We start from the raw sequence: 54,812 nt of genomic DNA, 5'->3' as shown, positions 1-54,812 counted from the left end.
CCTCCCTCCCTGCCCCAGCAGGGAATTGCCCTGGAAGTGAGACGTGGCTCCCAAGTGCAGCTGTGGGCTCCACGGGCCAGAGCCCAGGCTCCTGCTCAAAGCAGGGACATCAGGGACATGGCACATCCGGAGCAAGTGGCAGCAACACCCCCCTGCCAGCCCCTGTGTCCCCACACAGCTCCTTCAAAGGCTGCCTTGCAGGGTGCAGCTCGGTTTTGAAGTGCTTCCTTGAGCAATTAACTCCATCACTTATAATCCTTTCAGGGAGGGATGGCAGATAATTAACTGTAGGAAAATGTCATCTATTTATATGCATTAATGGAAACTACCACTGTCTGGAGAATACATGGTTAGATGACACATCCCAGAGCTATATTCATTTCCTTTCTGGGCACTGGGCACACATAAAGGAGTTTTACTTGCTTTCTTCTTTACTGGTTAGTCTTTATAGCAACTTGGCTTTTCTTCCCATAAATTTGCATTTCCTTACCTCCCCTAAATCTGCAAAGCCTGACTGATTATGAGGGTTGGTTGTAATTATGTAGACAGACAACTACTAAAAATAAGATGGAGACTTCATTATTAACTCCATTACCAGAGCAAACCTCAAAGCCTGGCTTTGCCTCCCAGGTGTCCCATGGGTGCTGTCAGGTTCTACACAGCACACAGGGGTGAGGCAGAGACAGATCCTTCCCTAGAAAATGTTTTTCAGAGGGAAAGCACTGGGGCTTTGTGTGAAGGGACCTGAGAAACTGAACCTTGATGCCTTTGACTGCAGGTATAATGTTGGGGAGAATGGGGAACAGTGGAGTTCCTTTGGTCAGCTTTTGCCAGTGTTTGAACGAATCTGTCATGAAGATTGTGGCAGTTGCTGTTTGGTAAGTAACTGTTTTTGTACGAAAATCAGAATTTTTTTTTAAAGAGTAAGAAAATGTCAACAGAAGAGAATGTACAGAAATTTCACAAACTTATTGCCAGGGAAATAAATGAGGGTGAATGATCCTTAGTTTTGCAGAGCCTCAGCATCTGGAGATGCACACACATCCTGTGCCTGGCTTGTACTGTCATTTTGACAGAGGCACCCTCTATGTTACTCCCAAACAATGAAATATGGCATGGCTGGGTGGGGGTGTGCTGTATGCCCTAAGGGCACTGCCAAGAGGGATTATAGTACACCCAGCCCACACAGGGGAGAAGCATGAGGGGATGCTCCAGCTGGTACTTCCATCCCTTCCAGCACTGCTGTAGACCCAGCCAGACCTGCCAACCCACCTGCCCCAAAGATCAGAGGAACAGCAAGTGACTGCCAACAACAAACTATCAGCTCAGCACCTTCCCCACCCTTCAGAAGGTCCCCCAGTGTGGCCTAACCTGACATGGGGGCAGAACCACTGCCAGCACTCAGCCTTTGTTTCCAGCTACCTTTTAATTTCGAGCTCTTTTGGCACCCATGGCTTTGTATGTAGCTGTGCACAGAAACATAAGTTTTCATAGAACATCTGTCCAGAGGGGGTTCAGAAACTATTCTTCTGCCTATTTATCTGCCCTAAATCAAACTCCCAGGCAGTCCAAGAGCATGTCTAACGTATGTTGGTGTTTCTCCTCTGTCTTCCAAAGGCAACATAAACATTTACTTAACAGCTTCCAATAACCATGAATGGTTATTATGAGCAGAGCTTAGGATTCATCCCCCTCCTTCCCAGTAGCTTACGTGCCTTAAGCTAAGAAGTTAGAGCAGCCTTCTGAACCAAAACATTTCCAGGTGGTTCCTGACCAGCACCATAACTTTAGCTGTGCTTTGGTCACACTCCTCATGTGTGAAAGAGGGGCTTAGTTCTGACAAAACAACAGAACCCAGACAGGCTGCTGTGAGCTCTGCTCCAGGAGGGATTTCCCAGCTCATACTGTTTGAAAGGAGGGAGCTGCCTCCTAATAATGACTTTCTTTTTGCTCAGGTATTTTCCCTTTGGAATTGTGTTCCTAATTGCTGGCAAAATCCTAGAAATGGATGACCCCTCAGCCATTGGGAAGAAGCTGGGTTTCTATGCCATCACAGTGGTGTGTGGCCTGGTGGTGCACGGGCTCTTTATTCTGCCAATGATGTACTTCTTCATCACCAAGAAGAATCCCATTGTCTTCATCAGAGGGATTCTTCAAGCCTTGCTCATTGCTCTGGCCACATCCTCCAGGTACTACAGAGTTTCTAGACAGATGAAATGAAATATTTGCTATTGGGAACAGCATCCCTGTAGTGGAGCAGATACACCTGTATGTGAGCAATGATTCACTGCTATAATTTTTAAAGGCACGTCTCTCAACATTTGGAAGTTCTGTGGGAGCCATTTGACAATAATGTTTGTTGCAGTTTTCCCTTGGTTTAAAAAATATTGGACAAAAATGTGTTTTCTTAGAGGACTTAAAAGGAAATAAGATTTTTTCCATTAAAAAAAATATTGTGCTTCTACAAAGTTAATATATATGAGGGACACACAGTTTGTCCAGACTGCATTTTTGGTATTAGCTGGGAATCTCCTCTTTCAGTCATGTGGAAACATTTTACCCTTTCTACTCATCTTAGTCTTTGTTTCTTGGTACATTAAGAAAAGACTGTGGTTGCAAGCTATTGTCCAGCACTGGAAAAGTATTCAGCTGTTCTGCTCAAGGAATAGTATTTTTTGCATCCCTTTTAGGGAGGATGTACAATGAGTTTTAACTGTAGCTGAACAAAGGTACAATGAAAATGGGAAACAGCTTTTGAAAAATGACTCCCAACAGGGATTAACTGGTGCATGAGATGTGGTTGAAAGGGCTGGAATTGCCTTGCATGGAGTGGAGACAGGAATAACAAAATAGCATTTCTGTGTAGCTGATAGGACAACACAGTTTCAGGGCATCTGTGCCAGGAGGGAGGTATAAGATTAAAAGAAAGGAGAGGAAGGAGATATTATTTCACTACAGAAGGTACTGGCTTTCCAATGTGTTACATTTTACAAGGTGTTTGCACATATAACAGCTTGCTCCAAAATGACCTATAAAGAGCAACATACTGTGAAATACAAAATCAAGAAAAATTACATGCTGGGTGATGTTTAAACTCCAATTAGGCCTAAATAATTAAAGGAAGCTTTTTTATTAGAACATAAAAAGTTTGGGATATTGTCACATCCCCAGATTCAAGTAGGATGCTAATTTTGCACTCCAAGATGTTAGTGTTGGAAAAGGCTCATCAGGCTCACATTTGACACACTTGACTATCTGCCCTGCTCCTCTAGGAATTCTGTTTCTGAAGGACTCTATTGCTGACAACTCAGTTTTTTTAAGCTGTGTTATTCCATTCACTCTCTCTCTTTTTTTTTTTTTTTTTTTTTTTTTTTGTCTAGAAAGAGATAACTTTTCCTAAAAATCTAACCTGAATATTTCTCTTTTTAGGAAAAAAAGAGGAAATTTTTGTTCTTGTTTTATCTTTAGCATCCATAAAAGAATTTGTCCTTTCCTTCTCCTTTTCTGTTAAAAAGCAACAAGAATATCCAACTTTTTCATGAGTATGGGTACCTTTAACAAGGAGGGTTTAATAAGACTTATAAAATGTGAGCAAGCTCTTTTCACAGACCTGCACATCACAGGGACTGTCACTGCACAGTTTAACTTGTAGGCAACTTCCAACCATGTAGGATGCCTGTGGTTCATCTTGGAACTCAGCTCCTCCTTGGGAGAGCTGGACTCCTAGGAAGGAGCCCCAAAAGCCATCATGGGAAGGAGAGGCAGACAGGCTGATCAGGCACAGCTGTAATGCCAAAATCTCAACCTACAGAAGTGATGAGAGAGAGGTGTCTGTCTCTGCTGAGCCCCCTCAAGATAAACCAATACTTACTTGAAGGTTTTTTCAGCCCCATTTCCTTATCCCAAGCTGACATGAGTGTCCACTGACAGCAGGGAACACATGGGGAGTCCAGATTTCTCATAAACCTGTGCTGGCTTTGATTCCCCCTGAGCTCCAACAGCTCCAGGGACATCAAGGGCTTGGAGACAGCAGTGCAAGGAAGAATGACATATTTATAGGCCCAGAGAGGGTGTAGTTTGGGAACAGAGCTCTGGCACCAGCTGGCAGTTCAGCCTGTCAAGAACCACCAGCAGGACTTGCTACCAGGTTTAGTATCTTTATTGACAGAAGTTAATGTACTACTAAAGTTAAGGTGAATCCTGAGGAAAGGCTCTGAACATACGGATTTGAGGCTTGGACATGTTTGATGGATTTAGCTCTGGCTGTCCCTTCTTAAGAGTGTGTATATTTTTCAAATCCAACACAGGCCCAACATGGTTTCTAATGTTTTCCTGCTCAAATAGCAGTGCCTTGTCTAGAGAGAGCTGAACTTTTCACCTTGGTTGCTCTGAAAGGAATGGATACTGCACATAACTGAGCTGCTGCCAAAAGAACATGCACAAATAATTGGGGCTGGACAGGAGAGCTGCTTCTCCTGACAGTCAGCACATGTGTGTTTGGTTAAATCAGACTTGCCACAGGGGCATTATATAACACTCATCATGTGGGTATTGGATTTTCAAATCATCCTGGAGGAGAACAAAGAGCTGGTTTTAAGAATACTGATGTGTTTCTTGGAGATAATTCTGTGTCAGTTGATGCCTACATCTAAAGATAGAAAACCCCAGATCAGTGGGCTGATACTCATTTCACCTGTGGAAAGCTTATTTTCAAAGCTAAAAATCAAACTACAAGCAGCCAAAACAATCCCATTTACAAAACCATAGAATGTAACCCAGGGGAAGCTGAGAGCCTGTAAGCAGCCACCTCATGGCAATGATTTTACTGAATCTGAACAACATTTCAACTCATGTCCCTTAGTGAAAGGTTCTGCACCCCATTCTCAGTCTCCTTATATTTCTCCCGATTTTCCTGGTTCATCTTCACTGCCTCATGAGGGGAGTGCAGCACCTGCTGCCACTGCCTACCCTGCCCTGCCCCGGGGGGTTCAGGCTGCACAGTTGGGGATCTCTCACTTGCTGCTTTTGTCCCCCCACATCTCCCCTGATCTTGTCACCTCTTACCACTCTCAAAAAGCAATATCTGGCCTCCAGGCAAAATTCATCTTGATTTTAGCTTTCCTCGTTCCAATGGCAAGAGGGAATTTTGTTTTTCTAGGTCATCTCTCCATACCATTAATGAATTAAAGCAGCATCTTTTCAGTGGTACATCCCATCAAAAGAAGCAATTTTCATCTTCTCTGAAGACAAGTCATAAACCACGACTTTTTCAAGGGTTTTGCTGCTTATGAAACGCTGAGATCTTGGCTATTGCAGAGTGTAAATTAAAGGCAGATTTAGAAACGGGAGATGAGATCAGTTTGTTGATTTTTTGGAGCAAATACCAAAATGCATTTGAATGATAAGATAAACAGAGCAGCTGAACAGCTGCTCTTCCACAGTGACTAGCTGTCTCTGTGGCTCACACTAGTAAGAGCTGGGCCTGATCCAGCATTAGCTTATGCTCAGTCTCTGCAGCTGCAGCATTTTATCCCAAAATTGAGATAAGACTCTGAAAATGTATTTTTAATTGTTGGAGTTAGTGCTGGCAGAAGATACCTCTCAGCTGAAAGCTTTAGGACAGTTTTTAAAAGACTTAAGAGATTAAGATCAGCACTTCAGAGTATTTTTTCCTCCTAATAAATGTTAAATGTCAGGCTTTCATGTTACTGCTCCACTGTTTAACACTAAATAAATATCAATAAATAAAATAGCTTTCAAGAAAACAAACTTCACCTAATTTAACTGGAGAGGCAAATTAAAGTATTAATTTGATAATGTTTTTTATAATATTGAAATTATATATTTATATAACTCAAAAATTGCTGTAGGAACTCTTTTTTTTTTTCACTGCCACCTGTAAGTCACCAACAGCCGAAGTCTTAAATAAGACATATGTTTTTCTGCTATGTGGCAGATGATACATTATAAATAAAAATGAACCATCATTGAACACTCCTGGGATGCTCTGAATCATTTTTGCCACCTGTATTCAGGGAAAGTTCATTGAGATGAAACAGGTGCTGAAAGGGTAACCAGGGATGTAAAGTAGCAATCTGGTAAGAGAAGACTTGGAAATCTGATTGGGTCAATCCAGGCTGAGAGAGGACAAAGTTGATTTCTAATATTATGTGTTGTAACACATTTGATTATGTAAGGAGAAATACATAAAGCACATAAAAGCAAAGTTAGTGTAAACTGAGAAGAGTACAACTAGATTGTAAATTAAATTTCTCATCTGAGCAGCGAGTTCTGGAAAGCCTTTCAGTAGGAGTAGTCAGGACAGACAGTTTACTGGCTCTAAGGATGCAGTGCCATAAATTTGAGTGAAACTCTGTAGTAGCTGCCTGTGCTAGGAAGGTACAAGAGTCCATGACCCAGGAATTTGTTTCCTTTCAATATCTTGCACAGTGTTTCTCATCATCACTGCACTTATATTCTGCCCATTTTCTTCTTTATTATAATATTTAAAAAACAACAAACCCATTGCCTTGTCATGTGCCCTAGAAATTTGACTTCATCCAACATAAAATTCCAATGGAAGACACACCTGACTCTGAGATAGAGCACAAGTTTACAAGTTGAATTCTTGTACAAACAGTGTCACACATTTGTGGTTTACAACAATGGATATAGATACAGATTTTGCTGCCTGTGCCATTGGTATTATGGGATTGTTTTGCACAATCTTTGTCACACCTCAACCAAACTGGAACATGTCAATCAGCTAAAATTTGCACATCTCACAGCTCAGCTCTCAGAACAGGCAGACAGTGAGGTTTAATATTCTGGTATGTCGGAGTGTGGGCAAGGTGGAAAGGCCCTGTAAGATTACCTTTTCCTCTTCTTTGTCCCAAAAAGAAATCAGACAGGGTTTTCTTATAAAAAAGCCAATGGCAGACTGTCTTTAAAAACAAGAAACCTTCCAGAACTGAAGTAGCTGCAGGGAAGGAAGACAATGAATAGTAAATTAAGTACTTATTTCTTGGCCATGCCTATGGTTAGAACACCTAGAAGTGCTCCTGGTCTGCTCCTAGTTGCAGCTCCACCAGGGTGTTCAGTTCTGCATTATCTGTGAGTTCCACCTTCATCCTCTTTTATTTTATGGTAAACAAGACACAGAGAATTTCAGGCATTCTCAAAAGACTGTGTGTAAAATCATAGGCATGCCCAGAGAGAAATGACATCTCATGTGCAGTTAGGGGGGTTATGGGGTTAAGCTTTGCTGGGTTTGTTTTTCAAACTCAATATTGATTAAATATTAGGACTGCCTGAATGGAAAAGTTTAATATACCCCAGTTACTCGAGGCAATCAGATTTCCATTGCTTCCTCGCCCTTTCAGTTTATTTCCATACTTAGAGAAAGACTTTTGTCCAGATTTTCAGGCAATGGCTGCCAGTTTGTAGTAAATCATTCACCAGTCAGGCTTTATAAAAGTTATAGAAAACAGAGGTATCATAATGAAGATATCTTTTTTCTTTTGTGTTTCTATTGCAGAAAGTTTCTTTTCCTTTCCAAGCACTGTTACTTTCCTCAAACAATAGCCTGCACAAATACCAAATGACAACTCCTACTCACGGAAACATTTTTCTTACACATTCCTGCAAACTTGGGGTTACGATTTCAGAGTTTTTGGAATCCTTTGGAGGTCATTTGTAACGACTGAGAAACACTTTGTAGATCAAATGTGTTATCTTCAATTCAGAACAGCTAATGGCCATCGTAAGAGTAGGTACCAGAGCCACACTGCTGATGTGAAGGTCCCAACCCACGGTGACATATCCATCTGAAGTGCCCAAAACAATGGAAAGACACCTCTATTTCATGGCTCAGGGCACGACAATCACATGAGAACAGGACATTAAAGATCCTTAGTATCATGATACCAACATTTCCCCTATAACTATCTTTTTAAAGAGATGACTTTGGAATAGTATTGAAGGAGTTTGCTGTATTACATGTATTTAAACAGTCTCAGATACTGAGCAGAATATTAAAATTGGTATCACAACAAGGAAAATATCTTGCCATTTGTATATTTTCTTTAGTGGTGTTGCTTACTTTCCATACAAACTGATGTGCCATAAAAATTACTCACTCACTTGAATGCAGGTTAATTACTCATTGTATAGTGAATGTGACACCACATGGTACAATGCAGAATGTTACAAAAAGACCTATAAAATATACAAATAAACATGTATCAAATTGTTAAAATTTAAAAATGTGTGCATCCTATTGAAAATGAGAAAATTTATGAGCATATAATATTTTATTAATTGTCTCAGTTTACGAAAACAAAAATCAGATTTCAGGGTATGAAATTCAGGGTTAAAGTTTTGAAGGGATCAAGCTGGTTGTAAAATAAATACCTGTCAAACAGTCTTATACCATTCCATTCTATTCCACACACATACATCTAATTTACATATACACACATCATTATAGGACCTGCAATTATGTGGTTGTTATATGATCACACAAGGGACGTGGGCAGACCTGTCCCAGAGAGAAAATGGGATTTTACATTCCGGAGTGTAGAAGTTTGGTCTGTAACTTTTATTTTCAGGCATGCTGTTGATCAGATCTTTGCCTAACCCTTTGCAGAAATAAGAAATTGTTTACATATGAGGCAGGCCTGGAAGGAAACACTTTTAGAATCCATGAGTGCACAGCAGTTTTCAGAGATTCTACTATCAAGCTGCACAGTGTGTTTGTCTTTCTTTCATTTGAGTTACAACATTGCCTCTGTGGGATTTCTGTCCCTTTTTTTTCCAAAAGAGGGAAAGACAGAACAATATTTTTAACTTTGGGGAAGCAAAATGTACACTATTATACATTCATTTATGCCTTTTTTAGATGTAACTGTCTTTATCCTCCCTCAAGCCAAGGAGCGAGTCACCTGGCAGTGCCCAGACAGTGTAAAATCCCCCCTGCCTGGAGAAGGTTTGCTACAACTCATTCATTCCCCAGAAATAAAAATAAATCAGCGTGTGTTTCTCTGGTGTTCTGCAGCTCAGCCACCCTGCCTATCACATTCAAGTGCTTGCTGGAGAACAACCACGTGGACAGGAGGATCGCGCGGTTCGTGCTGCCCGTGGGGGCCACCATCAACATGGACGGCACGGCGCTGTACGAGGCCGTGGCCGCCATCTTCATCGCACAGGTCAACAACTACGAGCTGGACTTCGGGCAGATCATCACCATAAGGTAACCCAAAGATGCATTCCTCACAGAACAGTTCTTTTTAACTAGTGCCGAGCTCAGGGACCGCACAAAGAGAAATTGCACTGCTCCCGTTCAATACATGCACGTGGACACCAGGAAATCATAGAATCATAGAATCATAGAATCAGCTGGGTTGGAAGGGACCTCTGAGATCATCAAGTCCAATCCTTGATCCACTACTGCTGTGGTTACTAGGCCATGGCACTGATGCCACATCCAGTCTCTTTTTAAAAATCTTCAGGGATGGAGAATCCACTACTTCCCTGGGCAGCTCATTCCAGTCTGATCACCCTCTCTGTAAAGAAAATCTTTCTAATATCTAACCTAAACCTCCCCTGGCACAACTTGAGACCATGCCCTCTTGTCTTGCTGAAGGTTGCCTGGGAAAAGAGACCAACCCCCACCTGGCTACAACCTCCTTTCAGGTAGTTGTAGAGAGTGATGAGGTCTCCCTTGAGCCTCCTCCAGGCTGAACAGCCCCAGCTCCCTCAGCCTCTCCTCATAGGACTTGTGCTTGAGTGCCTTCACCAGCCTCGTTGCCCTCCTCTGGACCTGCTACAGGACCTCAAATGTGCTCCTGTTGGAGGATAACTGTCTCATTTTTACACTGATCACTTTAGGACTGGGACATTTTACTGTTATTGCTGTTTCAAACACTATTTTAAACTTCAGGAAAGTTTTCAACTTCAAGCATGATTTGCGTCTTTACACGAGAGGAGAAGGTTAAAAAATGCAAAACTAGAAGTCGTATTTCAGATATCAGGGAATAGTCTGTTAGGAAGCTCTTGGAGGATCAGGGGGAAGAGGGAAGGAGGACAGATGCTACTATCAGGGCAGGTTTTCATGAATATGTCATATCCCTCAGATATTTTTAAAATGTCTTCTCTGCTGCTCGTTAAAGCAGCAAATTTCATAAACAACCATGCTCTCAGTGGGCAGAGAGTGCTATGGCTGTGTACTCTATCCTTGAAAAGCCTGTAATGGATCCAAAAGACTAGAAGATCCAGCTGAACAATTACTGCCAGAATAACTCCAGTGACTGCCAAAGAATCCCTCAGGGACTGAAACCTGCAGGTTTCCAGCAGGGAACAAATGATTATAAAAACATTCCTCACAGTCAGAGCCTTGTGCAACATATTTGAGATGTGCTTATCTACCCACTCACTGACCTCACCGCTGCCCCGTTCACACTGCTGGGCCTTGTCTGTCTTCTGCTGGACCTGAAAACCTTCATGACAAGAAGAGGAGAGTCCTGAAACAAACCCCACATGACAGCTGAGCTTTGCTAATGGGCTCCTGGCAAAATCTGGGTAGACCAGATGAAAAAGAAACAAACTGTGCCCATATGAGCTCTTGCTTCAGGCTCGTGTTCTCTTTGAAAACTGTTGGAACGACCCTGTGCTAAAATTTAGTCTTTTCTGATTTGGAATTTGGAGATTTTTTTTAGCATGTAATCCCAAAATATGGCCCAGAGCATGAGCAGGTATTACCTACACTTTGAAGTAAAGAATGGTAATTTTAAAAATTAAGGAGAAGGAGGATGACGGTAAATGGAAAGAAGGTAAATTCTAGTTTTCTCTAAGCAGAATTCTATTTTATCTCTTATTTTCACCCCCCACATTAAGTGCTGGTACACAAGGACCAGACAGAGGTAAAACAGTGGAATGAAAATACAAATAAAGATTGGAAAAATCTAGGAAACAAAAAGAAATAAAAAGACTCACAAAAGAAGAAGGCAAACAGGAAATCACAGTGGACCCAGTACCTTCAATATCTTAATCCAAATTCTGCCCTAGATCTTGGGACTTTGGGACCTCGAGATTTAAAATTCAAATATTCTGAGTTCTAGGGTATTTTTACCAGAGGGGAAAAATGTTAGAAAAAAAAAATCAGTCTACTTTGCTCGTAGTTTGTAAAATCCAGGCTGACAGTTTCTATCAGTGTGATTTTCCAAACAGAGATGTAGCAGAGAAAGAGAGTAAAGATTCTGTTTTCGTCAAGTGAGCATATTATAGAAGGAAACATCTACATAAAGGTAAAAATGGAACGGAACAATCTTAGACAAACATTCCTGGGTTTGCTCCCAGTTAAGTCATGAGACTTTCTGGCCTGAACTGCCCTAAGAGGCAGCAGCAGTTCTGATCAGCCAGTCAGTTCATATCACAAACAAGAGCCTTTTAAGGTTCATTAGAGTTATCTCTTACTCAGCTGCTGAGCTTGTGTCCCTTCCTTTCCACCTACATTCTGTTACAATGCTCTCAGGATGCTAAGCAAGTTAACTTTTTCAAAATGTAGTTTTAAGTCTTTCTCGTTCCCCATCACGCCCACATGCAAATGTTTGGGATTTTTCATTGCAGAAAAGGCTTCTAGTTAGAAATCCTGATGCTGCTGTACTGGTCCACTGTACAGCTGTAAGCAAGACACTGGATCTCTCTGTGTTTCAGTTTCCATGTGGTAATTACTGTTACCCTCATTTTCCATAGGAGGGTGATGACACTTAACTGATTGCCAAAAGCTCTGACATTCTGGACCGATGAATGCAGTGGATTTGCAGTGTATACACTTTCTGTCATCCTTTTACAACTGTCAGCCTCTGGGTTTTGTCTTTCTGCTGAATGGCCTAGCTCTTGGAAGTGGCTGGATTGGTGGAAATTAGTACATCCAGTCACTTTTGCTCCTGGAAAAAGGAATGAAATCCCTCCCCTAAAAGTTACATTATGAAAAAAACATTAAGCCTGCCAGGTCCACTCTTGCCCTGGTCTCCCATTCAGTTCTGCTTGCCTGGTTGAAAAAACGGTGTGAAGGTCAAGTAAAAATACTTTCCAAAAGCTGGAGGTGTACAGTCACATTCACGCTTGCTGAATATTTAGATCCAAGTATGCAAAGCCATGTACTGTGCAAGGTCTTCACCCTGACCCAGCCTCTTTTCCCTTGGCCTCACCTCTCTGTGAGGGACTGACATCAAAGGCCCAGGCTCGGCCAGGCACGGATTTGCCTGGCACAGGGACTGCCCATGGTGACTCAGGAATGTCTGCTGGGAGCTCTGCTGCCAAGGGGGAAGCAGAGATGAGCAGTGCTGGCAGATTCATGGCACGCAGTGCTCTGTGGTGCCATGGCCCACAAGGAGCCGACACAACCCACAGCCTGTCTGGGCCCTTTGCTCTGCACCTCTGGCATTAACAGGTAACAGAAATGCCCCAAGGCTGCGAAGGTTCAGAGGGAGAATTTAGCCCTGGGCAGACAGTTTGGCCTGTTCTTGCTCTCACCTGGTTTGTGTCCACAAAACACTGGCACTTCCTTGCAGTGGCTTGTGTGAGAAGGAGTATGGTTTAGGAAAGCTCCTGTAGGAACATGATGCGGCTTCTTGCAGAGCAACCCATCACTGGTAAAGCTTCTTCCTTTCTTTCTTTGTTAAAGTATCACAGCAACAGCTGCCAGCATAGGTGCTGCAGGCATCCCCCAGGCTGGGCTGGTGACAATGGTCATTGTTCTCACCTCTGTGGGGCTCCCGACAGACGACATCACGTTGATAATTGCTGTGGACTGGGCACTGTAAGTAACATTCAGCTTTTGAGGTTTCCATTGTGGCAACTCGGCTAAAAAGGCAGATGGCTCCCAGGGGTGCAGTAACACAGATATATATAAAAGGCACAGCAAGTGATTATGTTGTTTGAAATGGTGTTAATGTGGCCTCATTATTTATTCTGCTGCTGTGGACATTATATGGAAAAAGACACAGACAAATGAGAGAGAGTCCCGATGAGACTTGGAAACATGACCTGCACGGAAAGGCTGAAGAAGTGGAGTTTATTTGGTCTAAAATCAGAGCAGGCTTAAGAGGTCACCACAGCAGCTTCTTACATAGATGAGATTGTCCTGAAGAGGACAGTGATCAACCTTCACATTTACAGGGAGGGAGGATGAAGTAGAACGAAGGACCTATCTTAAGTCAGATCCAGGAAAACTTAAAGAGTTATTTTTATCTAGAAGGACAGTCAGGCAATGGAACTATGACAGACTCAGCCTGAATGTAATACTTGCCACATACTGCAAGAGGACTAATAATGTCCTCCTTTTATCACAGATCCCGATGCAATTCTGTTCTTTCTGATTTCAAATTATTTTTTATTTACTCCATATAAAATATATCTCCTTTAATACAGTGGACTTTGATCACATGAATATTTGGGTAAAAATGGGTTACAAGTCCATTCTGTTATATATGGCATTTTATTAAACTTCTAGCCACCAATTTTTTGTACAAAGAACTGTGAGAAGAACTATTTCCTGTTCAATGTAATAGAATATTACTATTATTATCATTAATAAGAGTCATGAGTCTTGTGTTGTATGAATATTTTAAGACTGTATTACAATAGCCTTTTCCCTCTATATTGCTCAGTTTTTGCCCAGCTCTTGCAACATCGACATTTCATTGTTTTTCCAGTAAGTCTTCCAGCATATATGGGAATTATGCTTCTTTTTGTCTTACACAACTTTTCAAAACAACAGAGAAAAAACTTTTCAGGCTATAGTTCCAGACGGTATTAAAAAGTGAGCAGGGAACAGACCCAATTTTCTGTCTTTTGCAGATGACCTTTCAAACAAAAAGTATTTTTCTGTATTTCGGCACTTGGTGGTTTCAAGAGCCTGCAGATGCAAAGTGTCAACATGGTTGACATGATGAATATTTTCAGTATTAGTTTTGGAAGTACTGGAGTACGGAGAATGCTTAAAGAAGGCTGGTTAGATGATCTCACGAGACTGAAACACCCATTACAATGCACTGCAGATATTACAACACCTTTAGGTAGCCATAACATGTATGTGACCTTCATACCTCTAGGTAGTGCTTAGAGACATAAAGAAAAGAATCAAAATGTTTCTCAGCTAATGCATTAAACACGATGTAAAAGCTTTGCACCCTTAATAAATCATCTAAAGCCAAAGTACCACTGCAAACCTGACTCATGTTTGCACTGAAAGAAATGCCCCAGCAGCAGGTTGGGCTCTTAGCAGAGAAATGCCAGTGTGTGCAGTGTGGTTCTGCTCAGAGGTAGCACAGACTGCTCCACACACACAGGAACAGGGAATACAGCCGGTCATCAATGCACCGGGCAATTCATTTTCTTAAGAGTTTCAGTGTGGTGCACTATCTCCTCAGAAAAATCCTGTCTTCAGAAAAGATGCTCATCAGAGCTCAAGAGGGAGTGCAAACTCTCGAGCTCTGCTCACACAGCTTCTTCTCCACGACGGCTGACTCTCTGCACAATCCAACATTCACAACGTGGAATATCTTTCCAAGAATCACAATTTGATGATTAACCAAGGGAAAAAAAAGTCAGTGTTTAACAGGAACATTTATCAATATGTGCTGTAAGAGTATTTTTCCCTGCTTAACATACTCTTGTGGGAATTTTCTTCATGGCAAAACCCGAAATCGGAACAGCAGGAATTAGAAAAATGGATTGAGCAAACAAGTGTAGGGCTGGGTCCTGGAGTCAACAACCACGTCCTGGTGGAGGATGTGGAATATTATTGCTGAAGTTACTTGCAGTTACACGTACAGCTTGGGTAACTGCACACACAAATAAGCTTTCATGCAGGAACTTTCCTGATAATTAAGCAGGCAACTAGATAAACATTTATATTCACCAAGTACCTGCCTGAAACAGCTGAAAAAAAATCAGTACAGAGTTTCAATTCTTTTCTATATTAAGATACAGGATCAGAAATCTAGGTAGTGTTGATATTGGACCGTCACTGACTTCAATAAGCCAAACATCTGGAGATTTCTGAATCTGCATTTTATAACCTACATTTATAAATTAAGTTACTAATAAGACACAGTCTTCAAATGTATATATTTTTCTTGGAAAAGACGTGCTATATTTCAGACTTAAAAGCTGTATCGTCTATTTGAAATCTCATCAGTTTTAACTAATAGATTCCAGGATGACTCAAGTGTAACACTTGTCCATGAGAGCCACTTACTTTTGTGGATTTACAGTCTGTATTTTAATAAATTTATCTTTTAGACAGTGGGCAGAAGGTAAAGAAAGAAAGGAAGAAATTCCATACATGAATAAATGAAAAGTAGTTAAACTGTATATATACAAAGTACTGTCAAGCAGACAAATTTAAATTGGAAAAGGTAACTGGAAATGAAGAATCTTTAGGAGCCATTGCACAGCCACCATAAGAGCTAAAGCCACCATAGCTTTTTCAGGAATGAACATGATTTAAATATGGTCAGTGCCTGCTTGGTTTGTGGGTATAACCGTCAATAACCTTCTTAAGTAGCATTTTGGTTGCTGAGATTGGGACCTTGATCACTGGTTGTACTGACTGACCTCTACTTTTATTGAATTAAGACATTTGCAGCACCAGTCTCCAAATCAGGCATGTTACTGGACCTTATCATGTACACTCAGACAAAAATGCAGTCGTGGTCTGCTCTGTTACACCTTTTTAGTGCCAATCAGCTGGCCTGTGTAGGGAGGCATCACTGTTCCAGTTAACTCAGTTACAAAATAAAGTGTGTGGCAGCACAGCACACTGAGCTCAGAAAAGGCTGGAAAACCCAGCTGAGCTGCATCATAGCTGGAGGCTGCCCTGTGCCAAACTCCTCACTACCATCTCTAAACTTCTTAGCTCATAAAAGCAGCAAAACTGGGCTTTAGCTACAATTACTGCAGTGATGAAGGCACAGGAATGTACCCAAAGAGCCAACAGCTTACCATGACTATTCCATTTTCCAGAGACAGGTTCAGAACAATGATCAATGTCCTGGGAGACGCGCTGGCTGCCGGGATCATGGCCCACATCTGCCGGAAGGAGTTTGTCAAGGATGGTGACGAGGTAACTATGCCATAAGCCAGGGAGTGGAGGAAGGGGCCACACTTTGGCAAAGAACCTGCCAGCTCCCACATTTGGGTGGTCTAGTTTATAAAGGGTGTGTCAGAGACAGGACAGAATTGGGCACGTGCTGCTTAGCAGGTGGGGTGGAGGGATGCTTTTCCATGAGGTCATGTGAAAAGCCACTGGAGTTCCAGGCTGGCCAGCCAGCTGTGCCTGGCACACCGGGGCTGGGAGCAGGGAAGCAGCTGCACTGCCCTGCCATTGCACAGGGTGCTGGAGCTGCCAGTCTCCCACTCAGGACCCCGGTCCTGACTGGACAGTAATTGTCCTTCTAAAACTGTGACCAGTAACAGAGCAGGGTGACAAATGTTCCTGACTGCTTGTGTGTAGGAGGAGGTGAAGGTACCTATGAGTGTGTATATCAATATAATCAATGAGCTCACATCAAAAGCAACTCCCCTGGGTGTCTCCAGCCTCTGTGTCAGCATCATCTGAAGCCACCACTGCATTTTCTTTCCAGATTAGCACAAGCACATTACTCCATTCTAGACTTCATTCTCAGACATCTTCATGCCTTCTACACTTAATACAAGTCCCTCACTACATCTTTTTGTTCTTCCTTCTCTGTACCTTATTTCATACACCACACATACCTGTGCATTCTGAAGCCCCCACCTCCTTCCACTCCTATGCACTTTTCCCTTCCTCTGGAACTCCTTCTCATGGCCCTCCAAATCCTTGACAAAGGAGACTCCTAATTCCATGAGCCTCCTAATTCCATGAGCCCATGATGTTTGGAGGTGCTAATCTCCAACCATTTCAGCTCATGGCAGACTCTCACTGCCTTTCTTCCATAAAGACAGAATAGTTAATGCAGGAAAGTTTCTTTATCAGGACTAATTTTCATAAGGTGTGTTTAATTTCTGTGCATCATTTGTAGTATTCCAGACAAATAACCAAGTTTTATTTCTATCATTATCTCTCCCATTCTACAGTCATTCTACTCAATCCCATTCTCATGCCTTCCAGCAATGTTCATTTAAAATTCCTGCTCTTTCAAGTTGTGTATAGAAAGACAGGCTGTGTCCTCCTGAAGTAATGACTGATGACAGGATTAGGCCTGAATATATGGGCTACACATACAGCTAGCTGCAAAAAAACCCTAAACATACAGCCTAATGTTAAGGCATGTCACCCCTTACAAAGCCAGAAGTGTAGCCAGAGCTCCTGCACAACACAGGCCTCTGACATTTCATTGCCGTACTTAGAACTCAGGCAGAACTTAAGAAGAGATGTTTCAATAATATAAAATCCCTCCTAAGGGATTATTTAGTCATCTGTGATGAGATTTTTTTCTTTGAATCATGCTCTATAACTGCACTAAAATATACTGCTGGTCTGCTATACATTTTGGCTGCATAATTTGTGCAGTTAGTAATGAATACCCAAAGGCCATATTTTCTCAGCTGCAAGCCCACCTCTCTTCTCTGCCAGTATTTACGTCTTATTTTCCCCATCAGAATCTGGTTTGATTTAAAGAACACTTCAATATTTAACTTATGAATCAGTTAATAAAATCCTTTTTATTTCTTTTGAAACAGTGCAGAGACAGATGCTAGTTTATTGGGTTAGAAAAAAGGCAGAAGGCAACAACAAATGACTTACTGATCTAAGTGACTGCACTTAAGAGCAAGCACTGCCCAAAGCTCAGCACTGAGAGTCTGTACCTTTTGAACTCAGCCCTGAAATTCTAGTCTGTATTTGCCCTGCTTCTATTGCTTTACCAATGGTGTGCAGTTATTACCATAATTTGTAATGACAGAATTTGTGCTTTTACACAGAGGCACCTTCACTTTGTGCAGATGTTGCAAAGATGCCTTAGTGTATATGAGAAACAGGTCCTGGAAGTCTATGGAGGCTCTAGATAATTCTGGGGAATGTAAAGCAGTCCATGGGCTTTCCAGTAAAAATTGTATCCTGTTGTATACAGCAATCAGTGGCAGTATTCCAGATCTTAATGCTTTTCACATAGGTGCCACTGATCTGTGAAACTAAGCCTGTTAACATCCATCAGATTGTGGCTTACCAGAGAAATGGCTGTGTGAAGACCATGAATGAATCTCGTGGACCAGAAACAGTGAAAGGGTTTCAGCACCAAACACCCGTACAAGTGGAGCAAGAAGAAACTCCAGTGGAGAATCACACTAAGAAATCCAACAGTAAAGACCACTGCACTATTGAAATAAATGAACTAGAAACAAATGTGTAACTGCTGCACTCAGTGGTATCTCACGCCCCAGTGACTTGATACCCAATCTCTACCTCACAGCTGGAAGAGGGACTCTTTGCCTTGAACAGGAATATGTGGAATTATCACCACCCTGCTTGTACTGGAGCTAAGAGACCAGCTGTGAACGTCAGGAAAGGCACACAGCTTGCAAGAGACATGGGCTTCTCTAGGTGGAAGATTTTAATACTGAAAAATTAACTCATGGATGACTGCTGTTTTATTCTGCACTCATTTGACTTCAATAGAGTATTTGACTCCTTTGGCTTCTTTTTTTAAAAAAGCTTTTTCTATTTGACCCTTCTTGATTTTCTAACCAAAGCCTTTTTTTTTTTGTGAATCTCAGTAACTATGAACACTGTATTTATGTAGAATTTTTGCTATGTGAAAATGTTTCACCAAAATTGCTAAAGATACCAACTTTGTCTAATATTCACTAAACATAGAGTTTGTGCTTAGCTTTAGAACAGCAGTAAGAAAATCACACTGATTTCCTTGTCACAAGGGGTTACATCTATTACTAAATAACAGTCCAAGCAGAGGGGAAGCCAAGTGTGCATTTGTGCAAGAAAGGGCATTAAGGTAATTCTGATGGGCAGCCTCCAGAGCCAGGCATTCAAGTGTGATACACAAAGAATTCCTAGGTCACTGCAGAGCACAGTTTGCCTTCCAAGTGCCAGATTTATGAACCTTTTTTTAACCTAACTCTTCAGTAGAGTCAGTCCCATGCACATGCAGTGGCAGAGGCGAGGTGAGCCCTAATCCATAAGCACTGGTGCTAACGTGTCCTCTCCTGGAACCTCTAGGCTGTTCTACTGTAAATATGTACAAACTCAAAGCTCAACTCATGAACCATGTGCTGCGTCCTAAGGGCAACTGAACTCAGACTGGAACCCCAGGATGCTGAGTGACAATGGGGTTTGGCGAGGAGTTTGCTGTGGAAAATGCCTCATTATTTCTCATAATCCAGTGGTTGATTTACACTGACAGTTACTCCCTTTCCATGATCTACTGGATCTTTCACTTACAGTAAAATCTGCCGAGTATGTCTCCAATGTTTGTGATATAGGACATTTTTAATAAACCTGCCATTTAAAAACAGGCTGTCTGTGCACTTGCACTATTAGTGTCTTCTTATTTCTCTGCCAAAATGGAGAGCGGAAGTGAGGACACCTTCTGAAAAGCTGGGATTTGATCCAGAGATGACATACCAGTTCATACCAATACACTTGACATATTATATTTAGCTACTTGTGGCATGGCAGTTTCAGATAACGTGTCTGGTATTCTAATATGTTCCTCTCATCTGAAGAGAAAAAATAACCCAGTCCAAAAAGACAATTTCTGCATTCACAAGAAGCAGAAGTGCTTCATGCATATGATTAGTGCTTTTCCTGGGATGTGCATATTCACCTCTTCTCTGAGGGCTCCTGTTCAGACTATTTCTTATGTCATGCACTAACTACTTGCCTGAGAGCACTGTAGTATAGGTAGTTTAATTATCAAATAGTAAATCCAGAAAGAACACACATAGTCTCCTTTGTCTATAATTCCTCAGAAATTATGTCTTAATTTGAAAACAGGTACAGTTGGTAACTATTTTCCTGATTTGACCCCAGAGTGAAAACAACAAACAGAGAACACGAAGAATAGGGAAGAACTGAAATGATTCAGAGGAATTTGCTCCAGAACAAGTCCTGTAATGGACCTGTGCTATGGAGTGTCATTCAAATGAGTGATTTGGGAGAGCAGAGGCTGCTCTGGGCCTCTCTGAACAGGCAGAAGCACTGACTGACAAACACAACATCTGACACTTCTCACCTCAGCAGCACTGGCAGCTCCAGGAGGCCCCCTTCATCCTTCCCCAGCTGTCCATTCCAACCTGCACTGCCTCCCCTCCTCTCCCAGCTGTACAGACCCCATTATTTATGAAGCCAGACAAAGAATCAGATGAGAAGTATTTTTAATTCAAACCAGTTCACATATGTTTTTTAGCACAGTCCAAACAGACAATTGTGTCAACACAAGTGAAGGGGTGATGCCGGGACAAGATCAAGCAGCCAGGGATGAAGCAGGGGAAGGGCACATGGAGAGGGCAGGATCTCTGCCTGCCAACTGTGCCCACAAGGAAAACACAACATAAAGTTTCAACTTCACACAGCCAATTACAGCTACATGAAGTGATAGTATAATCCTGCCAGTCATCCATCAGTTTACAGTCACTTTGCAGAGATAAAATGCTGAAGAAAGAGGCTAAGGAGATCCAAGATTTGAAGTAAGTAGTTCCAAGCTAAGTGTTTTTGGAGAGTATGGCCATGCACCATGCCAACAGGCCGTGGTCTGCCAGGCAAGAAGTGCTGCTGGCCTTACCACCACACTGCCCCAGCCACCTACAACCTTTGGCTGACCACAGAGTGCAATCCTTCTGCCTGCTTGCCTGAGACAGCTCACCTGGTCTGCCACTCTTCAGCACAGTCATGTCTCAAGAGGTCTAAGTCAACTCCAGAGCTTAAGAAGCTGTGACTTCTACAAGGAGAACTTTGGGTGAGAGGAAGCATCAGAGACCAGAAGACTCAGTCAGTTGTGCTGCACAAGTCCTACACAGCAAAAGAAACCACAGTTTTGCCCATTACTCTCTGGCAAGCAGGCAATGTGGAAGTCTCGTGTGTGACAGCATATTTGTATGGCATCAACAGGCTGTTTAATAGCTTTCTGCATTCAAATGCTATTCAAGGAGTGTCCAGTTCTGCTTTGCAAATTTGAAATGCATTGTGGTTTTTACATTATAGTGTTTGGATCTTCAAAACTCGGGGGTTACACCAATATGTGCCTCCCATTCCATTGGGAGGAAGGCAGTGGTCCAGTTTCTCCCCTGATCTTTATAATTTGTGGTATGAAATGCTGCTAAGTGCAGGCCTAAGACACTTGGGTTCTTTGTTCTGCTGTATTTTGGTCAGTGTGTTGTGACCTTGACTGGAGCATCTGACTGCTCCTGCAGTCACTGTACTGAACACAAGGCACCACTGTGAGCTGGGGAGAGGCAAACACTGAAGTTATGAGAATTTTTTATGGTAAGTTTTCCTCCATTTAGCTATTTTCTGTGCCTCCTGGTGTGTGCTGTCAAGTAGTTGATGCACAGTGCAATTAGGAGAGCAGTAGGTTCCACAACATATTTGTATGGATCTGTTCACATTTTCCAGCTATAATGGCATTTCCTTTCAACAAAAATAACAAAGCTGTTGATTATCAAGTTAGAGTGCAAGCTTTCTGTTGGTAAATATGTTTCTCCTACTTTCTTCAGAGCACAAAAACAAATGTGACCTTTATAGTCTCAAAACTTTTATATTAAAAAACTCAATCAATCAACCAATCAATCACCAATTACAACAGTTTGCATGGAATACTTTCAAGCATATGTGGGAAGAACATATTTCTTAACTGACAACATTCAATCTTAGTTTGAAGTTGCCTCCTCCTGTTAAAAAGAAAGGGAACTGAGCCAATTAAATTATACACAAGGGAAGAGTCTCGAGGAGGGAGAGAAGATAATTAAGAAGAGTGGTGCATTGTATACAGCTATGGAAGAAATAATTTGGGAAGCAACCCAAATTAACACATACTTATCAGAGGCAGTTGTTTTATGCTTGTTAATTTGCAGCTGCATTGCTCTGATGATACCACTGAGAGGAAAGAAGCCACTTCAGATTGCTGTGGCATGAAACATCATTAAACACATATTTAAACAGGTTTCTGAGGATTTTGCCAATGCCAAGGAAGTTTTGAATTGCTGTAATAAATACTTGTGCAAGAATTAGAACTGGGAGAAAGAGACACAGCCAGAGCATCTACATATCCCACCAACTCCCAAGAGTTTTTGGCTGTCAACCCAAACAGGGAAGTTTATGGAACTAATAGTTACTCATTTTCTCAGCCAGTCTTAATTGATTCCACTTAAATGACTTAATTGCAGCTAAGCTTATTTGTGCCACCTGAACGTGCATCCCAACATACAAATAAAATGATCTAAATAATTAGCCAAAACATTAAATTGTAGATGCCCTCCTTGCTCCACCAGGAATTCTAAATCACTTAGAAAACACAGTAACTGTGTAACGTCCCCACCTGATGAGCTCTTGCTTTTCAATTCACAACAAACATTAATTTTAGTCCCTTTGTAACAACAGAGAACTGATTTGTAATACTTTCAAAGCAGATGGAAAGCTTCATCTTCCAGCCAGATGGACGGTCTTGGAAATGATCTCAGTCCTTTCTGTGCTTTCCATAAAAAAGAGGTAACTACCAGCAGAAGGTGGTTGATGTGTGCAAGCAAAATGTGTCACCTGGGAATTGAATTTGGAAAACTCCAGATGCCTTTGATCTTGCCCAACACTAAGTACTCCCATATCTGTGGCTCTGCTGAAGGCCCAGGTGTGTTTTTACAGCAAGGCAGCTCTTTCATTGCAGACCCAGGGGCAGGGAGGAATTGCTGCTGCTCCCCTCCAGGCACTGAGCTGGCCCCAGTACAGCCCTCCAGCTGAGGACTCAGTGAGGAGACAAAGCAATGAAGGTTTTACTACAGGGGTGCTACTGTTGTTTGTCTTGCAGGGGGAGAGCATAACCTCTTGCAATAATAATGGCTGGAAAATATCTGACTTTGCTGCATTTGGCAAAGACAAATTTAATGCATCCATTCACTAAGGGCCGAGCTGCAAATGAAATTCTCACTTTAGCCTGTGATTTCACCTAAAACTAAGGAGGTGAGAGATGCTCAAAATTACATTCCTCACTAAGTGCTTTGGAGCATACTGACTGATACTTCTGAAATTTATAGGAGGGTTTGTCCCACAAAACCCCAAATGGATGAGATCAATAGAACAGGAAGGGTGGTCACTGCTTAAGGTCAGTCTGTTATTCACTCAGACTTCTCATGTGATCTCATGGTCAAGTGACCACAGGAATGCAAGGTTTGCTGCCCATCTATAAACAGAGAAAAAGTCCTTTTCTGATTCAACAGGGTGATGCATGGCAAGGATAAATGAGCTGAAGACTGAGACAGTTATGTAACACATTAAAGAGGACTCATATGATTACCTTGGATCAGCCACTTCTGTCTCTCTGGAAGCACAGGATCAGTACTCAGTATTCACAGAATTGCCAGGCTTCTGTTTTAAGTGACAAAACCTCAGATTCCATCATTTATAAAGTAGCAACAGTTGCATCCCCATTGCCTGGAAGATGATATACAGGAATGGATTTGGCACAGCTGAGATTTTTGGCAGATTTGTATCACAGGATATTTTAGAGATTTTACAGGCTGTCACCATAAAATCACAGCAGTCTGTTACTGAGACAGTGGTATTTTGGGGAACGAGCACAGAAGGCTTCAGAAAGACAAGATGGGGAGTATTGCTAGGGGAAGATGGAGAATGTTCAACCTCTTCTCCTGCAATAGAATCAAACCTCCTTTCCTTGCTGGCTCCAAAATGAGGAGGTACCAACAGCTGGAGATGTAGGGGGGAGCAGGGCATCCCTCTCCTCCCAAAGCTCCTGCCTGTGGACAGCCACTAAAGGCAAGTCTGCAGGTATCCACAGGTATCCCTTCCCAGCTTCCTTCCTTCCCAACCAGCACAGAACATTCAGTCCAGCAGGAGAACAAGCAAATGTTGCTCCTGAAGTCATTACAAAACTCTAGACTTCCCATTCCACTGGGAATTACAGATGTGCTCAGGTAGGTCACAGCTGTGCTTTTCAGGCTCCATCATAAGAGTTTTTGTTCTGCAAGGCACAGAGTTCTGCATCTGTTGCTCTGAAAGCAGTCCCCTTTCAGCACAAAGAGGTCTCTGCATTTCATTTGGGAAGCAAATGCTGTGTTTCTGCACACAGCAACAGCTGAAAGCCAGGATTCGACCCACCACACGAAACTCACTGTAATTAACTGTTGCTTTTGAACTTTCCTAATAAGGATTTAACATCTTCAGCCCCCCCCCCCCCCCCCCCCAAAAAAAAAAAAAACCCAGGTATTTTAATAAGATGGAAAAAGAAGGGGAAGCAAAACAAGAAGTGTTTTATGTTCACAGATATCTCACATTACATCTGCAACAAATACTGTATGGGCTAAATGGCAAAACCAAAAGAAAAATGAGACTGACCTTGAGATGTTTCATTATGATTTCATTGCTTCTAGTGGTTTTATTGGGTTTTACCACTAGGCTATTAAAAACATGTGGAAAGTATACAGTACTAAGTCAAACTGAGCATTTTTAATCATAATCTTCCATCTTTTTTTCCACTGAAATACTTTAAATATTTCTTTAACATTTAATGAGATTTCTTGAAAACAAAGCACAGAGATTTGGGTAGTCTAATCAGCAAATATATTATCTTTGCTTTAGAATAAATCATCCAGTCTTCCTGATTTTTTTTTAATAGAAGAAAGCATTTCTCTGACATGAAATCCTTCCTAACCAAATATCTGGGGAAGGAGGAATCAGGATGGACAGGAGGGTGTCAGCCCACCACTGTGGTTGGATCAAGCTCTAGCAGGAAGGGCTTTGAGTTTCATCCCACTGCTGCATTGGAATTAAACAGACCCAAGTCTGCCACAAAGAAGAGGAGAGATGTAGAGTGCTCTGTAAGTTATCAAAGTTAATTTTAATCCTGTGTAAAAGATATATCTCAGGATTTTTTTTAAAGCTAACTAACTTCTGTGATGACTGTCAACACATACACAATTATATTCCAAGTAATAAAAGCATAAGTATCATTAATTTCTTGTATGCAACTAGAAATGAGAATACTGAAAATCAGCATGAATTTTTATCAGAAGCAACATTCTCAGCAGTATCATAATCATATGCTAAAAACAGATTCTGGAACTTTCATGGGGAAAACTTGAGATAGCCTGTACAACTGTGCATTAAAACAGTCTTTGCCTGATTCAAAACCATTTAAAGAGGGACTTTACTGATGGACTGTTAAATATCCTTGGATACTACTGAAGAATTTTTATGGAAATACTTTGTATACTGGATTATTAGAACACATTTATCATCCATTGCCTACACATATATCTCACAGCTGGCTGACTTCACAATAGCAGCATGAATCAGAGCTACAGGGCACACCAATATTTTCCTCACTAAAGGAAATGGAGTTCTTCAGGGAATTTACTCACTGTTCTTCTATTAGCAACATAATAAACCAATTACAATGACCTCCATAAATTAATCCCATCAGAAAAAGAAATATCTTGAAAAAACAAGGCTAAATTCATATTATATAAAACTCTATATATGTTTAAGTTTTGGGGACATCTATTCCCAAACCTGGGAAGCAAAACTCACCAATATTAGAGTATAATGAAATCAATTACAGGATATTGGACTATATCATAGAAGCTTTCCAAGAGACAGCTTCCCATCAAAAAATACTATTTGTGAAGTATTTTATTACTAAATAAGAATAAATTTGCTTGGGTTTTTTGTAAGCAAAATCTGTAAAAAAGTTAGTGTGCTCAGTCAACATGGTGACAAGCAGCCTAACAAGATAAACTCTTACTGATCATTAGGAAACACAGTCAAGCGAGAACAATCGAAAAGTTTTGATCGGCCCCCTCCTGCCTCCCAGCTCTGTGTGGATCACTGGGAAGCAGAAAAAATGGCAGTGGGGTCTCTGGAAGGAGGATACTTCCCATTCTCATCCACTTTGTTAATGCAGGTCCATAGCCTTCCTCCTGGATGTACCTAACACCTGCTACTCAGGTCCTCGGCCTGCTCAGGAAAAGTCCCCTCTATCCATCTTGCACAGCAGCAGAACAGGGGGGTTGTAGCACAGAGGTCTCAGGAACAACCCTGCCAGCCCAGCTCCTCAGCACCTGCAGGAATTGGAGGATCCTTTCCCCAGCTGCCCTTTTAATGTACAATCCTGCAGGATTTATGAGCTGACGGCCAAGAGCCCCTAGTGAGGGGTGCAGCTGCCAGCCCCGGGAGCAGCCCCACAGGGACACTGTCCCACTGCAGGGACACTATCCCACTGCCAGGGACTCTGTCCTGCTGCCAGAGACACTCTCCTACTTCAGGGACACTGTCCCACTGGCAGGGACTCTGTCCTGCTGCCTGGGCTGCAGTCGGTTCCTCAGGAGCTGCTGCCACTCCCACAACAGAGGCCTCTGTAGCCTTGCTCTGCCCCACCACATCCCCATTCATATTTCATCCAAAGTTTTCCTCTGGAGGTTTCTTTAATTTCTTTTTTTTTTTTCCACAGAATCACAGATTCATGGAATGGTTTGGGTTGGAAGGGGAACTTGAAGATCATCCAGTTCCAACCTACCTGCCATGGGCAGGGACACCTTCCACTAGACCAATTTGTTCCAAGCCCCATTGTTCCCTTGAACACTTCCAGGGATGGGGCATCCACAACTTCTCTGGGCAACCTGGGCCAGTGCCTCACAGTAAAGAATTACTTCCTAATACCTAATCTAAACCTATTCTCTTTCAATATGAACCCAACCCACCTTGTTCTGTCATTATACACTCTTGTAGTCTTGCCCCATCTTTCATAATTTAAAAAAAAAAACCCTTTAAAACTCATTTTCTCCTCAGAAGAATATCTACATACTGCATAAAACGCTTCTTTTTCATTAAATATAACACCAAAGCACGGTGTGTGAGGCCCTCGAGGTAGAGCAGGACCCCCCTTTACCACACCACAGAGTCGCTTGAGCCCCCGCCCCTCACCTGCCTCCCTCCCTGCCCACATGGCCGCTGGTGTGCCCACAACTCACCCCTCCTGCCAGCCGAGGCTGGGGACATCGGGATCATGGTGTTCCTTCCAGAGGGGCTCACAGGGACGCCATCTCGGCATCGGGAGAGCCGCGGCCTTGGGCCACCTCCTTCCCCAGAGAGGAACGGCCGTGGCCAGGGCCGCTCCTCCCTCACAGCCGGCGGGATGGCACCCTCTCCTTTAGAGGACTTTTTTGCCCCTTTGGGACAGCAGGAGGAGCCCTTCAGCAGTGTGAACGTGGAAAGCAGAGGAAAATGGGCTCCCAGGATCCAGTCTGACCCCCAGTCCCTCACAGCACCCAGGGGAGGCAAAGGGCATAACGCTGTATGGGGAGATAATACCTCTGGGGAAGAAACAACTATCCTGAGCCTTTCTTCCCAGAAACACCCAAATAACAAGCCATGGGGTTCCCCGAGGGGAGCCGTGAGGGGCAGGAGTGAGGAGAGGGTGGAAGTGGGCAGGGAGCAGGCACTGGGTGCCCCATTCCTCGTGAGGGAATGGCCATGGGGCGAGGATCCCCAAGGAAGGGGGATGAGGGGAAGGATGGCTGGCCATGGGGCGAGGATCCCAAAGAAAGGGATGGGGGGGAGGATGACTGGCCATGGGGTGAGGATCCCAAAGGAACAGGGATGAGGGGCAGGATGGCTGCAGAATGGCCTATCCACATGGAGACACAGATGGGCTACGTGCCCACCGTCTGAAATAAAAGCTCATTATCCAGGGGCTATTTTTGGCACCTTATTAGTTCTTTCTAGCTCACATGCTGCATTTGTACTCCTGTTGCTGTGAAAAATTGTAGCTTGAAAAAATCCCATTTCCCCCTGTTTTGTGCAGTATCCTCTGTAATGAGGAAACATGGTTTTTAAAAGCAAAACAGCAAATAAACTCCTCCATACAGACCACATGGCCTACGCAAATGTATACTTAGGGATAAAGTTGCCAACTGAATGTTTTAGACTTCAAGTTTTCACTATTTATACATCTATCTCAGCCTTAAAATCTTTCTATTTTTCTCTTCCTAAATCCAAGCAATTCACAGGAAGAAAGTTACATGAGAACAACATTTGTGCTACCTCTTTGTGGCCTAAGAAAATTCCAGTTTCCCAACTCTCATTTTCACTAAAATAAAAAATAAAATTAGAGCCTGTTCATGGGTCCTGCTCCACTCAAGGCTGGACCTTTGGATTAAGGCTACCACCCACAGTCAAAAAAAATATATGGGCTTAGTCCCATGGAGTTCTGACTATTTCTCAACATCTCTCATCAAGCTTCTTACTCCTTTAAAAGAAATAAACTACCATTTTGGTTTGACAGTATTATGTCCAATGTCATAGGTGCTGATGATACCAGGTAAGTGAGGAATCAGGTCTCACTGGTTCTCCCTCATCAATCTCTTACACAGCAATCAAAATACATTCCTCTTGTGGGGTTTTAGGCTTTTACTGGGAAAGAAGGATGTCTTTTTTTTTTTTTCCCTGATGGAAAACATTGTCCTATTTAAAGGACAGCATGCTTTTTTTTTGAAATAAACTTGGTTAAGGGTTTCCTAACTCTGCCTGGTCTACATGATACATTCCTTCAACTGTAGGTGGGTCTCCTTTGGCAAAGGCTGCTGCTTGCTAAAGAAGCTTAACAGTGTATGTATCATTCTGACATTTTGGGCCTGACCTACAGGTGCTAAAATGTACCTTCACCCTGCATTCAGTGCATCAGACTCTCAAGGGATTCAGAGGAAGTCTGAGGCACCTGACTCTTCACAGGAGCACAGTGTAAGGGACAGAAGTTTAAAGATAATAGAACAGTTCTCCATAAAACTGGATAAATCTGCATATTCTCAGCTTGTTCAGGAGTTTAATCAATTGCTCTGTTTCACCAAAGACTAACAAAACTTCCACTGGTGTTTGCTGGAGATAGCTAGTTGACTTGAGCTACTTCTGTAAACATTTTATGTAGAAATCTATCCCAGCAGTCAAGAAGGCTATTTTATTGCTCAGCTGTATAGCTGCTATTCAAAAACATGGGGGTTTGCAGCTTTTAAGGCCAAGCTTTTATTTTTTTCAGGAAGAAATCTTTCCTTCTATGATTGATGATTGTGTTGAATTGTCTAAGGTAGGAAACAGCTTGAAATTACTGTCATGTGCTATGGGAACCAAAAGGAGAGTGTGGAACTAGATCTTCAGCAGGAAAACAGCTGGTAAAAAATTAAGCCAACTGTGTTTCCAAGTAAATCCTGGAATGCAGTGTACAAAACAACATGTGTTCAATCAGAAATCCTCAAAAGAAAAGACATTTCCTCATGCAGATTAACTGCCTCAGATGAAGGACATTATAATCAACTAGGAAACTTGTACCTGCTGGGTCTTCTTTTCCTTGGTTTCCTTATTTTCCATGACTCCAACAGGAGCTGAAAGTACTTGACATCATAAAATAGGTGAGGCTTTGAATACAACACCAGGCACTGTCTCCAAACTTGAACTAAACAAATTTCTCTTGACATTTAACAGTTTTCTCCTAAGACAGCCCATGCTCACTTATCTCTTTTACATCACTAGTCTCACTCCTGACTCTCAATGGGAATAAGATACACTATGGAAAAAATTCAACCACATATATTACACTTCACACTGTCATTCCATCCTCTGATCATACCTTTAGAGACATTCACACAACTGCCACACGGGCATACAAGAGCAAACAGAAACTTTAGCAAAGCTCTGGAAGGCAGACATACAGATTTTATATATATATATATATATATTCACAAGAGCAATAGTTTTATCTTAAAACCTTTCTAAAACAGGAATATACTGCAGGCTTTGGCAGTAGAGATAAAATATTATGGGATCCAGCCTTATTTTGTTTTTCTCATCCAAATATACACATTTTTATAACAGAGGAATAGTTGCATCCAGAATTATTAGTGTTGCTTGATGACCAAAATGCCTCATACACTGCTCCACACATGAAGCTACTGCAAATATTCATCTTGCCTGATCAGCAACAGCTTCTTTGGGTGGAGGAAAAGAAGCTTATACATGGTTCATTTAAAATGCAGCGACAAAAATGGCATTTGAAGGCATGTGTTGAAAACAGTCCCATATTACAGATGGAAACAGTGAAGGAAGAGAAACAGAAGAAACAAAAGCCAGCTTTTGTGAGTTCCCGAGCAATCCCTTATGATCCTGGGTCTTGTATAAGATGATTTGGAAGCTTTGGAAAGGCATTCAGGGTCTTTCCCTGAATAAGGCACTGTAACACACTGTCTTCCATGAGCCTGGCTCAGTGCCACGACAGTTTCTGCATAATTCATTGCACATTCTGCTAAGTGCTCTCTGTATATCTATATAGATATATACACATAGACCTATATGTAATTTTCCATATGTTTTCCTGCAAAACAGAAAAATAAAATAAATTACATAATGCAATACAGAATTCAGAGTAAGATAAACTTAGTACCTGCTAACATGGCACACGTGTCCTAAACTAAACCAGAGATACACTGATTTTGAAGTTATATGTACTCTAAGTCTGCAGATATAAATTGTTTCTTCCCTCACAAAGTTTTCATACAGCCCAGCCTCAAGGTCTGGTGTTTGACTTTCCAAGTAGCTTCTGCCCTTTCCAAGCCCCATCATCTTTTAAGCGTATTAGCACTATTCCTAGCAATTCCTTGTGTCACTCTCCGTGACAAAATGTTGATTAGGGAGAAAGCTAATTCTCTTTTTCCACTCTTAAAGTTTAAATCTCCAGAAGTAAAGAGTAGTCCTGAATTTCATCGTCTTTGAATATAAATGCTTAAGAGATACATTAGGCAGATCGCTATTCTTGTGAAAAAATGCATATTCTTCAAACATTATTCTCCCTTCATCTTGTCTTCTGCAATTGAATATAAGAGATTCAACTAGAAAGACTATTCTTTCCATAAGAAATATACTAAGTATAGCATTATTTTCCCACTCCAAGTGGTCAGTGATTTAAGTACTGCTTGAGACAGGTTGTAATCTTAATGCCGTGTTTAACAGACAGTGGGTCTAATCTTACTTTAACTTGCATAATTTTTTAAATCCATTTTCAGCTCACATGGTCTTCTGCATCAGTAAGCTTTCTAGTTTTTTCTTTGTTTTCCTTTTGAGCTACCTGCTTAAAAGTTATCATGAAATACCTTTTCATTTTTTGTTATCTGAATTAGTAAACAAGGATGTTCATATTTAACTATTGTACCTGCTGTGGCTATAAGCAGAAGCCACTATGAACAGTCCACTGCCTCTGCTAAAACACAGATATGTACTGACTGTTTCATTTTACAAAATAATGTATTTTCAAACCTTCTTGATTTGCAATTCACAGTCATGTTTTAGTGAGTCCAGGGCTCAATCACCCTTGTTATGCTTTAATCATATGTGTAAATTGGAATTATTTGTACGAAAGTCTGAGAATTGGATCCTTGAACTACAGTTGTTACCTCTCACATGGTGTGATTGTGTGAGTTCACATTTTATCTCAGTTCTTCTTCCTCTTCCTCATCTTCCATTTCCTCTTCTGAATCATCCTTATTCTTTGAACTGTTGCTGAATTCAAGGTTCCCTTCAATATCCAGTACCTGTAAGTGCTTTAGGTTTTGGAAGGTACTTTCTTTCAGTGCTCCAACTGCAATCTTATTAAACCTGTAAACAAACAAAAATGCCCTTCTGTTAAAATAAACCCATTTTTTATATCCAACACAGAAATGAGGAGACTTGGAGGAAGCCATTCTGCAGAGTTCCTCTAACTTTACACTAATCCAAGTTACTCTATCTTTACACTGACCCACAACAGTGCTCTAGAAGTGCTGGCTCCTCTGGATGGGGGAAGGAAACAAAATCATTATATATTCCTCCCCCACAAATTCTTTCTCTTGCTATTCTGCTTCCTCCTTCCCAAAGAGGAAAGTCATCTGCTCCATAGCCCACATTTCAAAGTGTAGCTTGATTTTTCATGAGATTCTCTGTCGCTCCTTGATACCTTAATTCTTCACCCACAAAACTCAAAATATTGGTACCAAGTATTCCTTAGGAAAAAAGCAACATGCAGTAATTTTTCAGCTGTTATTTGTGTTTCCAGGAATACAAATAAACTAATCTGCAGTTTAAGAGCCTCTCACATTTACTGCTTGGTCTGTGACTTGTGAACACGCTTAAAATCATATTCTGTCTAATATTCCATATGTATGTTACTGTTTCACAGTGATTAATAGTCTCCTATTAAAAAATACAACGTAGCTTGGGTGGAGTTGCCTCCTAAATATGTTAGCAAAACTGTTTTGCAAATTCCTTTCTTCTTTATATAGAAATATAGAATGTGGTATGTGGTTTCTGGTTCACATCCAAGCATTCACTAAAATCTCATAAATGTGAGCAGCTGAATAGACAGACTGCTCTAATTTACACCAGACTTTGTAATTTTATTTGCCTGGTATGGAATCATTCATCCAAAAAGGTATGCTCCAAAGTTATTCAGAACTACAGGGCAGTTTAGCTGCATACAGACAAAATAAGACCATATTTAGTCTTGTGCAGACTGAGCTTTTTGAACACATCCACTGGATCAGCTTAATCAAATATTCTATAGGGATTCATAAGTTAATTCTAATAAATATTTTCAATAATATGCCATCAGTTTAAAACTGAATATATTACTGGGACAGATTCTTGCTTCACTTCTTGTGGTCTAAAGCTCTGCTTAAACCAGTTACATTACTGTGATTTCACATTACATGTAAAAAAGGTCAGTATCTGTCACCTTTAAAAAAAAGTCCTCATCCAGCTGACAGAGTGAGAAAAAAACCAGCAAAGCTTCTAATCTTAGTTACGTAACTGTCACAGTTGTAACTTGCCACTTGTTTCTGACAAAATTATCAAGGGAATGTGCACAACTTCAGCATTGGTCACACACCCTCACCGGAGGGGGATTTTGTCAAAATCCAGGGCCAACAGGCACAGGCAAAGCTGTGCTCCTATAAGTGTACTGTAAACTTCTGGCTCACAGTTGAATATTGGAATATGACACAATATTAAACATTAATTTCCCAGAATTACTAACAGGCCAATCCATTCTAATAAGCACAGAAAAGACAAGCTCTCTGAACAGAAAGAGCTTATTGTGTGTATCCATGTCTTTCCCGAGTAGATGAACGCTGTTTCCTCACACATTACTATAAAACAAAGTTGCTCATTTAGAAAGTTAGCATTTTAAACACCTCCTAAAACGTAACCAATTATAAAGTGGACAAAGAAGGAAACAAATCTTGTGTGCTTAAGTGGAAACTTGACCTTACCTGAGGTAAATCCCCTTTATTTTGGGTGTGGATTCAAAAGCATGCTCTGAAACTGTTGTGATCTTGTTGTTCTGGAGATACAGATATTCCAGAGATTCCGGCAGGCCCAGTGGGATGGATGTCAGCTGGTTGCCAGCCATGTCTAGTGACTGCAAGGAAGAGACAACCAGGGGGCAAATAAATAACTGAATTTAAATATAAGAAACAATCCAGAAGATATTTAAGTTTGAATTGATATTTATTATGGCATAAACTAATTTAATCTGCCTCTAATTTGCATCTAGGTAAGTGTGGCCAAGACAATTCTACTCTCTTACACTGCTATTTAGCATCCTGATTTCACATCAGACATCATGCTGGTTTGTTTTGGAGCTCCAACATTTCTTTATCTCTGTCCCCAGGCTTTAAGTAAATTAAAAACAGGCTGGGTTTGAGATATGCTTGAGAATTCCTTGGAAGCTGCTACTGCAAACACTTGCCTGGCTAAGGTTAGGGACTAGGTACAGCTACACATAAAAACATCTGGAAATATTCTAACATGGAGGGGAGACATCAGGACTAAAGATTGTTATCACTCCTCTGTTTAATTTTATGCAAGAGAATGGATCAATAGCAGTGTTTTGTTACCCTGTATTGCAGCATTTTCATAGCATCAAGCTGACACACACTAGTTACACACTATTCAAAGCTACACTTCTGCAAACAGTGTTTTTATTCCCCACATAATGCCAGTCTGGCAAACAATTATCATGGAATCATAGAATCCTTTAGGTTGGAAAAAAGCTTTAAGATCATTGAGCCAACTGTTAGCCCAGCACTGCCAAGTGCATTATGTAAAAGTCTTGCTTTGCAGTTGCAGAAAGTCTCCAGTGATTTCCATGGAAACAGTGAGGCCTAAAGCCTTTACTAAGTACCTGCACGATCAGGATCTTATGTGCTGGTTATCAGTCAAATGCACTCCAGTGCACCAACTCAGAAACCACTTGCACAGTTAAGCCCTTAATGATAAAAAATATTCAGCTACAACTATAATGGAAACAACTAACCAACAGTAACAATGTTCCAAAGAAAAGCACCAGCCAAAAATGCACCATGAGTCCCACAGAATTTTAAGTGTGTGCTATTATCTGAACCTTGTTTGATGTGAATGGGGTTTGCTGTGGGGTAGGTCCAGCTGCAGGGCCAGTGCTTGATTCTCCAACATGTTACTTTGGCTTGACACTGAGGAGTGACAAGGGAGTGACAGTAGAATAAAAGTGCCATGAAGTAGCTGGAATGGGCCCTACAAGAATGAAAGCTTATTCCAACCAAATCAAGCTGCCTAACAGGTCTCATGACCCAATTTTGTTTGAAAATAAAAAACCCCACATTTTTATTAAGGTACTGCAGAAAAACAATCCAAGCATCTGTAATTCTCAACAGCATCTTCCTTCCAGACTACTTGTCATGTTAGGTATATTTGCATGCACACACACACACACATACATAAGTGAGGCATCAAACAAAGGCAAAGTGTATTATTAAACCATGGATCAAATCTGCAGCTGATGCAAACCAACAGCTCTGCAGATACTGTTGCTGCATTGCTGATTCATATTAACTGAAAAACAAGCTGTTGTTTAGTTCCAGAAACAACAGAAAGGGAAATGTTCACAGAGATTAACGTTTGCATTGTCTGAACACACACTGGGGCCAGTGTGACATATGCTCCATGTCCCTTATCCCTGATCTGCTCTGAGATGTGCACTCTTTGCCTGCACAGTGACCATATGAACCTGCAGTGGCTGCCATATGACAAAGGTAATACCTTTCACTGCAGGAAAGGGGCTGTTGCCTAAAAGGAAATGCAGACAAATCCTGCAGCCAGTGTAACAATTGTGAAAGGTCATCTTGCACAGCTCAAATCTGATTGTTCCAGCCTGCCTTATGGTTTGTGTTTAACTTTCTCCAACAATTAAGCAAATGAGAAGGCTGCTGATTGAATCCAGACCTCCTAGCTGCTATCCAGGTGCCTTAGCCAGCTGAGCTGCTAAATCCTACAGCTTGGCCTGTCTGACCATAAGCTGATGTGGGGGCTTTGAGAATTAAGAGTGTTTTTGTTTATGCATTCCTTCCTCCTGCTGTCTCAATTCAGAGCTGATTTTAAATCTTTTGGGAGACAAGCTATTTGAAAGGCCTAATTTCAGTCTTAATGACAACATTCACTAATGTTTATCTGAAAATATAGGACACTGCTAGGGTTCAGAAACAAAGCTATCTTTACATTTCCCAGAATTAGCAGTACATGGTGGGCCAATGCCCTGGCCAGCAGTGGGAGGTACCCACCTCTGGCACAACAGCACATCATTTCTATCTAGAAACAGTGTGTAGCTCTTACAATGCAAGCCCAGAACATGAGGACCAAGCACATCTAGTACTGGTGTTATGCAGTTTGGCTTAGGCAGACAGACAAGGACATCAGCATCACTACAACAATTAGAGAAGGTGGTGTTTCTACCTGAAGACTGCTGAGTTCTCTCCAAGCTCTTGAATAAATTGAATTTACTTTCAGTTTATTGTTGCTCAAATACAGTTCCCGCAGTTTTGTCATGCCAGACAAAGTCCCTTTTGGGATGATGCTTATCTCATTTTCCTTCAGCTTCAGGACCTGCAAGTTCTTTGGAAAGCCAAAGGGGACTGTGTGGAGATTGTTTCCAGAAAGATCCAAGGACTTTAGTTGCCTCAGCTTACGGAAGGCCTCCCGATGGATCTGGGGACTTTTGAGCTTGTTGTAGCTCAGGTTCAGCTCCTCAAGGAAGTAAGTGGTAGCAAAGTCATTCCTGTTGATCTCAGAGATCTGGTTATGAAGGATCATAAGTGTTTTCACACGCCGGGGCAGCCCACTGGGAATCTTTTCCAACATGTTGTTGTACAGGTGGACAGTGTGCAGCTTTTTTAAGCCCTGGAAGGCTAATGGGTGAATCCCTCGGGCTTTTAATTTGTTATTGTGGAGCAGAAGGTACTCCAGGTTCTTAATTTGGGTTAACACATCTCTGTCAATCACCTTAATTGCATTCTTCTCCAGGTGGAGGAGGACGATGTTTCGAGGTAAACCACTTGGGATTTGTGAGAGGTTATTGCTGGACAAATCCAGGTATTCAAGACTGGACAATTTCCTTGGGAAAGAAGGAAAGAAAACATTCTCCATTTAGATTTGGCAAGGTGAAATGATAACCAACTTCCCCTAGGATTTTACAGTCTTTGCTTTAGAGTCTTTTTACCCAGGACAGCTCCCACTACTGACTGCCCTTTTTGTCTCATGGTGTGACTGATATGCACAGCAAAACAGGGAGCTCCTGTATTGCCATTAAGGATTCAGACTGGGCATTGCCATTGCTCCCCAGCCACACCAGCCAGAGGACCTGCCACAGTCCACAGACATCCAAACTGCTACTGGGCTGAGTTTTGCTGTCACTGTTCTCTCATTTGACACCACAGATAGCAACACACGAGCAAGTTCAGTGAAGAAAGACCATGAGGAAGGTGCCACGGGAGCGCCATCAGAGCACAGAATTTAGCTCTTGGTTTCACAGAAACAAAGCCTGAGCAGGAGTAATTTCTGTCTCTGAAAGAATATATTGAAACTGAAAATCAGGTCTGCTTTTTAGATGATGAAATGTTCCACTTATGAAAAGCAGAAATGCTAACTCAGTGTCCTGGGCTAAGGGAGTGAACTTCTCCTGACCCTCCAGCATTATGGAAGTGAGTTAGGACTAGAGCTGCTTTGTGTAAGCTACTGAATCTGGATTCAATGGTCTCAGTTGAAGCTAAATTAAATCCTCAGTTCAACCACTTAAACCAACTGGATGTGGATCAATGGTGTTATATGCCAGGACTGAGGAATCCTGGATTCCCTGTATTTCAAGTCACTGTCTCAGTTCAAAGATTCAGTCTGCATGGCACTACGTAACCCACTGCAGGGGACTAGGAAGTGTTCAGGAAATGTGAGAACTAATGCATTACAGAAATCACTTACTGCTTACTACACTGCTATTCACAGCTATCCAAGCATTCTCTGAATGAACAAATAGACTCTTTGGGTAAAGAACTTCATTGCTGGAATTTGCGAGGTTCCCCCAGCTTGGGAACTTCTTAACAGAGATTATATGTCCAACATGACCTGGAGGGGGACTCAAAACAGATATAGTGAACTACTAAGGGAGGTTTCTGGGACTGGGAAATGGAAAGGGAAAGCACACTTTGATACATTTTCATGTCTGGAGGTCAGGAAAGTTTACAGAACTAAGTTATGGGCAGGACCAATTATGTGGTCTGGATTTTCAGGTAAAACGAGCAGAGAAATAACTGTAAAATTTTTGAGTGCTAAGTCCCAGGCTAAATTTAGGACAGCCAAAGGCTATTTCTGTTACACCAGCTTGTAGCAAAGCTTTTGCAGCCATCTGGCTATTGAGCAGCACCATTGCATCCCTGCCTGCTCCAGTCCCCTGCACTGCGGTGCAGCTGGGCCAGGTGGATTCACAGCTCTGTGTCTGTGGCTGCTTTCAAGTCACCTTCACAGAAACTCAGAAGTGGCTTTAGCAAAGATGAAAGTCTGGCCTTAACTTCCATTGAACTGCCCTAGAAATTGGAAAGTCCAAAGCAACCTCAGTTTTGACTGGTTTGGAAGAACAGAGACTGGCTACCAACGTTGTTCTAGGTGACTTTACCCAGAGGGCACTTAGTACCTGGTGTGACTGGCACTGTAGCAGTCAGGGGGTGGCACAGGCTGATTTCAGTGTTGTGTCTTTTGTATAAAACTATTCTGCAACCACTCACTCAGACCTCTGCTTTTGAATGGTAGCATCTAAGGTTTAGCAGTGAAATGCACAATGTCATTCAGCTTTTAATAAACTTGATTTTTATGATGTCCTTTGTTCAGTAGATGTACAACTGTACCACAGGAGGCACAGGAACAGAGGTACAAACTGCACAGCTCAGTCTCACCAGAAAGTTTCGTTGTCCATTCCTTCATTAGACAAGTAGTTGTTCTGTAAGTACAGCTCCCGCAGACCTGTGAGTTCACTGAAGGCTCCTTTGGGAATCTTCTCCAGCTTGTTGCTCTAGAGCACAAAGCACATTACTTGACATGAATCAACTCAGGACATTCAGGTTCTGTTCAGCTAACACAGGCAGTTAACCTTCAAAAGGGCTAGACATAAGATATTTCAGGGGGCGTTATAATCCCACTGAAAAAATAAATACAAATACTAGGCTGCAATAATACAAACTATTTTTATTGATTCCCCATGGAACCTTTGGGTTAAGAAGGCAGAATTTGCCCTGTGCCTCCCAGACAGTTTTATTTTGCATTCATAGTCTTCCACCTATGTGCAATGTATACTGTAATTTAGGCAACCACCTCTGGAGTTTGCTCAGAATTTCTAGGTCTTGTAAGACAGATTTTACCATAAAGAAGAATTAGGCTGGAAGCTGGGAATCAGCCATCCTTCCAGCATTAATGTCATTCCCAGAGGTACAGTTCCTGTGTTTAATTACTCCCATGGCCTTAGTGTGGCTTTGGAGTAGCCAGCAGGCAGAAACAAATGAAATACAAAACTAAATGCCACTTAGAAATTCTATACAGGAATTCTAGGAAATATAAAAGGATATATAAAACATTGACACTGAATTTGTTAAAATCCCCTTGATCCATGTACACACAATAATGTGATGGACAGACTAGACCAGATGCATGTGCCAGCTAATATAGATACCACCACAGATAGATTTTGGCTCAGAGTCTCAATGAATAGTAAAAGAAAAAAGATCTGTCACATCATAAGTACAGCTTTCAGACACTTTTGGTCCACTATTGCCTGTCTCTCATTTCCCATTGTCCTGTTTTTTTCCCAGTCAAAATACCAAGGTAAACGTAACTGCTGTAACAGTGCACTTGCAAATAAAACACTCATTTCTCTCCTCAGCATCTCTGCCCTTAACACAACTGGGGACAGCAAGGAAGGAGACGAGTTCAAAGCATAATTCTCAAAGTCTGAGATCCCTTTAGGAGACAATGATTACCTATAAATGTCAATAAAATGCAGGGGACTAATAAGTTCATACTTTGCAGAGAAATTCCAGTGATTTAAAGGATCAGACTGGTTGCCTTTACTGCTCTTCAAGCTGGAGAAGCCTATTCTCTAGAAGACTTTAACGGGAATTAGTGGTGAAACCTTCAAGGGAAAAGAGAGTTGGGAGGCAGCAGAGAACTGCCTAAGTGCAGGGGCTGATAACAGACTCCAACCTAACCATGTCCAAGGAGCTGTCAGCACTCGGAGCAGGCGGATCCAGGGCTCCCCACTGCTGCAGCTCTGCCATTGTTACAGGGCTGGGATCTCCAGCACAGACAGGATGAAGCCTTTTTATCAAAATCAGATGACATGGAATTAAAACTGCTGGAGAGTAGTTAATACCACAACTTCTGCTATTGCACTGTTGCTGGAGAAGTTGCAGCAGTAAAGAATCACTGTGTTGTCGGAATTGCCAGGTCAGTAGCAAACAGGAGTCACTGATGGGAAACAGTGTCTGTGTGAAAGGAGTTAGTGAGCAAAGCCAGGACATGGTGGGTAAGCAGCTTCAGGAAAAACAGCACTGGTGGCAAACTTAACTGGGAGGCCAGTCTCTGGATGGCCATGGAGAATGACCCACCCTCTTGCTCCACTATGTATTAATATCATTATATGCAGGGAAGAGACCAGCAATGCAAGCACACAGGCATTTGCAATACATTACCCTGAAAACACAGAAAAGCATTTCTGTCCCCTGTGAGCATCCTGGTGTTTTGCAAAAACACACTGGTACTCATGGACAACAAAGCAAGGACATGGGAGACAGCAACTGTTGAGGATATAGCAGAGGAGACTGAAAATGGGCCTGGGGATGTTTCCAAGTGCACTGGAATGGCTTGGCTGTGTGGGCTGAATCCCACACAACACAGCACTTTGTCACAACCCTAAAGAAACACAAAACTTTGTTGTCATTACCTGTAAGTGTAATTTATACAGTGCTGGAGGGAGATTCTTTGGAACATACTTCAAGAAATTGCTGGACATGATGAGTATCTCCACATTAGCAGAGCCATTGAACATGTTATCAGGTAACCCAGCATCTGAAAGTTTGTTGTTATGAAGATACACAGATCTATTGGAAGGAGATAAAAGATGACGTTCAACAGATAGTGAGATCTGGAGTTGGTTTTTTTCTGCAACAAAGCTGTTTCAAACTAAATTTCAATTTTTTGTTCTTTCCTTGAGTTAATTGGATTTGTTTTTAAAATGTGCCCTTTAATTTAGCAAGGATAAATGCAACACCAAATGGTTGGTCCCAACACTCTCTGAAATTTAGGTCTATTCAAAATCCAAACCTGCACATGAATACAATTTTCAGTTTCTCTCCTACTCCTAGAACTCAGAAAGGGAAAAGATACTGACAGAAAGACAGCAGATTTAGTCTGGAAGAATTTTGTTTTTTAATAAGCCTTTGGGACTGAGAGAAACAGGGTTTCTTATTTCCCTTTGCTCTTCTTACTTTAAATCTTTAATATTCACAGAAGCATTTTTCCAATCAGGTTTTCAAAAACTGATTCATTGTTTCTTATACAGCTTTCAACTCTGTACAAAACAATGGACCCCTATGAGGTTATTCCTGCTTTTCACTGGCTCAGCTAAATGAATTCATTTGACTGCTTTTTACTGACTTTGATTCCCTCTCCCTTTCCTGTGTTTACCCCAAGATGCAGCAGGCAGCTAAATTTGTAGAGACAGGTTAAAACTGCAAAAGAGCACAGTATCAAAGTGGGCTTTTTCAACTTGTTCTTGGAATCTCCACCAGTTGCAGAAAACTTGGCGACATCCTGTTGGAAGGAAGGAAAGGCTCAGTATGGAAATACAATTGTGTGATCACACACTCCAGGGAGTTCAGAGCCACACTGGAAATATTGTTTACCCTGCATGGTCAGCTGTACTTTTAGCTCACAAATATTTGCCTTTCTGAAAACCTTGCTTTCCAAATCGTCACTTTGAGACCATGAACTCTGCTGGGGGCAAATAAAACAACTGAAGCAACTGTGTTAGGATTTTATATCAGCAGTCTTGGAAATCAGTGAGTTCCTATTCTGACTAAAATTAGTGTTGGTATAGGAGAGTGTGAAAATCACTTCAGAAGAGTCAGTAATTTCAATATGAAATCAAAACACAGCAACTTCTGCACCTCAGATTAAGGAAGAAAACATGTATAATGTAGTTTCTTTCATCATGAGATATTGCCAGAAATCTGTGAGTGACTCAGCCTTTTCAGGTTCCAAGAGCCCAGGAGACAAAAGGCCCAGTAAGTGCAGAGGAGCTTCAGCTCCCCAAGAGTTCAGTGGGAATGGAGAGTTCTTCAGTTCATCACAAGATTGGACTGCAGGGGCTCAGCTGGGTCAGCTGCTATTAACTGCTTCCAAACTTGGCTACATAAATTGCTCTCAACAGAGTTTGGAAGGTCTTTGCAGGATTTGGATGCTGCAGTGTCCATACAGATTACTCAGAACCCCTTTGGAAAAGCCCCTGTCTCCCAGGAGGTGGTCTGTGTGCATCTGAGTTTGGGATGGGCCAATGTGCTGCACTGGATCCAGCTGAGCAAATCCCAGCCTGAAACCAGCAGAGACTTTGACACCAGGTCTGAGGGAATGAGCCACTTCTGAAGGTGCTGAAGGGCTAAGCTTTCCTGGAATTGAGTTATACTCACCTGCACTGAGTACTGCACTCTCCACCCCATTTTATTCTTAAAAATGAATGGGGTCTAATAAAACTAGAGATTTCTAAACATTAATCTCCATTTTGAGAAACTAAAGCTGTTCTTTTCAATTCTTAACTGACACACAAATGAAAAGGGGACAATTTAATTTTATATATGCAAAAGTGTCTGGCAGCCAGTAAAAGCCCTTGGAATGTGTTTGTTTAAGAGATTATTTGATCTTTCATGCTGAGAATAATAAACAGTCAACTTCTCTCCAAAAAACACAAGTGAGCAATTACATGGTTTAGCCAGATAGTTTCTTATCACCCACCAGTTGTATCCAAGCAGTGGCAGAACACTGTTGTTTTACTTCCCTGTCCCTTACCTCAGTTTTGGTTTCTGTCCAAATGTGAGCCCATATATCTTAGTGAGATAATTGGCTGCAAAATCTGCACTGATCAAGGCATTTGGTAGGAATTTCGGAGCCACTGTTAGCTGGAAAAGAAATATACAGGGGAATTAAAATTAAATGCAACAAGTTTTAACCAAGTACTAGACAAACAGTAAAACATTTGCAAATTTATCTTCTCTAAAGGGGCAAAAATAAATTAAACTGAATGTGGATTGCATGAACAAAAACAAATTGTCCCCACTCACTAATCTCTCCAGGAAGGAGACAGACTTTTGCTCTAAGATATGAGAATGTTTGTTTTGGTTGGAAGAGTCCTGTCTCTTTTTGGTGGAAGAAATCAAGAGATTGTTATTCAGAGAGCAAACACTTTGCTTATTATTGTTCCTAATTCCTCAGTTTGCTGTGCCAAGAAACTCCAGCCCACCTCACAGTGACCTACTGCTTACTCTCTTCTGAAAGGATATTATGGAGGGCAACTGTCATTTCATGTTTCTGTGCCATTGCATCCATTTACAGGGATCTCTGCAATTTAGGATGCAGGTTCCCAAAGAACAGGAATGCTGGGTTATCAAAAGGGACTTCAAAGCAAAAAACTACTGTATAGTGATACTCTGTTCAATAAACAAGTGATGCATCAGAAAATACAGAAAGGTTCTGTCTCCAAAACTTAATAGTTGACAACAGGTATAGGATTGAATATGTTTGCTCTTGGTCTCTTGCTGTTTTTATCAGGGATTTTGAAAAATAACACTAGAAACATGTGCACCTGAACAAACTGGTGGAGTGAAGGGCACTGATCAAAATAAGCTCAGTTTTACAGAGCAATAGCCAAGTTCACTGAGTGGCTGTTAAAAGCAAAGTTATTCACCTGGAAACCAGGAATACAGGTTACAATCCAGGCTGGAGGAAAGTTTTCTGGGAAGCATAAACCCATAGATCTTTGCATGAAGATTAAGCCCTTGGGAGACAAATTAGTAATACAGTGGTGAAACAGAGAGTCCTTGAGCACAGAAGCAGAAGGCACTGAGTTGCAGTGGGCAGGTGCAGTCCCTGTGGTTAAGGTGTTCATTGCTGAGACCACCCAGTATTTTATGTACACTCTGGAGGGCTATGGAGAGAACTTTTCTGGTGAGATACTGAATTCATTGCCATCTAAAGCTCTGAGATCAGGATAGGAAACTGGGGTGATGAAATCTGCCTTCTAGCTTGAAGTTCATGGGATCTGTGAAGCTTCGTCCTCACAGCTCTGTTGTGTGAAACAGAGCCTGGTCCTTTCAGCCAGCAAGGCACAGCAAGACTTATATGAGGAGAAAACATATTTTTCAAATTTTTATTACCATAAAACTTCAATTGGTTATGAATGATAGTGTAAAACCAAAAATATTTAAAATATGAACACTGTGTTAGAGAGTAGACACTTCATTGGAGAACTGCCTAACCCAAGCCTTAAACTATGTATTTATCTAAAGGGTGTCTACACCCATCTAGTGTGTCAAGTGTGCATTGATGAAATACAGCCATGAACTTCCAATTTACTGGACTCATAAAACAATCCTTTCTTTAAAAAAGATGAAAGTATGTTACTTACTGTTCTTCATTTTCAGCTGTCCTGAAATCTCCATCCTTAGCCTGTCTTAATTGTTTAATGGTCACAAACACAGAAAAGACCTTTCCCACAAATCACACTCCTGTCAGTATTCCCAGATGGTATGTAAGCAGTGGAATTAGGCATTCTGCATATTAATGCAGTTGCCACAGTACTGCTCTTGGCTTTATGGCAATCTCTTGTCTCCTGATGTGGGAGATGTGGTACCAGGGAACTGGATAAAGGCACTCATCACTGACTAGGAAGGTCTGACAGTGCCTCAAATAAGTCTCTACTGTGACATAATAATATTGAGAATTCAGACACAGGAAACAAGACAATCATTTTCATACAGGGTGGCACATTAAAGCTTTTCTCCAGAAACATGGTCAGTTAGGTCATAACTTTCATACAAAACAAAGGGCATGGCTCAGACATGTGGAATGAGAGACATCAGAACCACAAGAAAGAAGAAAGAGAAAGAGAAGTTTCATCCAGAAAGAGTTTTCACTTGCTCAGGACTTTGCTTTGGCATTTCAGCACTTGGTCATGAGACTGATTCCACTGGTTGACTGCTTGAAGGATTAATGCTGGATTGTTATAGGTATTAGCAACAATGAGGTTGACTGAATAGCTTTGTCCAGTTTATTGCCTAACAACCTGACTTTCTCCAGCTGCAATTTCCTTGCAGCTTTACTGCTGGACCTTCCTTTCCATATGGCAGAGATTGATTTTTCCACTGTTAACTAATGAATTCAGAAGGTTAATACAAAAGTTTTGAAACAAGTTTTCTTGCTTAGATCAAGCTTTGATATAAACAGAAGTACTGGATCCAGGTGAATCCCGTATCACTTTGGGGATACAAGGAAATGCAAAACCTTCTGTCACCAACTTATAGTAAATCATGACAGCTCAGGACCTAGTCTACAATTTGGTGAAATAATTTCTTTACTGTGCATACTATATGAGAGGTACAAAATATGAGAATGGGGTGAAAAATTAGAAAGGAAACTACAGCATCCCTTCTTTCCTTGAAGTACTTGTCACTCATAACCCACAGAAGGCTTTCAGTCTATTACATTTCTTTTCTCTGACCATCTATGCCAGTGTAATGAAAGCTGATTTAGCTACATCTGATGGGATCACAATGGAAGATAAACATGCATTAAGATAATCCATAAAACAAGGAGCAAACTACCAGCAAATCCCTGCTCTCCTCCAGACACCGCAGTAACTTGATCCACAGTGTTTCCTGCAGTTTGAAGCCAATCTGGTTTGTCCTGGCTTGGGATTTATATAGAAATGTGTTATTTTTGTGGGTCCACAACTTCTCACTATAACTGCTTCTGACATTCGCTGATGTTGGCAATTTCTTTTGGGACTCTTTTTTTCTCTGCCATAGAGCCAGAAAAACCAAACGCTTTGTTTTGTCGCACAGGGAAAATCGGAGTGCAAGGTTCTGGAATATTACTCACAGCCCTGGCTTGTTCCCTTTTATGGGGTTATTAACTGCCAAGATTGTTACATGGAAATGGTGCTTGAAAGGGAGAAAAGAACACAATGTTACCGTACTAAGGAATGGGTTCTATTCTCAATCACTCCATATATTTCTGTATGGAGTGATTCTGGATGTGTCTTGGCCTGACCGAAACCTAAATGGGGCCACATGTATTTAATGAAAACATCAAATGGTCCCAGATTTTAAGAGGATAATAATATATATATTTACAGACGTAAATATATATAGAGAGAGAGGGAGGGTGAGATGGAAGGGCAGGATTTTTGTAGACAAAGAAGCTCTGTCTGATGTTTTAACGTATATTTTTCTGTGGTAGCCCAGTTTCTTCTGTAACAAATATTTGTGGACAATCACTGGGGATAAAGAAAGCTATAATGGTAACCACCCAGATGTAAGGGTATGTGAGAAGCTATTTCATTTCCTAGCCTTGGCAGGAAAGATGGGATTCTGTCAAGACATCCAACTTGGGTCAGTAATAGGAAAGCACTCAGGATCTTCTCCATTAGAAAAAGAAATTCAGCTCCTATCACTGCAGCTAAAAGAATAAATCAATGACTGGCACATTTCACTGTGTGTGGGTATCCTCCTCATATCAAACCTAATAAGAATGGGAGTCAGGGAAAACTGGATAGCCTTTGACAGATCTTGATGACTCAAACACAGGTACTAAGACCTGTTTGTTCACAAATTTTTCAGCCAGCCTCATCTGATGAGACAGGCAGCATTTCACACCATTTCCTCACAGTTTATTTGCATACAGGCAGAAAACAAATCTGCATGCAGCTGATCCAAAGCCTACTGAAGACAGTGGTAACTTATGCATGCAGGGGCTCTCTGTACCTCCTTATACAAGGGAAACCTTTCAGCAGTTGCACAAATAAATAAGTGTTCAAAATATACCTGCATGTGTAGCCTCTAAATTTTTCACATACTGATTGTCTTGACCTTAGATGACCCTGCATTAGAATATCACTTTAGCACATTTTGCTTATTTAGTATGTACATTTTAAAAGAGTTGACAATTTGCTCATTTAACTTCCAGAATCAATTTAGAAAAGAACTCTGAAAGGCTTCAGAGCCACTTACCTTATTGTTTGCCAGGTACAGGTAATTCAGGTTCTCTAGATGTTCAAATGCTTCCTCTGGCAACCCTTAAAAAAAGGAATAACTAATCAGTGACACTGGCACCTTACTGCCTCTCTGAGAGAAAATAGCAGGGGGCAGCTTTCTCTCTCAGGTATTGTCCATGTGAGACTGAACTATTTTTTATGGCCAATGAAACAATCTGGGTCATACCTATTGTTGTTATTTTTTTTAATTAAAAATGCCACAAAACAATACTGGCTGTTAAGAGCAATGGAAGACTATTAGGAATGTTGAGCATACAAGGCTTGTGGCCAACCCCCCTGGCAGGGGTCAGGGGCAGAGCTGGGCAGACCCCCTGTACAGCTGATTATTGGTGCTTGCAGCAACCACACTGTCTGAGCAGTTTCTTCTGTAATTTGCTTATGATTCTGTAAATCTTTTTTCTTGCAAGGGCATAATCTGAGGTTGCTCAATGGATCTGATGTAGGACTACATTGCCAAAATCACACCAGTATCAGCATGCCACAACCCTTCCCTTGTCCTGCTCCCCACAGCAGAGATATCCATCCACACAGTAACCAGCTCAGAGCTTATCCTCCCCCAGTAATTATTCATTTTCAGCTGAGTCACTCCGCATCCAGCTGATCACACAACCACAATTGCTGTCACAATGGAAACACTGAAAGTAACACTTTCACCTGGCACTGAGATAACCAGGAGTCAAAGGTGAAGCCGTTTCCCATGTCAAAACATGTTGGAAACTCAGGGCTGCACTGCAGTTTGTGAAAGGAACAAGAAGGCCCAAAGGTAATAATGTCAAAGGCTGAACCTATTAGGCACAGCATTCCCCGTGCTATGTAGGAGTGCTGTGCCTTGGGGCCCAGGGATAATATTCCCTCATTCTCAATAAAGGCTGCCCTCTGTCATTGCAATAAAGAAAGCAAGAGCATTTGGATCACAAGTTAATGTGATGCACAACAATTACATCTTTTGTATCCCATATCATGCTTTCTTACTATTTACTCCAGTTCCTGAGTTTCTTTTGCTTTCCTTATTAGCTCCTTATCAAGTTTCCCTCATAAGCATACGACCGAGCAAGGAAAACCTGCCTACTAAAATCAAAATGGTTTTGGAAGGGTAGAAATGTCCTTATTTGCAATGTATATTTGTATTTATACCAAATTCAATGAGGACAGAACTGGACTGAACTACATGAACTGACTGCCTCGACTGAACTGAACAAAGTCAGTCAGGAGGAAATCATTGAGCATGTGGAGGTTTCTGGTTCCCCAGTGCATTGCATGGAAGAGCCTGTGGGACCAGAGGGAGTTTCCTGGACGAGGAGATCTCACGCCACAGCACACAGAGCTGCTGCCAGGTCTCCTCCTGGTTCAGCAGGGCTGCATTCTTGTACACTGAGTCTTGTGTTTCAGATGATAAAGTGTCTCCATGATGTGTGTCATGGCCAAAGGAGTGAGGCTTGCAGAGAACCACTCCAACCCTGTGGCTTTCTTTATCAGGTGTCGCTGGTGTTCTGGAGGCACAGGCTCTGTCCACCCCATGGCTCTGCCAGCTCACCTTTTGAAGTAAGCCTGTTGTTTTGCAGATTGAGAGTTTCCAGTCTGTAAAGACGAGCAAGTTCTTCTGGAAAGATTTCTTCTATTTGGTTATTCTAAGAAAATGGAGAGTATTAATCATCAGCAAAGTAATCCATTAAGGATCCCAGTAAACCCAGACTGTGAACTCCAATAAAATCTGGAAGTGACCCCACCATGCCAAATCACTGTCAAGACTTCTCTCTGTAATGAGCCAAACTCAAATACCAAAACCAAGCCATCCAAACCCAGCAGCATTGGAAGACCTGAACTTCTGCTCATCCCCAGGAATACCTGTCTTATGCACTGGTAGCACACAGAGTGAGATTATGCCTGGCAAGGCCCATAATCCATCTGCCAAAGCCAAACCTTGTGGCTGCAGCACAGCAGCTGCTACAAGGTTGGCATGGTGGATTTCCAATTTTATCACTTCTGTTATTCCTGGGTTGTTTTAAAAGCCACTTGTCACAGAAAGGGAGCGTCAAACTGGGCTCACTTTCACTAGTACCACTGTCAGGGGTGACTGCCATCAGATTTTCATTAATGTGCTGACTAACATTTTGACCATTAATGAGTGATTCTATTTTAGCATCTAAGGGACCAGTTAAGGTCCTGCTGTGCTGGAAGCCAGGCCAGTGCACAGAAAGTGACAGCTGCTGCTCCAAAAAGCTGCTTTTCTTTTGGCAGCAGAGGCAGGAGCCATGGCTAGCACTCGCCTGGGACAGATCTGCTGAGGAAGGTGCCAGCTTACATTACATTTTTTCTAACTGGAAAGCTCTGAACAAAATCTGCATTTCATCCATTGGACAGAACTGGCAGATAGGAGCAATAAACCAAAAGCAAGGCATTGGAAATCCTGGAACTGCTGCCACTGCTCAGAGGAGGCATGGCCACAAGGCTGCCATGCTCTGGCCCTGCCACGCCTGCAGGTGTCAGAGCACTGCCATGGAAAGGACACCTGCCCAAATGCTGGTCATAGGGATCAATTAACTAACAGCAGAGCATGGAAAACTGCTGACAGTCCAGGACATCCTGCTTCTTCTGCCATAAGCTGGAATCTCACAACCTTAACGTGTCCTTATCCTAACAAGACATGAGATCTCTGGAGTGGAACCATTTGCTGCAGGCATGACATCAGTGTCCCTGCCACAGGCAGTGCTACTGGGGGTGAGGGATGACACTGGCTGTGTCACCCCTGCTTCTTGCTGAGTTTGTGTGCTGAGGGAGAGATGGGACACGAGGGAACACAGGCTGGCCCTGTGTCTGCACGGGTTCACTGCCTGGACTAACAGGCAGTGCTGCCCAGAAGCTTCTCATCAATGAAGTAACTTAGCCCATCCTTCTCAAAGACACCTCAAAATGAAAGGCCTTCACCAGAAACAGTAACTATTAGTTCGGACAAAAATTCTTTTCATGAAGCTGTGAGAGACTAAGGAGAAAAATTTCCTATCTTTTGCCCTCCCTGGATCTGCGGGGAGAGAATCAGTGCCGATAACCAGGCGCATCCGTCGAGCTTAAGGCTCGCTGCACCTGCTGCTCCCTGCGGGCAGCCGCGTCGGGGCTGAGGGGAGCGGGGAGGAGCGGGATGAGGAGCGGGATGCGGGCACGGCGCGCCCTTACCTGCAGGGACAGGTGGTTGGTGAGCTCGGGCAGCAGCAGCGGGAACTCCTTGAGGTCGATGCCGCCGCAGTCCACGACGCCCTCCTGGGTGCAGCCGCAGTCGCGGGGGCAGGCGGGGCCGGGCCGCGGGGCCGGGCCGCCCTCGGGCTCGGGCTCGGTGTCGGTGTGGGCGGCGCAGCCCAGCGCCAGCAGCGCCGGGAGCCCCAGCAGCGCCAGCAGCGCCCGGCCGCCGGCCGGCATCGCCCCTGCGGGCCGGGACAGCGGGTCAGCCCCGGCACAGCGGGTCAGCCCCGGGACACGGCCCGGACCAGAGCCCGGTGCCGGCCCCGCTCTCCCGGGGCGCCTTCACGCCCTCTGAGCGCGGTTTGGGCACCGGGATGCGGGCCCCGGGCACAGCATCCCCCACACCGGCCCCAATTCCTCCGGTTATTTATTGCTTTTTTCATATTGAGAAACTCCAGGTGATCCCGGAGATTCATAAAATGTTAGTTCAGTGTGGCCATCGGTCGCACTGCTCCTCACAGTTTTGCTTAGGAAGAAACTCTTCTCGTTATTTAAACAACACAGAGGCTGGACAAGAGTGACTCTCGGAGGGGCTGCTACACGTGCATGGAGCAACAACAAAACCTCATGGCTACTGAAAACAAAACGAGCTTCCTATGGATTTTGGACAGTACTGATCTGAACCTAAGAGGCCTGGCTCACGTTCAGCTTTTATCTTTCTGGCAGTAGGTTAAAATAATCCAAACAGAAGTTGGATATGGACTGGAGCAGCCAGTTGGCCCTAACCCAGCCCCCTCGGTCCCATTTGTTGCCCTTCTCAGATTTCATACATAAAGGTTTTCAGTCAGGGCTGGTTATGGCCTGTCTTTTATCCTCTTGGCTATTCTAATCAGAAGCATTCAACAGTGATGAGACTTACTTAGGCTGATCTTTTAAGGTGAAAAGGCACAGTGGATTCACGACATGAAATAAGTACTCTGTTCACCTCTGCCAGCCCACATGCCTTCTTTGCCTCAGAAACGAGAACCTCCCAGAGCCACACTGGAGGCTGTCAGAACTGCACATCTCCATTTACACCCCCTGGGCTTTGCTGCTTTGCACCAGGGGCTCTCACAGACTTTGGGTGCTTGGGGAGCATTGGACAGATCCTGCTCTCAGTCACAGTCATGAAAATTGTAAATTATTTCTTTAAACATTGACTTACACTTGAAGAAATGGGAGCAGGTGGGACTACAGGGCAGGGCATCCCAAGACATGGATGGTTTTGCTTTGGTCCTGGTCTTTGCTACAAACATGCTGGGTGATGTTAAGCATTTAGCATCGATCTCTCTTCCCCCTGCTCCACTATTTCACAGCTTCCATATAGCTGAATAGCGGAATATAATGAAATTAATCTCTTTCATAAAACATTCCTTGTATGGCAGGTAAATATTAACAGTGAGATCAAAACTGGCCATATGAGTATGCCAACAGTGGATTACTAAAATCTTTAGTATTTGGTGACCTAATCTCAGAAAATATTTCAGAAATCTTAGAGAAAATAATCTCAGAAAGTATCTCAGGTCTCTAACAAAGTATTTTCCCTATATATCAGCTTACCCTTACAGATACTTACAAAAGAAACTAAAGAAAAAAATCTTTTATATGCAGGTCCCAACCAGCCCTGCTGTAGCAACACAAACACAGTTACATCGTGGTTGGTACTGGACTCTACAAATTTGCAACATGCTGACTTTTCCACATATGCAGCTGAAAGGATGTTACAAAATTAACATGAAATATTCTATCTATTGCACAATAAAATTTCAGAGGCAATCTCAGCCCCTTGTCAGCAATATGCACACTGTTGTCTGCTACAATGCCTTTGGAGTGAATGCTGCTCTAGCACAGGGAGACACTTTGGATACAGGAACATCTGTGTACATCTGGAGTGCAGGCAGTAAAACCAGGCATGATTGTGATTTTTAGTTCAAAGAAAGTCTGAGGTAACTCACTCCATTTCAACTCATTCCCATGGGCCTGATCCAAAGCCTTATTAAGAAACTTTTCTAAAGGAGTAGCTCAAAACCCACTAGAAACAGTCCTCTTCCCTGGCTGTAGGTGGGCTTTGGATCAGGTCCTGCCACCCAGAGACTGAAGGGACCCTGAAACCCTCAGGGGCTTCTGCACTGCATCTTTCTGAGTCCAGACAGAACTGGCACCTGCCCTTTGGTGCCCCACAGCACCAGAGACAGGGTGCTACAAAAGGCACAGTCTCCAGAAGTAAACTGAAGTTTTAGGAGTTACTGAATGCTTCTCAGTGACCACAGTTACCTCAATAAACAACGGAATCTCTTTCAAAGTATCTCATCTCTGTTATCTGTTATTGTCCACACACATTCTCACAGGACACACACACACAGAGAGATAGGAAAAACATCCACCAAATGGGAGGATTCTCCTTCAAAATCAACAGGTTAACTGAGTTTGTTACACTGAATATCCTTGCTAAAAGCTGCAGCTGAAAGGCAGACTGCTGCTGCAGGTTCTGACAATCCAGCTTTTAAAACAAAGAAAGTGCAGAAAAACTCACCTTTGCTGTCAGAACTCAGCTGAATGGAGAAGAACATTTCTGTTGCCCCCACAGGCTCCCTCACTCATGCCATGTCAGTGACATGCACTGAGCTCACAGCGAGTCTCCCCTTTCCAAGCCAGATCCTTTCCAGATGTGAGCAGCAGAATTAGAGAGAGCGACAGGCAACCCTCTACCAACGAGAGCCTCCTGCACTTCCCAACGAAATCGGAGAGGAATTTTCCAAAGTCACCATATGGGAAAATGTGAGTAGGAAAGAGGAAGCAGCTATTGACTGAATATAAAGACTTGGGAAATAAACAATCTCCCATTACTTTTTGTCAACACAGTTTGCAGGCTCCGTGAGGATGCCAAAAGCCAGCGTGCTGGAATTGGCAGAGGAGAACAGAGACGGTTGTGCTTCTGCATTTCCTTGCAGGAGACTGGAGCTGCACTGGGACTAGATCTTTGATTTTAGCTGCATTCAACCCAAAATCTGAATCCCAGGTGGGAATGTCCTCCCATTCTCTGGGGGTCTGGTTCAAATCAGCTATGAGTGACAGACAGATCAGCAGTTTTTCCTGCATTTCATCTCCCTCCCCTTTAACTCTCCCTGGTTTTCATCCAATCAACTGATCTTTGGGGACCAGGGATCGACAGGCTGAAACTACAGATGTTTTAGAGGCAAAGTCCCCAAATTTGTTGTAACACCCCATCTACCCAATCTCTTTTTTTATCTTCTAAGCCCCACATTACAGCACTAACATCAGAACCTTCCATCACACACACACACACACACACACCCACCCCATTCAGCCCAGAAGCCTCCCATTCCTTATTTTCCCCCCTCTTGGTGAAAGCACAGAAACACCCTGTTGATAACACAGTATGCTCCAAGTGCAGCAATACTTCCAAAAAAGCAACACAGCTTTTTGTCCCTGACAGCAGAGTTCCTATTATAAATATATAGCCACCTGTTTTGTGAATGCCCCCAGAGCTCCATACAGTACCTTCACAGAACCTGCAGGGGATCTGTCCTCACCAACAACACGACCTTCTTGCTGAATTCCAAAAAAAGGGACACTGATTCTTTCCTCTCCACTCCAGCTGAACTAAAGCAATTAAGTTATTTCCTCCCTCTCTTCATCCAGGCTTATATCAACTGGAACCGATCCCCCTCTGTGCCACGTGGAAGTTTCAAAAGTTAAGAGTGGGAAATGTGTTTTTACTAAAACAAAAATAAAAACAAAACAAAGCTGACTGCTTTTCCTTAGTGATTCAGAGATGCAGGACACCTTTTCCTGCTACCCCTTCTGTATCACAGTACCCTGAGTCCATACAACAAAATGTAAATAGTTTTTGCAGAGAGGAGAAAAACTCTTGCTTATGTTGAGTGTTGTAGTGGTTTGAACTAATGACAGGGGCCCACCCCATCTCATCCCAATCTGCAGAGAGAAAGGAGGAGGAGGGGGATCACCTTGCTCACTACTGATGCCAGAGCAGCCCTCAAGGGAGAGGAAAAGAGCAGCATCAGCCTTCCCCAGAAGGGCATTTTTATCTGGGTTTTTGCTGTGTAAGTGCAGTAATTAGCTGTCGGGTAGCATATAGAGGTAGTACAGGACATTGTGAAGAGGGGCATTGTACTTCCTTTAGTGGGGAAACAGAGGCACCCAAGTGTCAGAGCCAGCCCAGGATTATCCATCAGCACAGAGCCAGGACTAGACACCAGGTATTATCTCACACGCAAAGGTAACACACACTTACACTGTGCCACAAATTACCTATATGGGCATTTTTTCCAAGCTCTCACTTCTTCCACATCTTATCCTCCTACATCAACGTATCCCAGACTCACAATCTCCTATCTCCAGGCCAAGTGCTGCATTTCCATCATCCAGCTGTAGTCCAATCTATCTAAAGGCATTCTGACCCACCCCTGAGCCAAAGGCTATGCCCTGCCATGGTACATGGGCTCAGCAGCCACTGTCTCTGTTCATTCACTGCAGCTTTCTGGAGCTTCCAGAGCAAAGGATTCCCACTGCAAGACTCCCAGCACAGAATCAGCTGCAGGAAACATCTCCAGTCAACTTGAGTCTTTGCATTCGTGCATGTTCCCTGCTGCTGGGTGTGAGTGGTGCCTGCAGCCTGCATGAAGAAACATTTTCAGGTTT

The 54,812-nt window shown here is 42.4% G+C and overlaps 2 protein-coding genes across 2 annotated transcripts in view; one reads left to right on the top strand and one right to left on the bottom strand.

Annotated features, from left to right (window-relative positions):
- Positions 1-18,457, top strand: part of SLC1A7 (solute carrier family 1 member 7) — a 47,671-nt gene extending 29,214 nt beyond the window's left edge. The window contains exons 6-11 of the mRNA XM_027649277.1: positions 779-878; positions 1,956-2,189; positions 9,056-9,250; positions 12,686-12,820; positions 16,030-16,129; positions 18,162-18,457. Of these exons, the coding sequence (XP_027505078.1) occupies positions 779-878; positions 1,956-2,189; positions 9,056-9,250; positions 12,686-12,820; positions 16,030-16,129; positions 18,162-18,398 (1,001 nt within the window). The 3' untranslated portion in view covers positions 18,399-18,457. The remainder of the gene's footprint in view (positions 1-778; positions 879-1,955; positions 2,190-9,055; positions 9,251-12,685; positions 12,821-16,029; positions 16,130-18,161) is intronic.
- A 10,571-nt stretch (positions 18,458-29,028) lies between these two features.
- On the bottom strand, positions 29,029-53,822 carry PODN (podocan). The gene is made up of 11 exons (XM_027649276.1): positions 53,652-53,822; positions 50,088-50,332; positions 48,451-48,544; positions 46,873-46,937; positions 42,656-42,765; positions 40,536-40,692; positions 38,497-38,612; positions 36,011-36,668; positions 33,514-33,662; positions 31,663-31,864; positions 29,029-30,587 (listed from the first exon to the last, which is right to left on the bottom strand). The coding sequence occupies exons 2-10, from the start codon at positions 50,325-50,327 to the stop codon at positions 31,696-31,698; spliced, it is 1,758 nt and encodes a 585-aa protein (XP_027505077.1). The 5' UTR covers positions 50,328-50,332; positions 53,652-53,822; the 3' UTR covers positions 29,029-30,587; positions 31,663-31,695.
- Positions 53,823-54,812: the final 990 nt, after the last annotated feature.

The sequence above is a fragment of the Corapipo altera genome, unplaced genomic scaffold (genome assembly GCF_003945725.1).
Source record: "Corapipo altera isolate COAL_440 unplaced genomic scaffold, ASM394572v1 112, whole genome shotgun sequence".
In the NCBI taxonomy this organism is placed as follows: domain Eukaryota; kingdom Metazoa; phylum Chordata; class Aves; order Passeriformes; family Pipridae; genus Corapipo; species Corapipo altera.
The sequence above is the reverse complement of the archived record's forward strand: the minus strand, read 5'-3'. Positions and strand labels throughout refer to the sequence as shown.

What these genes read in the sequence shown, in the direction of transcription:
- PODN (XM_027649276.1), bottom strand. Translation starts at nt 50,327, where the DNA reads ATGCCGGCCGGCGGCCGGGCGCTGCTGGCGCTGCTGGGGCTCCCGGCG. An exon ending in ATGGACAACGAAACTTTCTG is followed by an intron (nt 36,669 to 38,496) that starts GTGAGACTGAGC and finishes TTCTTTCCCAAG; the next exon opens with GAAATTGTCCAGTCTTGAAT. An exon ending in ATAAAGGGGATTTACCTCAG is followed by an intron (nt 31,865 to 33,513) that starts GTAAGGTCAAGT and finishes GTTTGTTTACAG; the next exon opens with GTTTAATAAGATTGCAGTTG.